Below are 72,089 nucleotides of genomic sequence, written 5' to 3' on the forward strand. Positions count from 1 at the left end.
GCTTCACCTCAAGTACTGTGTGCAGTGCTGGGCACCACAGTACAAAAAGGATGTGAAACTGTTGGAGAGTGTCCAGAGAAGGGCTACAAAGATGGTGAAGGGCCTAGAGGGGAAGACATATGAGAAGCGGCTGAGGTCACTTGGCCTGTTCAGCCTGGAAAAGAGGAGGCTGAGGGGAGACCTCATTGTGGCCTACAACTTCCTCATGAGGGGGAGTGGAGGGGCAGGCGCTGATCTATTCTCTTTAGTCACCAGCGATTGGACCCAAAGGAATGGTGTCAAGCTGAGGCAGGGGAGGTTTAGGCTGGATATCAGGAAGAGGTTCTTCACTGAGAGGGTTGTCACACACTGGAACAGGCTCCCCAGGAATGTAGTCACTGCACCAAGTCTGTTGGAGTTTAAGAAGCATTTGGACTGTGATCTTAGTCATACGGTCTGAATTTTTGGGTAGACCTGTGTGGTGCCAGGAGTTGGACTCAATGATTCTTATGGGTCCCTTCCAACTCAGGATATTCTATGATTCTATGATAACTGTAGCTAAACTAAAAATGTATGCTCCTATAGCATAGCTCAGGCAGAAACTGAAGGCCAGAGACAGAGCTTAAATAGAGCTCTTCTGCCCATGGGCAGGGCATGTGTGTGCATCTGTGAAGGACCTGGGTAAGACTGGTTAAGGCCATCAAAGCCTATTAGGGCACTCAGGGACCTGACAATAGCCTTCCATCCTAGCAATGTGTGTACTCGCGCCTTACGGGGATCTGAAGTTAGAAAGAAAATTCTGTAGAGTGAAGGTGGAATAAAAATAAGCGAAATATTTTGACTCTGCCCTGGGATTTCACAGGTCACAGGATGTTTGTAGCATGCAGTGTGACCTGTGATGTATAGCTGAATGGCTCTACTAAGCCATCAGCAAACACTGGTTCCTACTGACGAAATTTTAATAGGGCCCAGATTTCCCACGTTAGCTAGGACCAGAGCTGAACCCATGCCATCAAGAGCTACTTTCGAAATTGTCACTTTTCTATCAAAAATTCATATTAGGGAGATCCCTTATGATGCTTTGGACAACAGAGTAACTCAGAGGTGTGTGTGCTCCAAGTATTGTGTCCTCTGCTGTCACCCAAAATAAAACACTCACAATCTCATTTTAATTCTCTGTTTGCTATCCTGACAGAGTAGCAAAACTATTACAGGCTAATACTCAAAACATGCAGGATGTATTCATGTAGTGGGTTTACATGACAAGGTTTTGGTAGCAGGAGGACCATAGGGGTGGCTTCTGTGAGAAAAATCCAGAAGCTGCCCCTTGTTAGATAGGGGCCATCGCTGCTGGCCAGAGCTGTGTCAATAGGTGATGTTGTTTGTGTCTTTCTGAGAGCATATTTAAGAAAGGGAAAAAAAAAAATTGCTGTGAAAGTGCAGCTGGGAGAGAAAGGAGTGAGAAGCAGCCTTGCAGACACAAAGGCCAGTGAAGAAGGAGGGGGAGGAGGTGCTTCAGGCACTGGAGCTGAAGTTCCCCTGTGGCCTGTGGAGAGGGCAATGGTGAAACAGGTTGTCCCCCTGCAGCCCACGGTGTACCATGGTGGAGTAGGTTTCCACGCTGCAGCCCGTGAAAGAGCCCACAGTGGAGCAGGTGGACCTGCACCAATGGAGGCTGCGGCCTGTGGAGGACCCCTGCTGGAGCAGATTCTGGGCTGGAGCTGCAGCCCGTGGAGAGAAGCCCACACAGGAGCAGGTGACCTGGCAGGAGCTGCTGCCCGTGGGGGACCCATGTTGGAGCAGTTTGCCCCTGATGGATGGACCCCATGGTACGAACCCATATCTGGAGCAGTTCTTGAAGACCTGCTGCCCATGGGAAGTCCATGCAGGATCAGTTCAGGAAGGACTGCATCCTGTGGGAGGAACCCCATGTTGGAGCAGGGGCAGAGAGTGACTGTGAAGGAGCAGTGGAAATGAAGTGCTATAGACTGACTGCAGCCCCCATTACCTGTTCCCCTGCATCACTTGGGGGGAAGAGGTGGAAGAGAGTGGAAAGGGGGGAAAGTGTTTTTTGTTTTCTTTGTTTCTCACTTCTCTGGCTTGCTAGTAATAGGCAATGAATTTTACATTCTCCCTACTCTGAGTCTGTTTTGCCTGTCACGATAATTGTAGAGCAATCTCCCCATCCTTATCTCATTCCTTGAGCCCTTTGTATCACATTTTCTCCCCCTTTCACTTTGAGGAGGGGGAGTGAGAGAGCGGCTGTGGTGGAGCTCAGCTGCCCGTCCAAGTAAAACCACCACAATTCATTTATCAGAGATCTCTGAGATTCTTCCAAGGCTGATATGAGCAATGAAATAAGGAGTCAGAGTATTTAGGCTGCCTTAATTCAACATTGTAGAATTTGAACAGCAAAGAGCTGTCACGCTAACTTCTTAGAATCATAGGAAGCCCAGGTTGAAAGTGGTCTTGAAAAATAGCCTTGTCCAACCTTTTGTGGAAAAAGGGAGCCTGGTTGAGATGATCACACCCTGTACAATGACATCTTGAAAACCTCCACTGACAGGGATTCTAACACATCCCTGGGGAGGCTGTTCTAGTGATTCATTGTTCTCACTGTAAAAAAATTTCTTTCTTATAACAAGATGAAACCTATGCTACTGCAGCTTGACTCCTTGCCCCTTGTCTTCTCCGTGTTGTTCCTTGTGAAGAAAGAACTTCTCTAAGTACTGGAATATTATAGCCAGGACCCCCTTGAGCCTTCTCCAGGGTGTAGAGATCTTCAGTCTATTCTCATAAAGCAAGTTTCCCAGCCCTTTGATTGTCTTTGAGGCCTTCTCTTGTGCCCTTTTGAGTTTTCTGTGTCTTTTCTGAATTGTGGGGACTAGAACTGGACACAGCACTTCATGTGTGGCCTCACAAGCACTCTGTAGAGTGGGATGATCACGTTTTTATTTCTGCTAGTAATGCCACTGTGGATGCAGCCCAGGATCTGATTTTTCTTGTTGCTGCAGTGGTGCACTGCTGACTCACGTTCGGCTTGCTGTCCACCAGGACCTCCAGGTCTCTTTTAGCAAGGCTGCTCCCCATTCACATAGATCCTAATGTGTATTGGGCTGTATGGCTGTGTCTTCCTCTGTGCATGACCTTGCACTTGTCTTTGTTAAACTTCTTATAGATTTTGCTTGCTCAATCCTCCAGCCTGTATAGGTCTCTCTGTAAGATGGCTCTCCTTTCTGATGTAACCATCTCACCAACCATTTGGTATTACCAGCAGACTTGTTGAGAGTGTCTTCAATCTCATCACATAGATCATTCATGAAGATGTTAAACAGCATAGGGCCCAGTATGATCCCTGGGGAAGCCCACTTGTGAAAGTCTGCCAGCCTGAGTAAAAACCATGGATCACCACCCTTCGAGTGCAGCCTGTCAGCCAATTTCCTACCCATTTCACAGACCACCTATCTAATCTGTATCTTGTCAGTTTTTCCAGGAAAAGGTTGTGGGAAACAGTGTTGAATGTTTTGCTATCCGTTGCTCTCCCTGTGTCAACAGAAAATACTGTATTGTTGTAGAAAGTGATCAGGTTAGTCAGGTATGATATGACTTTGGTAGATCTGCGTTGGCTTTCCCTAATCTCCTGCTTCATTTGGCTTTTAATATTTTCTAGGAGGACTTGTTCCATTACTTTCCCACCAACTGAAGACCAATGTGCCTGTAGTTTTCTAGGTCTTTTCTTTTTTTTTTTTTTTTGTGCCCTTCTTGTAAATGTGTATGATCTTTGCCCTCCTCCAGTCATCAGAGATATTTGGGCCGATAGATTTATATGTGTTAAGACCTTGCAAAAGGCTTCAGACCAGCCTTCCCTCTACAACTGGTAGGTCAAAACATGTGTTGTCATAGCCACTTGGTCCTGTGGTCTGGCATCCAGCTACTCTGGTAAACACAGAGGTAAAGAAGGTAGTGAGACTTCTGCCTTGTCAACATTATTAGTAACAAGTTTCCCTGCCTTGTTCAGCAATGGGCCTAATATCTTTCCTGTTCTTCTGGTTACTGCTCACATAGATGAAGAACCCTTTTGTTCTTGATGGTTTTGATCAATTTCAGTGTTAGCTGCGCCTTAGCCTTCCTGACCACAACTCTGCATGCCCTAAGAAGTTTCTTATTTCTTCCAAACTGCAAAAATGTTGCTAGCCACAGAGCTGGGGTTAACATTCCTTTGGATACATCTCAGATACATGCTTTGAAGCCCCTGTGTATCTTCAGGAACAACAAGATCTTCTATTAAAAAATCAGGGTCTACCATTTCCAAAGTTTACACAGAGAACCTCATAGTTACTGAATTAAAGACTTAGGTATTCCTGTGACATGCCTGACCACAAGGTAAAACTAATTAGCGAGGTCTTCTTTTTAGATAATGCTTTCTCCCACTCAGTTACGGGCTCCTACAGGCTGCTAGTGAATGGTTTAGAGATTCCTAGCAACACCTTTGAGCTATCTTAAAGTCTTTGAGGAAATCCAGGTGAGAAGGCTCTCATGGCCTGATTTCCATATGTTATAACTTTAAAATCCTACTGTTTCAGTTTTTATGTTAGTATACAGTCGAGGCCAGATTCCATGTCCTTTCCTACTTTTTCTACAATACTATTTTTTTATTTTTTTTTTAATGTTAGAACCCACTCCCGGTTTCCTACTTGTGGGACTAGGTTGTCTGCTTCATATTCGCTAATTTCATCTTTTTCTAAAGAACATACTTCTGCTTTTATTGAGTGCCTGACTCTCTGAGGCACTCCCCCTCTACAAGAGCCATGGGGCTTTTTCTCTTACCTAAACTGACAGTAAGCTTCCCAACTCTCCAACAGAAAGATTTTTATCTTGTTCAAAGCACAACAGTTAGAAAAACATCCTGACTACTTGCCAGAGCTTTCCCAGTGAGGTGGAATCCTACTTACCCACTCATTCAAGGTTACTTTTATCTCAGGCAGGAACTGAAGGCCCAAGACAGAAGTTAAATGGGACTCCTAAGTCCATGGGCAGTGCGTGTGTGCTTGATTGTGAAGGAAGTTTCTTTGGTGACCCTATTTCAGCAAGAGTTCTACTATAAGTGCCAATATAGCTGCACCAGAGGTCTTCAGTTCTTCCTTTTGTCTCTTGTCTTTTCCTGGAAATCACAGAATCATAGAACAGTTTGGATTGGAAGGGACCTTTAAAGGTTATCTAGTCCAACCCCCAAATACTATGAAGTCTTCTGTAGATGTTGGTGTGGTCAGTCTTACAGAATCTAGTGTCATTTTTGTGGCTGCACCAGGAGTTACTACAACAGTAGAGAGAACTATTGATGATACCTTGTTCAACTCACCAGGACTTTTGGAATGCATCCTTCAAAGTAGTTTGTACCTCTGCTGCCATTCTCCACCACAAGTAGTTTGCCTTGCTTCTGCTACCCCAAGTCAAGAAGTGCAATTTAAGTCTCTTCTTAACCAGGCTTACTACCCACACATCTACACACAACACACACACACTATTAATTAAGATAATTCAGCTTAATGTTGAATTAAAAGCAAGCTTGCCACCAGGCTTTTGCACTCTTTCAGGCCAGGAGACAGACTTCCAGAATTATACATCAAGGCTGGTTGTGTGATATATAGTAGATCCTTAAAGGACACCAATGGTCTGATATGGTTTATAATGCATTGTTAATTATTTCTATTTCTAACTTATCTGCAATTTAATGATGGTAAAGTAATTCATATTTACATAGTAGTTTAGATCTTGCGAAGATAAGAGTTTCTCAAGAATGGAGATAACACTGCTAGTATGTTTCTCCTGGAATATATAGTCATTTTCCTCTGTTAGTTAGCTTTGATTTACATAGATATGGATCACCATTCAGTTGCATGATATGAAACTGTACATAATACTGTACATTTGCATACACTCCTCTAAAACTTTGTTTTGCTTTGCTACTCAAGTAAGATACTATAACTTGAATGACTGGAAATATCACAGTCCATCAGGATTCCCTAACATATCTGTAATACACTAAGCAGTTGCTGGCTAGTTGTTATTACAGCCTTTTCATATAGAAGATTATCCATGGTATACGTGGAAAACCTGAACTACTACTTACTGCTGGCCTCACGAGTTACAGAATCACAGAATCACAGAATTGCAGGGGTTGGAAGAGACCCCTAGAGATCATCGGGTCCAACCCCCCTGCCAAAGCAGGTTCCCTAGAGCAGGTTGCCCAGGTAGGTGTCCAAACGAGTCTTGAGTATCTCCAGAGAAGGAGACTCCACAACCGCCCTGGACAGCCTGTTCCAGTGTTCTCTCCTCCTTACTGTGAAGAAGCTCTTTCGCATGTTGGTGCAGAACTTCCTGTGCTTCATTTCGTGGCCATTGTCCCTTGTCCTGTCCCCACAAACCACTGAAAAGAGGTTGGCCAAATCCCTCTGTCTCCCACATTTAAGGTATTTATAAACATTGATAAGATCCCCTCTCAGTCTTCTTTTCTCCAGGCTGAACAGACCCAGGTCTCTCAGCTTTTCCTCGCAGGGGAGATGCTCCAAGCCCCGTATCGTCTTTGTGGCCCTCCGCTGGACTCTTTCCAGGAGATCCCTGTCTTTTTTGTACTGGGGAGCCCAGAACTGGACAAGTACTCCAGGTGAGGCCTGACCAGGCCAGAGCAGAGGGGGAGGATCGCCTTCCTTGACCTGCTGATCACGCTCCTTTTAATGCACGCCAGGATCCTGTTGGCCTTCTCAGCTACCAGGGCACACTGCTGGCTCATGGTCAACCTGTCATCCACCAGGACCCCCAGGTTCTTCTCCACAGAGCTCTTCTCCAGCAGGTCATCCCCCAGCCTGTACTGATACATGTGGTTGTTCCTTCCCAAGTGCAAGACTCTACACTCGCTTTTGTTAAACCTCGTCTGGTTTCCTCCTGCCCAGCTCTCCAGCCTGTCCAGGTCTCACTGAATGGCAGCACAGCCTTCTGGCGTGTCAGCCACTCCTCCCAGCTTTGTATCATTGGTGTACTTGCTGAGGGTGGACACTATTCCCTCATCAAGGTCATCGATGAAGATGTGAACAAGAGCAGACCTAGCACCAACCCGTGGGGAATACCACTAGTCACAGGTCTCCAGCCTGACTCTGCGCCTCCAATCACCACCCACTGAGCTTGGCCAGTCAGCCAGTTCTCAACCCACCTTACTGTCCACTCATCTATCCCACACTTTCTGGGCTTTGCTAGCAGGATGTTGTGGGAGACAGTATCAAAAGCCTTGCTAAAATCAAGGGGGTAGTCTTTGAAGCAAAGACCGAAGCAAAGAAGGCATTCAGTATCTCCGCCTTCTCAGTGTCCCGCATTACCAGGACACCCACCTCATTCAGCAGGGGACCCACATTATCCCTAGTCTTCCTTTTACTGTTTACATACTTAAAAAATAAACTTTTTATTATACTTTATCTCCTTTGCCAGCTTCATCTCCAGGTGGGTTTTAGTCTTCCTTGTCACATCCCTGCAGGCCCTGACAACACTCCTATACTCCTCCCAAGGGGACAGGCCCTTTTTCCACATTTCATAGACCTTCCTCTCCCTTTTGATTTTGTTGATGAGCTCCTTGCTCACCCACACAGGTCTCCTGCCCCACTTCCCTGATTTCCTACTCTTAGGGATGCACCGATCCTGAGCTTGGAAGAAGTGCTGTTTAAATGTTGCCCAGTTCTCACAAGCACCCTTGCCTTCTAGTAATCTAGCCCATGAGACACCCACAAGCAGGTCCCAGAAGAGGTTGAAGTTGGCTCTCCGAAAGTCCAGGGTAGCAATCCTGCTTTTTGCCTTACTTCATCCACCAAGTTCCATCTTGAACTCCACTGTCTCATGGTTGCTGCATCCCAAGCTGCCCCCAACCTTCACATCCCTAACAAGCCCATCCCTGTTGGTAAGAGCAAGGTCCAGAAGCACCTCCCGCCTCATTGGCTCCTCCACCACCTGCGCCAGAAAATTATCTTCAACACATTGTAGGAACTGTTTGGACTGTGCCTGCCTGGCTGAGTTGCTTACCCAACAGATGTCTGGCTAACTAAAGTCCCCTATGCAAACCAGCACCTGGAATCGCAAGGCTACTTCCAGCTGCTTGTAGAAGGCCTCATCGACCTCCTCCTCCTGATCTGGTGACCTGTATGTAGTACACCCCCACAACAGTGTCACCCATACCAGTCCACCCTTTAATTCTCACCCACAAGCTTTCCACTTGTTCTTCACCCTCCCCTAGGTGGAGCTGGGTACGCTGTAATTGCTCTCTCACATAAAGGGCAACTCCTCCCCCTTGCTTCCCCAGGCTGTCTTTCCTAAAGAGGACATAGCCCTCCATGGCAGCATTCCAGTCATGCGAGCTGTCCCACCATATCTCTGTGATTGCAATGAGATCGTGGCCCCACGACCGTACACAGATCTCCAGCTCAATTGTTGGAGTCCAGTTCAGTTCTTGGCTTTGTGTCCTGGGTTCTGTGCTGTACAAAGGAACTGTTACTTTTCATTGCTTTTTTATATATTCATGCTTCTTTCATTCTTTTCACTTGCAACACACATCTGAGTGCTTTTCTTAGATGCTACAGTTTCAGACGAAGTATTACAATACAAGCAGAAATGTACAGAGGGACGTTGAAAGACAATATAGCTGTAGGCTGCACTTCCACTCTTGGTCTTAAGAAGGTAGCCTAAATGTTATTATGCAGATACATGCACTTTGTTTTTGCCAGTGTTGAAACAGTAAAATTTCTCTTGGGATTTTTGAAGTGGGAATTTTTTTTTAGAACAAACTTTTGTGAGAGGTAAGGTGAAAGGTGCTTGTGAATTGTAACAAAAAATAGAACATTTCATTTTTAAGGTTTATGCATATATATAAGTCAGAAAGAATATATGGAACAAGACAGAGAGAAATGTGCATTGGAAGAATAAGAGCATCTGAAATGGCCTTGCAGCTTGTGGCTCTGAAGCTGTCCCTAGGACAGCAAAACAGGCAAATATTTGTGCTGAAATTTGTCCAAGCAGAAAGTTTGGGACAAAGTTTATCTATAGACAACATGGGTTGGCTAGACCAGTCAAGACAACTTGGCTTCTCAATGTCTGTAATGTGCTCTAATCATGCTACTTTAGTTGTTTACCAGATGCTTAACATGGATTTGGGTGGCAAATACGGTAGGGAATTTCAGGTCATCATAAGCAATATAAAAGCTGACTTCTCTTCTCTTCTCTTCTCTTCTCTTCTCTTCTCTTCTCTTCTCTTCTCTTCTCTTCTCTTCTCTTCTCTTCTCTTCTCTTCTCTTCTCTTCTCTTCTCTTCTCTTCTCTTCTCTTCTCTTCTCTTCTCTTTTCTCTTCTCTTCTCTTCTCTTCTCTTCTCTTCTCTTCTCTTCTCTTCTCTTCTCTTCTCTTCTCTTCTCTTCTCTTTTCTCTTCCCTTCCCTTCCCTTCCCTTCCCTTCCCTTCCCTTCCCTTCCCTTCCCTTCCCTTCCCTTCCCTTCCCTTCCCTTCCCTTCCCTTCCCTTCCCTTCCCTTCCCTTCCCTTCCCTTCCCTTCCCTTCCCTTCCCTTCCCTTCCCTTCCCTTCCCTTCCCTTCCCTTCCCTTCCCTTCCCTTCCCTTCCCTTCCCTTCCCTTCCCTTCCCTTCCCTTCCCTCCCCTCCCCTCCCCTCCCCTCCCCTCCCCTCTCCTTTTCTTTTCTCTTTTCTTTCTTTTCTCTTTTCTTTTCTTTTCTTTTCTTTTCTTTTCTTTTCTTTTCTTTTCTTTTCTTTTCTTTTCTTTTCTTTTCTTTTCTTTTCTTTTCTTTTCTTTTCTTTTTTCTCTTTTCTTTTCTTTTCTTTTCTTTTCTTTTCTTTTCTTTTCTTTTCTTTTCTTTTTTCTTTTTTTTTTCTTTTTTTTTCTTTTTTTCCACTTTGTTTAAGTTTTCCTGATACTGTGTATTTATTACATGCATTTCTGTGCTTAACAGAAACCTTTAAAATCTTTTCAGAAGATATAAATGAGGGATTTTACCATGTGCAGCTAATATTGCTATTCCCTTAGGTTGAACAGTGTTCCTTGTTTTTATGATGCCTTTTATAATCTCTGTTTCCTGCTAGTCATGGTTCACATTGTCATGGATTTTGTGAAAGATTAGGATTAGACCTATATGTGTAGTAACTTTAAAATACCACACAACTCTTACAGTTTTCCTGCTCTAAGGAAACTGTAAGTGAAAACCTGAGAAAGAGAAAAAAGAACACACACACCTATCCTGATTTATCACCAGACAAACACATTGTATTAAATCCTACATATCTTCAGCACTCAAAATTTCCAGGAAGTTTAACAGGAGTTTTGTGAGAACATGGAATATAAGGGTCAAGGCCATTCTGAAGGAAAGGAATCCATGCCATGTACTCTGCAAATCATGCCAGTCTCTACATTAGTGCTGAAATTACTTTTATAATAGGCCAGGTAATAGACACTTTGATTTATATCTTAAACAAAGAAGGAACTGAAGAGGTGGGCAGAACAGAGGAAAAAAATGGAGACTATGTAGAAATTATTCCTGTAGTCTTTTCAGGCATGCTGATAGAAAAGGCTAACTTTAGATCTAGGGTCACAAGAAATCAGTTCATTCACATTTGGCTATTCAGATTTATGCTGTCATTGGTGAAAATATAGTATGACCTAAAAAGAAAAAAAGCATGAAGCAGTGCCTGTGACAACATGACAATCCCCAGGGGTCAAAGTGACGTTTTTATTTTCTTGTATTTGTAGCAAGTATGTGAAAATGGGAGTTCCCTGGATGTGGTTAAAATATTTCCATGTATTGGCTTACTTAAACAGTCTTTATAGCTCTAGAAAAGATAGTACATGTTAACCATGCCATATCTAATTCTGACATATCCCCTAGAACCACAGAATGTCTGAACTGTACAGAACCACAGTGTCTGAACTGTACAGAACAATTATTTCATTGTTGCTACTTCATTCCTAATTTTGTGTTTTTAGACACTGTGGTGTAAGAAACGCATTTATTCAGATTGTGTTTGCATTTTTTTTTTTGTGTTTGCATTTTTTCATTACTTTGCTACTCATGGCCTATAGAAAAGGAGAGAAAGTGTGTATATGAGATTTTCACATGAACTTTCATATTCTTTCGGTAGGGCTAAGCTGAAATCGGGACATTCCAGTAGTCAGAAGTATCAAACAGGAACAGTTCAAGTCAGAATCAAGAGAAGTCAAGACACTAGGAAAGGGCATGACTGACATCCAGGATAAAAACCCAGTTTGCAGTAGGAGCCTGAAACAAGGAACACCTATAGAAAAATGTAGAGCTAGAATAATGTCAGGAGCTAAAGGGAGGCCTTGAGAATTAGAGTCACAGTATGACTCAGGAGCAACGGAAAGGAATACCAAGAGCTATAACCAAGCTCTTGGTTTGGGAAACCATGTAGACAAAAACTGTATAGGCTTATACAGACCCATACAGTGGTATGGGAAACTATATACACAAAAAATGTACAGACTTGTAATACACCCCTCAAATACTACACCTTATCAGGTCCCTAGTTTTTGAAAAAAAAGATTACAGCTTAGCAGTACTTGAGAGGTATGGCCACGACCTACTAGAAAGTCTTAGGCCCAATATTCTTCCATATTTCAGCTATCTTTCAGCTCTGCATTGTCCTAATTTTGGAAATGACTTGTATCATGAATTATAAAAAGCACTATTTTGCAGTATTAAGATTTTGTATTCGTATTGGTGGGTAAAAGAAAACTGTTGAGTCAGATTTACAACAGTCTGAAGAATGTGAGCTGTAATGAGCTCTGCCTCTCCCCTATCATGACAACCTAGGGAGTCCACCAGAGATACTGGTTTGCAATTGTTTGAATTGCATTGACTGCTGCAACTGTTACCTTCATGACTAGTTGAGATCTGCCTTCTCAACCGGCTAGATGAACGTTATTCACATCTTTTATCTTAAAGAAGCTCTCCGGGTGACAGCAGTACTGCTGGCCACAAGAGGGAAGAATGTGTGACTGTTTGCCTGCCCTGCTCATAGCAGTCTTCCAGGGTTTTTACCCTGGAAGGAGAGACAATAGAAAGTATTCTCTGCTTGGGGGAACAACCCAGGAAAATAGAGATTGTGTTTGTCTACCACAGCACTTAACTTAGTTATTCAATATCTAAATATCTTGCTCAACTTTGAGTGGAGTTGCTCCCTGCCCACACCCTCCCCCCCCTCCCGCCCTTCCCCTCCCCCCCCCAATGCCAAGAATGCTAGAAGGGATGTATTACTGATATTGTTTAAAAAACAAACAAAAAAATATTTTGCTTACAACATCTGCCTGGTATTGTGCTCTGACCTCTTGATATAGCAAGGAATTCATTTTTCCCATAATGACAGTTTAACCTGACACTTCCTCCTAAAACTGGATAATTCAATGAATCTTATATTTTTGGATGCTTTTCCTCAAGTTTGCATTGAAGCATTGCTCTTTTTCATTGTGGTGACTTCTGTTTCTACAAACAAGATATATCATGAGCTTGCAGAAGTTTAGATGTGAAATCTGGCATGGTAATAAATAAACCAAGAGTTCTGAAGAGATGACTGTTCTTCCTCGAATAACAGCATGGAGAAAAAATGAGAGATTGTAGAAAATCAAAGGAAAATGAAATATGAAATGTTTACGCATTAATCTATATAAACTCTTCTTCCAACTTGTGAAGTGATGTGATTTTGTTTGACACAGAGTAGGTGGAGTCTATAATGACTATGTCTTTAATGGGATTTGCAGACAGCTGGGATGGGAGGTGTGTCCTCCTCTATACCGCCTTCCCAGAACACAGTGTCTTTTAGGGCACGTTCTCACATGTTCTCTCAGCTAAAAGGTGTTTTGCCTGACATGTTTAGCTGTCTATTTTGAGATTGCTTTCCAGAGGAATTCAGAGGTACCTAAGGAGAGTGATTACTTCAGAATTCTTGCTTTTGGAAACAAAATAAATAGTAGGAGCATAGGACTTCAATGCTGTACTGATTCCTCAGTGCTGTGTAGGGTCTTTGTGAGGTGCAGGCTGCTGGTGAGCTATTACTGAATCAGACACACCTTTGGGTTGGGCTATTTTGGAAACTAAGTACTTGATCAGGCTTGAGGTCTGGTCTGCTAGGGAGAAGTGATTTTATTTTGTGTTTTTACATGTACTTTGATGAGCCGATGCAGTTGAAGGACAGTGTCCTCTGTGTAACAGATCAGAGGCAGACAAGTGGTGCCCTGTAGGGAGCCTCACCTGGCTGTTTTCATAGTGACGATTACTGGCTTTCAGACAACTAGGCAAGAAAGAAAAAGTGACATCCAATGGGGGTACCTTTATTTGGTGATAGTAAGCCCTTCTATTTCCGGATCTGGAATGGACTAAGTCAGAGGCTGCAAGGCAAAAAATCCTGGGATAAACATCTGGATGAAATCTACTTACTCCAGCAGAAAAGGTACAGTGCATTTCAGCATTCTCGTCTTCCCTTTCTTCTGCTGCTCTCTCCCTGTAGCTGATTCTTACTCTCTTCCCTTAGGCTTTTCTGCCAGTAAATAAGCTTTAAAAAACCTTGGAGCACTGTTCTTTATCAGACTTCGTCTTTCAAAGTGGAATGTTTCTGGAGTTCCAATCTTATCTGCTTTCACAGGTGGATTTACTAGATCTCCATTGAATTACCATGAGTGCAGGACTTCACTCACAAATTAATAGCATGTGTTTTTTACTTTCCTTCTTCACTGGTAAAGCTCACAAGGAAATACATGAGGTGTTTTTTGTTTTGTTTTGTTTTAACTGAGAGTGTGTGTGGCATTTATACTGCAGTCAGCTGTGTTTGAAATGGTGGCTTTTTGCAGGGATTCTGCTTTCTGTCTCTCTGAATGTTGCCCTTACTATCGGATAGAACAGGTGCAGCGTTGTTCCACAATCTGATGGTCATTCACTTCCTCAGTTTGACTGCTATTTCTCATTCCTCCAACCAGGTGTCATTACCTACATCTCACAGAGAGAATTCTCTTAGACCTTACAGTTATCAGGAAGATCGCTTGTGTTTTCACATGTAAATACTGGATCAAGGCTGTTTGTTACTGTTGTGTAAGGTTGCTCCCTCCACAGGCAGGGATGCAGGAGCATTCACAGAAATCCAGCTGAATCTGTTTTTTGTTGTTCCTTGTTATTTCTGCATGCACAAAGTCTGCAGTAGTCAAACAACAAAAATTACTTCCATACTTTTTTTTTTCTTTCCCCCAAAACTCAGAAAAATGACCTCAAGGGACAAAGTTCTATCTGTGTGTATGCACGTATGTATACACACACACTTATAGAAATAAGTAGTCTAATAACCTAATAGCAATAGCTGTACCTATCTGTCTTTAGGGAAATAAATTCCACATCATCTTTTAACTTCTGACAAAATAACAAAGGCCTGTGCTATTTTATTTCAAAGCAGTGATACATAAATACACTTAAAATGGAAGGGAGTGTGGGAACAATATTTTCTCTATAGAACTCTGAAGTGTTTACATTTGTGTACATTTATGAATAATGTCATAAGTAACTGAAAAATAAATTCTCAGACTCTGTAATCTCCATAATCTCCAAGTGAACATATACAAGATAAAAGTCTAAAGATGTTAATATTTTTATATTTATAACATTATCTTCACAATTTTATATCATAGAGATGTGGAAGGGACCTCTGGAGGTTTCTAATCTAACCACCTACTCAAAGCTAGTTTATTGCCAACACTAAATCACACCACTTCGGCTTTGTGTGTGTCTTGAAAGCCTTCCAGGACAGAGATTCTTTAGGAATCTGTTAAAGTGTTGTAGTATTCCATCTGCTAAAGGGTTTTTGTTTTGTTTTGTTTTTGTTCCTAATGTTCAGTCTGAACTTCTGAAATCATCATTTGATGTTGTAGCCAAACCAAACGGTTTACTAATCAGCTATTACCAAGAAGGGTTTGGCCCCTTCCTCTTTGTCACTCCTATTCACGTAGGCTGATATTGGATTGCCATTCAACCTTCTCTTTGCCTGATGAGCCCAGCTCCATCAAACTTTTCTCATAAGTTGTATGCTGCAGGTCCATGAATATCTTGTGCATTGCTTCTGACAGAGAAAAACAGAAAAATCATAAATTTCTTATCAATTATTATAGTGAAACCCCAGTGGTCCCCAAAACAACATTTCTGTGTTTCTTTCTAAAAATCTATGTAAAAACCCATGTACTGCGTATAATTTCACTGTCCATGAAATGAGAGTTGCATGGAAACACATTTGTACCCTCCAATTTTAGGTGTATGTGTTTCCCAAAAGTAACATGGTGCCAATATGTGAATACTTTTTTTTTCCTGAGGAGGGACAGGACCATTGCTTCCCCTTATTGTCTTACTCTTTCCTTTCTATATTTCTATTTTGTCCTAGGCAGCCATGTTTTTTTGCCCAGAGATGCTCAGATTTTGAGAAAACAAAAGGGAGCATTTTGCAGAGGACTAGAATCACTTTTATTGCTTTCATATTCTTAATTATGTGCAGGTAGAAAGACAGAAAAGGAAAACTTCCTGTGGTGACTTATGTATGGATCTACTCTTAGAAAACCTCTGTTTATGTGGAAACACTGCTGTAAACCAAGACAGATTTTACTTCATCCTGTCATTTTCTTTTGGGGAACTGCAGTGTTGTGACATCAGCTTGAATTCATCTTAATGTTAATGGCACTAACACAAGGAATACACACAGGAATAAGCAGCAATTGCATTCCACTGTTATCATATTGAAAGCCAGTGGTAAATATGGTACTACTTTTCTACTATGTTCTGAATTCATAATTCTGCGTGTCATGATTCTGCACTAGAAGAAGAACGCTTTTTACTGACTCACAACTAATACTGATAAAACCTGGAAGCTAACTGTTTTGGTAGTTCTCACCTTCACTGGTGTTGCTGTTTATTCTCCTTTGTCATGTGTATTAGTTCATTGAATCTTACTGGCATTTGCTCTCAGCATTATCCATAGCGAGGTATTTTTTTGGCTTAATCCTGCATTGTATAACATTTCCCAAAGTGACATCCAAGTTCAGGAAATGTGATACTATCTCCTTTTAATAGAGAGGACTTAGAGTTTATTATGCCTTGCTCTACTGGTCTCTTCCAATTCAAGAATCTCCTTAACAAGCTTGTAGCTCAGTGTGGAGTCCTGAAGATGGAGGTCACAGCTCATATGTGCATTCTAGAATTTGGAATTAAACTATTGGATTTGCATAGCCTGGAGCATATGAACATTATGAACATTGAAACAACAACAACAAAGAACCAATATAGTTCATAATCATGGGATTAACAAAGAGAACTATTTATGAAAATGCAGGCCTGATGAGGGTGAAGAGGAGTCACGTGCCTGTCACAGCTTAACAGATCTCCCAGAAACAATAAGAACCATTGGTTGGATGGCTATTGTTTTGTTTGTTTTTATCTGGCTTTCAGTGTAAAAGGTTATAAGGAAATATGAACAGAATCTTCCTAGCACGTAATTTTTGAAACTCCACAATATAAGAATTACACTGTCTATCAAAAATAATAAAGAGACAAATTAAAGCAATTGAATACATGGACCCATACCATTAAGTTTTATTTTTCTTCCTGCTATTGCCCACCTCTGTAATTTGGATTGATAAATCATCTATTTTATGTGTGTTTCTCAGCTGTTTCTCAGGGATTACTGGTATCATCTGACTTACCTGGGATGCAGTGAGATTTAATTATTCTAATAACAATAGAACATTTAATTTGTGTGATACATTTCAACAGAATTATCAAAGCCCTTTTACACATTAATTAATTATAGAAATCTGTGCTATGAGAAACAATGTATTAGAGGAGCTTGGACCAATTCACATAACTTGCAAGGAGTTAACTTTGCATAACTGGCAGAAGTCACTCCAACCGTGCTGAAATGAAAGCTTTATAATCCCTTTAGTTGCCAAATCTTTCTGTGGTTGTTCAGTCTCACAGGTACTCTAGTAAAGTGCTTTGACTCCTGTGAAAACAAACATGGCACAAATAAAAGGTCAGTTTAATGTTATTGAATTGGTCTGCTTAAGAGTGGTATGGGGACACAGAAAGCCTTCACCTTCTAGACAAATCTTTCCCAGGTGTGTTGTGCATAAGAGATGTTTTTTCTTTTGTTTTTTTTTCTTTTGCCTAAACAGCATTACTGAGTTTTCAGTGCACAAATCAACATATAACTGGCCTGTCTTAAAATCCACAATGCCTGTCAACATTAATTGGTTCCTTTGCTTCCAAAGATGTGTTCACAGTGAAAAGAAGATTCCAGTTCTACCTGTAATATATTCAATAACAGTTCTGAGTAGCCAAGATGAAAAGAGCAGTCTGTTGCAAAAATTTTGCTGCTACATGTAAAATTAAATCAAAAGCATCACTGATGATTTTTTGGTATTTTCTTATACTATTACACCTTCATCTTGATGGAATTTTTGAGTCTAATAAAGGAAAACAAAATACCTCAATTTCATTGGTGTAAAGGTCCTCCAGAACTCTCAATATACAAACAAATGTGCATTTGGCACGAGTGCCTAAGATATGGAGATATAGCTTAGACTCATTGATTTTTGGAAATTATTTAACTATAAAAAGAACAAACTCAAAAATAGATAAAGGCAATTAGACACAGGGTGAGGAACACAACTGAAATAAAAAAAAAACATTATTGAAGAAGGTTGGAAGTTCTGATGCAGGGAGAGGTTGTGTTTCAGATAACTTTTTTTTTTTTAAATAAATAACTTAATGATAATAAAAAGTAACCTCTGATGAACTATTGATCCAGTTCTAGCATGAGATTATTTTGGGGTGCTCGTAGATGCAGATTTAAAAAAAAAAAAAAAAAAGAGAAAAAAAGAAAGGTATATTATTGCTAGGAGATAGCCTTGCTGGAAGTGACTGAACAAGATTTCTGCTACTCAGTGAAGTAGACAGCTTAAATATCTGACTTCCATATCATTTTTTTTTGTGTGTCTAGTAACATTAGTAGTTAGTAACCCATTTCATTTATTTCTAGAGAAGCTCTCTTTACTGACAGCTGAAAGGGCTTCAACATAAATGCATAAGAGTTTCAAATTTGCTGCCCCTGCTTCTGTATTGCTTATCCAAGCCCCTATCATCTGTCTCCTGTTCACTTTTTACTGTTACTTTATATCTCACTCTTTAGCATCTTGTTAGATTGATCCTCTTTCTGGCTGATTAGCTCCTCTATAAGCAATCCACTGCTCTCTTAATGACTTGCATATATTCACATAAACGTGCAGCAGAAGGGAGTGTGAAGATGAATTTTCTTTGGCCATGCCATAATGAAGTGTTCATCATAGACAATCTGAACACAACAGGGAAAGTTGAAACAATATCCTGCACATGAATTTATAGCCAAGTTACAAAGAACTGCTTTAGATTCTCTGTAGCTGACATGGGTGTAGGGATAATGCATGAAGCTAGCAAATGCCAATCTTAAACTGTAGCATACAATAGGAAATCTCCATAATGGGAATGTCTTAAGCAGTAGAATCTGAGAAAGGAAGAAAGGAGGAGAAACAGACACTTCATTGCACCTCAAGTGAGCCCAGTTTTGAAAAAAAGCAGTTTCAGATTGCTGGTTTTCCAAACAGTTCATGTATTTAGCATAATTCTTTAATTCAAACGATAAACCTATGAAACTAAATTCCTATTTTTACAGCGGAGATAAGATTTATGGAATTTTTGTATTCCTCTTAAATGCAATGAGCAGGATGCACTCTAAAATAAGTACTTAGGAAGCCATTAATCCAGAAGGATACATGTTGCCATCAGAAAGTGTTTGTGAAATCCTTAATCTCATTTAAAACAATTTTACATGACTCTCTCAGTCAGCAGCTGACCTACATTCTATCTTCCCTTTGTTTCACAATGGATTTTTGGGTGTTCCTGATTTTGGCCTTACCTATATTGAAAAACAACTCAGAGCTTCCTGAGCATATCACTGCATCATCTATTAAGAAAATTGACTGATAGTAATCATAGAATACTTAGGGTTGGAAAGGACTTTTAAAGATCGTTTAGCTCCATCCCACCTTCCATGGGCAGAGACATCTTCTACTAGATTAGGTTGCTCAAACCCCCATCCAACCAGACCTTGACCACTTCCAGGTATCAGGCATCCACTAGTTCTCTGGACTGTCTGTTCCACTGTCTCAACATCAACACTCACCAAATGTCTCAAGACAGCTACATACCCTGGGCTCAGTAAGAAGAACCTGTGTGTGCTTCTAAGCCGTTACTGTTGTAGCATTCATTGCCTATCAGAACTACTGTTTAGCTACATATCTGTGTTTTATCCTGAACTGATTGTATAAGGCAACATCAGCACCACTTGGTGTTACATACCTAAAGTAAATGGATGAAGTAAGAGCTTAGAGTCCCTTGATTCCATAGCTGATGAAAGGAATGATTTAGAACAGCAGATTTACTTAGAAGTGCTGAATTATCTTCTCTCTAAATGTGTCTAAATATGCCTCTGAATCATCTTTGAAATCCACTCTCTCTGTTCTTTTTTTTTTTTTCTTTGCTGCTGCTTTGACACAGAAACTAGAGTTGTAATATTTAAAAATCGTGCTGTTCATAATGGATCAGGAAGAAAATTGGCTAAATATGCAGAACTGTTTTTTCAAACAGTTCAATATATTCAAATATTTTGAAGGTTCTAGATTCACGTGACTTAATTTGTTTTATTTTTTAAATTGGTATCCTCTATTTGTCAACATTTATATGCTCAGCACATAGCTGTAATTCATTAAACTTATTAAAAATGAGTTGAAAATTATGATAGTATGTTTTAAATGAGAGTAAAATGCTTCTCCAATTAGAGGCCTGAAAATTAAGTGATAGTAGAAGCATATGGTATATACACACGTCATGGACTTTTGGGGCATCACAGGCAGTGTGCTATGATATTTACCAACAATTCTGGGTTCTTCGCCAGCTTGCTACTTGTCCTGTGATCTCCAATTCTCTGACCCCAGTTGGAGATCCCTACAAGTAGGGAGTTTTGACAATTTTCCCCTAAATTTCTGAAAGCTGAGTACAGTATTTATTAGTTGTCAACCTCTTAGCAGGCTTCTAATTTAATTAGTTGTTTACATGGGCTTTGGAGAGTTTTTTGAGAAAGGTGTTGTGTTTGTGTCCTCCCACACTGTCTCTTGCCCAATCCTTCCTCCTCTCTGAGGTCATTTGAGGGATAAATGCCTACCCAGTAAAGCATCAACAAATTAATTGTAGCATTGTTTATACTATGGAAAACCCCACCTCCTTCCCACTTTCTGCCTCAGAAAGTTAAGTTCTCCAGGAAAACAGTCTTCCTCAGCCAAAATACTGGCAGAGGTGGCAAATTTGCTTTACTGACATTGAAATTTACAACATTTGCTCAAAGTGCTACTTTATTTTGTCCCTATTTGCCTGATCCTGGATGCCATGTTCTCAAGTCATATAATTAGCAGCTAACGCAACTAACACATGAGTAAGCTAAATAAGTAATACTTCTCAGAGCAGCAAGGCCAAGAATTTGAAGGACACAAAAAAATATGTCAGAATGACTCCATGGTTTGTTCAGTTTGGTTCTTTATATTCTGAATTTTTACTTAACTTCCATTCTTTAGTGTTTTTCTAGCCTAGTTTCTACTGATTTAGAAAACAGGATGCTGTTGGTAATAGGAAGTGTTACTTTTATTTTATTTTATTGAATTTGTGCTGACTTTACCTATAGCCTTTACCCATTAGTTCACAGTTATTCAAATGATTCCTATTTATCTGTGGATTTCTGATATGTCTTTTTGTTTTGCTTTTGTCTCCCAAGTGTGTCAGTCTCCTGCTGTAAAGCTGTGCAGAATTCACATATTTCAGGTGGATTAAATTCAGAGAAAACTGCATATCAAACAATTATTTCTGCTTCAAGGGTCTATACTATTGCATTCAAAAGAATAATCTAAAGCAAGAAATATGTATCTCCATAAGCCACAGAATTTATGTTGCTTGTTTTCCTATGACTTTATTATTAAATTATCCTAAAAATCACAAGCTCTGATAAAACATCTTATACCATAGGCCTCTCTCTCTCTCTCTCTCTCTCTCTCTCTCTCTCTCTCTCTCTTTCTGATGTGGACTTTCTTGTGGCTTACAATAGAGTTATATTCATAATGTATTCTAATGTCAGTGTAATCAACTAATGCAAAACACATACTGTATTTACACTATAAATTGCATGCCCGAAGCTTACAGCTAAATAATACCAGAATAGAAGGAAGAAATCTGTGGCATCACAAGGAGAAAGCATTGAATATTTCTTCAAGTTTATGGTTTGACCAATGTAGTTGTCCCACATGCTTTTTTCATGCCTTCTTTTTTTTTTTTTTTTTTACATGTGTGTCTTTGTGTGCCTGTTACTAGCATGTAGTCCACTGGAGGTAGTTATACTGTGGTAAAAGAACATAATGTGGCTGGTAGAAAGAAGAGGGATGAAGTTAGACTTATTCCACTTCACACATTACATCACCTGAGCCATGCTAGGTGATTAAGAATAAATTAAAAATCTGTACTATAAGATAGCAGAGACGAGATAAAAGCACAAAACTTATATCTGAACACAGATCTAAAGATGGACTTAACCCATTTGGAGAGAGTATTCTCTTGCTATTTCACACTTAAAACTCATGAGACATAGCCTGTTTCTTTTGGATTTGGGGGTCTTTCATCCCCTTAAATCTTTAGCTCTTGAACTTTGGCTATTTAAGGTTTTTTTTTTTTTTTTTTTTTTTTAAACAGACAAAAAGAAGAAAATCAAAGGAATCTACCCTGGACACCTCTTATGAATGAAAGGATTAATCTGAATATATTGTAGGATAGCAGAGATAATAACCCCAAATTATTAGTTCATTTGTTCTTGTGCGTGTGTGTGTGTGTGTCCGTGATTTTTGCTTGCAACTCATTTTGAAAACAGGCAAAGGTTATTTGGTTAATGACCAAGCACACATTGCGAGTAACTAGTACAGCAACAACATAATTGAAAATAAATTTTCTGTTCTTCTCAGAAGGCAGTAAATAAGAAAACTGTAAATAAGTTTTTATTTATGAGATATTTTGTATGATAGTTTGGCTAACTCATAGGAAGAGATGGGACCTGTTGTTCAAGTTTTCCATACCATTTTAATTTTTCCCTCTGCAAATACTTCTCTTATTTATTATCTAGAAAATGTTTGGTCTCTTTCGGTTCAGGGTTTTCCTAACTCCTCTGGGAAACTGGATGCTGCTTCTTTTTTTTCCTGAAACTGAAGCAGGTCTGTGACCCAGCTCTGTCACAATATTAACTCCTCCATCCTTCCCAGAAGAAACCAAAACCAAGGCAACAACAATAAAAGTTGTACTCAAGTACACTCAATACTCTGCCAGGGGTCTTTCTCCAAGCATCCCAAAGTTAGACCTTCCTGCTTTTTATCCTTATACTCTGGGATAACAGGGCACGTTAAAATCCTAGGTGGCAGGTTTGTAGGGTGTTCCTCATCACCTATAGAGCTGGTTTATTCTTTGTAATTTAAAAGCATAAGTATGGTCCATGTTAATGAGTGCAATAACCCCATTCAGGATCTGTGAGACCTGGGGATGAAAGCCAGTTGCTCCACTCATATTTGTCTTAAAAGAGACTTAACAGCTCCTTCAGCTGGAGTTTGCAGATAAATTATGCTGAATTATTCACTGATCATTCACCATGATTATTCTTTTATTCTTTTGCTTGTTTTACAGATTATTATTATTTTATTTTTTTTTGTACTTCATTTGCTAATTAGACATGGCCACAAAATCTGAGGCTGCTGGCCCTTCTCGGCCTGCTACCAAGGGTAGCATGGGCAAACAGGCAACACAGGTGGTAAAATGTAAAAGGAAGTATAAATATGAGTGGCAAACATGGCAGAGGACTGAGTTTGTTCAGATTCCCAAGCAAATGTAAAGCTCTGCAACAGCTGTGTCGTATCTGTGAAGAAGCAGAACTCAGTACATGTAGAATCACATCATGCATGAAGTTTATCTTGCATAACTTACTTGTCTAAACCACTATAGGCTACATAGTCAGTCTCACTAACTACAGTGCATTACAGGTACACCTCTATCCACTGACTGTACTGAGTACCCAGGTGACCAGCTCAGGTCGATCACCTAAGTTTTAGACAAATGAAGTAGACTGAAAGAATGCCTGTCCAAAGCATTTAAACCTGATGAACTGGACATATTTAAAAACAACATCAACAACACATAAATTATTTAAATATTTAAAATGTATTTTTAATTTGGAGATGTGGTTTTCAAGTTAAAAGATTCCTGTTTTGCCGTTTTTACACTAGTAGTTGAGGGCAGCTAGCTTACAGACATCATGTCAGAGCAGGAGCTGAAGAAGTACTGAATATTGCCAAGGGCTACACTAAATTAAAAGAGTTGATTATCCACCACTGTGATCAACTTTGTACTTTCTAGAATATCACAGAATGGTTGAGGAGTTCACCTAGTTCCAATCCCCTTGCTCAGGCAGGATCACTTATAGCAGGTTGACCAGGACCATATCCAGATAGCTTTTAATTACCCCCAAAATTGAGATTCTACAGCCTGTCTGGGCCATCTGGGCCACCTGTGCCTGTACTCAGTTGCCCTCATAGTAAAGAACTGTTTTCCTGAAGTTCAGACAGAACCTCCTGTGTTTCAGTTTGTGCCTATGGCCTGTTGTCCTGTCACCAGGCTCCACTGAAAAGAGCCTGGCTCCATCCTCTTTATATCCTAGCTTCAGATATTCATGCACTTTGAGATCTCTCCCAAGCCTTCTCTTCTAGGCTAAACAGTCCCAACTCTCTCAGCCTTTCCTCATACGAGAGATACTTCATTCCCTTAATCATCTTCATTGTCCTTTGCTGAACTCTCTCTAGGAGCTGCATATGTCTTTCATACTGAGGAGTGCAGAACTTGACACAGTACTCTAGGCGTTGCCTCACCAATACTGAATAGAGGAGGAGGAGGAGCACCTCCCTCAATCCGCTGTTTGCATCAATGGACCTAGTAAAGTTAGTGACTGTACTTGTAAATTCTTAACACCAAAGGAACTACTAAAATAACCCAGTCTGGTGGAAGCGCCAAAGGCATTATTCAACTATAAATGAATCATTTGGTCTGGAACATGTCTGATGACATGCTCTTTTCTAGAATTGGCATACATTCTAGTTTCTGTTAATTTCCTCAATTTTCTCAACATCAGAGAAAAAATAGTATAGCTAAGCTTTTCAATTTTCCTCATAACTTTGTTTGATGAGTAACTATTTCAGATCTCCTTCCTTGTCAAGACACACAAGGAATGCTTGTTTGTACTTCTTCTTTTCTATTCATTATGGGAGAAATTCAGATGCAGATTTTTTTAAAACATTTAAAACATTATTATTTTCTAAACCGTGTTTTTTTTTTTTTTTTAAACCTACTTGTTTTTCTTCTGGCTCTTGAGATAACTAGCTTACTGGCAGGAGGAGTATCTTCTAGGCTTCAAAATGTGGGCTATATAAACCAGAAACATTTCAGTTAGTTATTCATTTCTCCTAGCTTTCCCTCTGCTGCCACCATATGGTTGAGCATCAGTAAGATAGGAGATGATGAACTAACTACCTGCTTGCTTGCTCGCGTGTTTTAGCACTGCATTTGTATGCTTTTGCTGGTTCTTTTTTCTTGCATTCAAAAATACCTCATATGGTAGGTGTGCATTACTTGTCTTTTAGGAAAATTTTTGAAGGTTCATACTCTCTCAAGAAATGTTCTGTAGACAGGCACCGTGTGTTTCTCTGTGTTCCTTAGCAGCCACTTTTACTTGACTGCAGGATCTGTGAGTCCCCACTCCTCCAGGCTGCCAAGGAGAACAACCTCCCAGCCATTAGGAAACTTCTCACTGATGGAACATGTGATATCTACCAGAGAGGTAATGCAATTATTTGCTCTAAATTGTTTTCTGGGGAAAGCAAGAGCCTGCTACAATGAGTATAGTAGTAAGTTAGTTTGTTACAACATTTGCATTGGCAGAATCAAGTCACTTTAAATGTATGTCAGCAGCTTTGCAACAAAGTGAGTTCTCTAACTCAGGTCATCAAATCCTAAATGGTTGGTGAAGTTCAGAGTTTTACAGCTTGAACAGGCCTTTTTTTACATTTTACTTGATGTGCGAGTCTGCTGTCACTTGCACTTATGTGGCCATTACCATGTATGATGAGGTGGCACCTGGCAGTACTCAAAGGAGAACTTAGCATTCCCATAATTCTCTGCCCCAATAAATCCATATCTTATTTTGTCCCATCTAGCTAAATGTGTAGATGACTCACATGCTTCCCTTACTCTTTCTAGGTGCAACAGGGGAGACTGCCCTTCATGTAGCTGCCTTGTATAATAGCGTGGAGGCTGCTGTGGCTCTGATGGAAGCAGCTCCAGAGCTTGTCAATGAGAAGATGACATCAGAGCTCTATGAAGGTAACATCTCAAGAAATGAGGATGGGAAAGGGTTCCCTGCATGGGGAGGGAGGAGGTATTAGCTGTTTCTATTTCGGAAACTGGCTTATGCCATGCTTGGTTCAATGTATTACTGAAGTGTTACATTGCAAAACCAATATACAAATGGTTCCTGATCCTTTGTGGAAGGTGGGACTATATTAAAACTAGCATGTACCAAACATGCAAATGCGCAACTCACAAACCCTTAAATACAGGTGGGCTTGTTGGCTACAATGGGATGGCAAAAATATGTAGAGTTTTGCTTTTTGCTATAGACACACCTAGTCATGTTGGAAACTTCAGGTTGGAAATTACGAGAAATTTCTTCTCAGAAAGAGTGGTTAGGCATTGGAACGGGTTGCCCAGGGAGGTGGTAGGGTCACCATCCCTGGTGGTGTTTAAGGAAAGGTTGGATGTCGTACTTAGGGACATGGTTTAGTGGGTAATATTGGTGGTAGGGGGATGGTTGGACTAGATAATCTTGCAGGTCTTTTCCAACCTTAATGATCTTATGATTCTCTATGTGCCAAAGGGGTTATCTACATAGACTCATAAAGGTCTTTTCCAACCTGAATGATCATTTAGTCCAACCTCTAATGTAGTACTGACAAGTCCACTAATATGCTACTAAGTTCTACATCTGCATGTATCTTGAAGACCTCTAGGGATGGTGACTCAACCACTTTCCTAGGAAGCCTATTCCAATGTCACACAACCCTTTCAGTAAAGAAATTTCCCCTAATATCCAACCTAAACCTCCTCTGTCACAACTTGAGGCCATTTCCCCTTGTCTTAACACTTAGTGCTTAGGAGAAGAGCCTGATCCCCACCTCACCGCAGCCTGCCTTAAGGTACAATAAGGTCTCCCCTGAGCCTTCTTTCCTCCAAGCTAAACAGCCCCAGCTCCCTCAGCCACTACTCATAAGATTTCTTCTCTCAAGAGCTTCATTGCCTGTCTTTGGACATACTCCAGCAACTCAATTTCCTTCATATAGTGAGAAAAGATCTCTGAAAGGACAAAAAATAGTTCTTTTACTGACAAATAATGGGGATTAAAAACAAATGTGGTTGCTGTTACTGACTGCATCCTACAGATTTTGTTGGCAGTTCGTAAAATCATTTGTCATTAATTCATAAAAAGATTTAAGTAGAACAAGACTACTGGATGTCTCCAGTCTGCTGCACACAACAGGGATAACTTCAAAGCAAAATTATATTCCCCTTATGGATGCAATCCCAATAAACTTGGATTTACCACGTGTGAAATGCTGCTTTCTTAGAAGGCAAGGTTGTATTTCTATGTTTTACAGGGCAGACAGCTCTCCACATTGCAGCAGTGAACCAGAACATCACTTTGGTGAAAGCTTTACTCAAGAAAGGGGCCAATATCTGCACAGCCCAGGCCACTGGGCACTTCTTCAGACGCAGCTCCCAGAACCTTCTCTATTTTGGTACATCCTTATCTTCTTCCCCTGTTGCTATGGGAGGCAACCAACAGAGTGATGAGGGAATATGAGGGAGGCTTGCTTTGCTCCCCATCTAAACTGCATAAGTGGAGGCTTCTGTCTTCAGGGGTCATCACTCATACACCTTTTAGCTGATAGTAAAGCACCATCTAAGTATGTAAATACTACATAATACAAATACCTAGATCATATACATTTTACATATTTGCATGTATACAGAAATTATATATCGCTTAAAAAATATAATGTAATTTCTTTGTAGCAGCATATACTGTAACTCACTTGTCATCCTTTTTATGGACATACTCTTCTGAAAAGAATACTCCCCCCTTTCAATGTTGTGTGAGACAGGTGCTTTCTGAGTAGGATGAGGAGTGGTGCAGGAACTGCACAGATTACTTTTACAGATTGCTTTTATACCCTCTGGCTTTGTGACGTGGATAAATTTTCCTCAGAATGCTTCAACCTCACTTGCCCGCTAGGGTCTTTATATTGACCCCCCCCATTCCTTTCTTTGCAGGAGAGCATGTTTTGTCATTTGCTGCCTGTGTGGGAAATGAGGAGATTGTGCAGTTACTCATTGAAAATGGAGCTGACATTAGAGCTCAGGATTACCTGGGTATGTGCCTAGTGAATTGCATACAGTGGATCTGGACACTTTAAATCAGACCTTATCATCTATGTACACACATATTTTTCTCTCATTACAAGCAGATTTGGGATGAGGGTTGTGAGGAAAATGAAAGCCATTGTTAATAGCATCAGTCTATTGCCAGTCTTTTCAGAGGTTTGGGCTATTTAATGTATTTTATCTGTTCTGCTTCCTTCACAGGTAACACTGTTCTTCACGTCTTGGTTCTCCAGCCTAATAAGACATTTGCCTGCCACATGTACAGCCTGATACTTTCCTATGACAGGAACAAAGAAGGACCAGGATCACTTGAATTGATTCCTAACAATGAGGGGCTTACTCCATTCAAACTGGCTGGAGTTGAGGGCAACACTGTGGTGAGTTTGTATGATGCAGTTGCTTCTATTCTAAAGATTTTATTCAGAAACAGAGAACTTGAAATAATATCACACAGAGCAAAGGAGTTTGTGCATACGGTTAGTGGGTAGAAGATACAGAACAAGTCCTTCTTTTATTTATTTATATATTTATTTATTTAGTTAGTTAGTTATTTTTCCCTGGAAATCTTATATAAGACCAGAGAACCTGTATAAGAAATTTCTTCATCCTAATGAAATAAACTAATGGTTATATAATAGATCCTTTGATCTAATTTTTGAAGCATTTCAGTTAAATAACTGTTAGCAAGAATACCCACCTCCAGCCATATTTTAAAAGTCTGACTGAAGTTGTTTTTTTATCTCTATTTTGTTACCCTAAATGTGATGCGAAGGGAAGTTCTCCAGATATCTACAGACACTTATTTGGAGATAAGATCTCAATATTGAATATAAACTCTCATCTTTCCTTTTAACAAAATGACAAAGATGGTCAGTGTTGCTTCTGTAGATCCACAAAGGACCGTATCCCTTTCCATACCTCTTTCCTGATAACCTGTAGAAAAGTATAAATGGATTATTTTTCTTTTCCTAGTCAACAAATAAAATCTATACTTTGGAGACATTACTGTGACAAATAACTTCAGCAGTTTGACTAGAGCTAAGGACTTCATTCTTTACTTCAAACATGAGCTAATAATCAAATGGGAGACTGAAGTTCTTCCTTTTCTTAACCTGCTGGAAGGTATAATTGTCTCTGAGAGATGTGAGAACGACAATAACAAAGTTCAAGGAAAATATTTGGTAATACATAGTTTTTACACTCTTCAGTGTATATGCAATGAGAACAAATACTTACTGGAAAGCTTCTGATATCTTCACCCGACTTCTTATCTCCCCAGATGTTTCAATACCTCATGCAGAAGCGGAAGCACAATCTCTGGTCCTTTGGACCCTTGACCACTGTGCTATATGATCTCACAGAGATTGACTCCTGGGCTGAAGATCAGTCCTTTCTTGAGCTCATTGTCTCAACCAAGAAGAGAGAGGTACTGTGGGCACAAAACGCGTTTTATGTGCATACCATGGTGATTATAAAAGCAGAAGAATGATGAGTTCGAAGACTCACACTCTTCCATATTCTCCCAAGCACCAAGTGATGAGACAAGGGGAAATGGCCTCAAGTTGCTCCAGGGCAGGTGTAGGTTGAATATTAGGAGAAATTTCTTTACTGAAAGGGTTGTGTGGCACTGGAATAGGCTGCCCAGGAAGGTGATTAAGTCACCATCCCTCAAGGTCTTCAAGACACCTGTAGATGTAGAATTTAGTAGCATGGTTTATTAGTGGACTTGTCAGTACTATGTCAAAGGTTGGACGAGATGATTTAAAGAGGTCTTTTCCAACCTGAATGATTCTATGATTCTGTGATCCACAAGGCAAGGACTTTGTATTATATATTTCAGGCAACACATGAAATACAGCAGCTTTTTAATTATATGGTTATATTTCAAGCTTTAACATTTTTTTTCTGAGGTGTGAAGCTTGCAGATGATTGAAAGAACTTCATATTAGCAAGCTACAGGCAATGTGATTCAGTGAAGGTTCTCTCTCTTTTCCCGGCCTTAAAGATATAAATAACAAGCAGCTCTAGAGTAGCTCTAGCAAGTAGCTTTCTGTAGCAGTGATACTGATTAACTCTCACAACATCCTTGTGAGGCAAACTATGTTCAGAAATCCTAAACTGGAACACGTTTTAAAAACGCTCCTTATCGTTTACTTCATTTAATGACATTGTTTATCCAGGTTATGACTCAAAACAAAGTGGGCAGATTATCTCTGCTGAATCAGCGATGAATCAGAAGACACTTGAGTTATTAAATGAATGTTTTAGTGAAATGCTGTCAACCATATATTATCTCAATTTATAAAAAAATAAGTTAAACTTCTGTAACAAAAGTTTCAGCTATTGTTCTATGAGGAGGAAGTTCATGAAATTCTCATTTGTTTATATTTAAAAATCCTCTGAACTTCTACTTATGGTGATACATATGGAAATTCAGAGGAAAGCAGTCCATATCGTAAAACAGAACAACTTTAGAAGTTATCCAGAAGGCTAAACCATAACCCTAAAAGAAAGAATATTGTGCATCTGTTTTTTTCCAGAACACATAGTAAATGCAGTTCCAACATTCTCAGTTTCAGAGGGTAAGGTGTCCCCTGAAACCATCAGACTTCTTTGTTTTCCAGAATGCTCTTAATCATGAGTAGTTGCACTTTTTACATGTATAGCTTGGAATTCTTTTCTGCATTTTGTATATCTTTGGCGCAAAATATTTCCCATGTTCTCTGGACTTCTTGACATATCTCCTTCTTGCTCATTGCAGAAGTCCACTAAAAGGTACACGAAGAAGTAGGTCTAGAAGAATTTAATTAAGTGTGTGGATCAATTTCATTAGCATAAGTCCAACTTATGCTCTAAGTGTCAATCTTTTATCAGAAATTGAAGATTTGATATAGATGATTCAGTTAAGGACCACCCAGTTCATAATGCAGAAACCTAAAACGTTATATTTTTATATCAGTCATGAAGCTTTAGACAAATACTAATCACATTTGAAAAAGAAATTATTATTTTCTTATCCTAAATAATCTGAGAAAAAAATACTTGTATTACTATACTAATGGGAATAGTCTGTTTTCCTTAGTTCTTTGTTAGCATACATATCAAAAACATTTTTAAAGTTTATCAGAAACTTTAGTTGTTAGCCTTTTGTTTTATCTTCAAGGATCTGTCAGAACTGGGGTATTTTTCAGTGAATTATATATATGGCTTTGTCTCCCTTTTACAGAAAAGTCCTTGTTGACTTTTTGGTTCTCAGTTAGCAAACTCAACAAGGATTCCTGGAAAAGTACCTTACTGTTCTTGCAAACCCTACATACCTTCTATAAGAATAGCCAGTCAAATTCTTCCCTTTTCATAGGCAAACTGCAAATGAAATAACACTGATTGTCTTAAAGTAGACTGAGCCCCCTGACCTACAAAGCAAAGTTTCATCCTTCATAATGCTCTGGTTTTGACTGGGATAAAGTTAATTTTTCTTCACTGTAGTTGGTATGGTACTGTGTTTTGGATTTAGGGTGAAAATAATGTTGTTAACACACCAATGTTTTAGCTGTTGCTGAGCAATGCTTGCACTAAGTCAAGGACTCTTTGACTTATACTGCCTTGCTAGTGAGGAGGCTGTCGGTGAACAAGAAGCTGGAAGGGGACGCAAGCAGAACAGCTGACCCAAATTGACCAAAGGGATATTCCATACCACATGATGTCACACTAAACAATAAAACGGGGAGGGGGGGGGGGTTACTCTTGCTCAGGCACTGTCTGGGCATCAGTCAGCTGTTGGTGAGTGAGTGCGTTGTTGTGCATCACTTGTGTTCTGTATGCTTTACTTTTCTTTTTCTTCTTTTTCCCCTTTTGTGTTAAACTGTCCTTATCTCAAATCATGAGATTTATTTATTTATTTATTCTAAATCTGCCCCCTATCAATCTGTGGGGAGCAAACAGCTGTGTGGCATTTAGCTGCCTGCCAGACTAAACCACAACACAAACATACCAGCTATAGTTCTGTTTCTAGTTCTTGAATATTTCCATCAATGTTGAGATCAACAAAAAATTACACTTACACAAAGGGAAGACAAAGGACTGCAGGCTAGCACTTCAGTTGTAGGAAACCGGTATAAAAACAACTTCAGCTCAGATATACTAATATCTTCCAGACTGGGAATGTACCCTAAACAGCTGTAATGAGATGACAGAAGAGTACATTTTCTGGGGTTGCAGGCTCCAATAGACAAAATGTCTTTTTTTAACTTGAAAATAATATGGCTTAAAATTGAATGAAAGATAAGAATTTCTTTTGAAAATATTTAAGGTAACTTACTTGATTCTATAAAGCAGAGAACTGGCTCTTCAACTACTGCGGATTTTGGAGGCCATAAAAATGATAACCTAAGTCATTATCATCCATCTACTCTGCAAATAACATTTGCCACTTCTCTTATACTTATTTCCTTTCACTGGGACTCTATGTAGTTTATGACCACTAAAGAATCAGAGTTGTTTTTTTTGTTTTTTTTTTTTTTTTTTTCAGACGTACTCAGTGTGAAAAGACCTTAATATTATCTCTTTCATTTTATTCATGTCAGTATAGTGTTCTTGTTACTACAATGTAGAATGTGTTCCAGTAGTGTGTTTAATACAAAAATACAACTTTATTTCCCATTTGGTTCATTTGTTCTTCACAGACTAGTTTTCTAAGCAGAACGTCTAGTTTTGGGTGGGCTTGTGAGTGATTACTTTTTTTTGCACACAGTATTGTGTGTTCACACTGGACAAATTAAGGTAAAGAAACACATTTAGCCTAGATTCATCCCATCTTGAATATATGTGCTTATATATATAAATATATATATGCTGAGGTGGCATATCTTTCCTGTGTAAAATTCTTCAGTCTTAAGTCTTTTTTTCACCTAGAGCATTTGAAGAAATATTGGCACACTGCTCCTGGGAAGAATGATATTTCCTTAACAATAAGACCACAATTTCATCTTGTCTCAGGAAAACAGTTATAAAGAGTAGAGTAACTTTGATCTTTCCATGTTTAATAATTGTTAGTGTAGCAAATCAATGGATTCATCTAGAGGTGTAAGATAGCGATGCTTAACAGAGAAAAATGGTGATTTTTTTTTTTCATAACATCTCCCTGTATTTTCTTTATATGTATGTGTGTAAACGCACCAGATCAACCATGAGGACACTTCAGAAAATTTCTGGATTCTTCCTGTTAGTTTTGTAAATTGTATAGTAGGAGATTTTTCACTCCAGTGTTTATAACTTCACTGCTCTAACTTTTTATAGAAGCTTTTTGTTTTTCTAGAATTTCTCAGCTGCACAGTATGTATGAAAACATGCAGATCTTTGACAGAAGCACAACTGTAAACTATGTAATAGTGCTGTTTTTCCTATCATGTAAGATGCTCTCTGAAACTTCTATTTACTCCTGGAAGTACACAGTCTTCTAAATATACTTGAGCTGCACCACTGGTACTTTAAAAAGAAAGGTCAAAACTTTGAATATGATATAAATAGTCTAAAGGAAGTAAGCTGAAAGAGACTGTAGGGTTTGTGTGTGTGTTTTGTTGTGTGTTTTTTAACAGTAGTCCCACTGGGGATATACTTCGGTTTTTATCATCATAGTTGAATGATGAAAACTTGAAAATCCAGGCCATTAAGAGTCTGTATTCAGACAGAAATAAATGAACCTTCAAAATCTTTCTGAACTCCCCTTAGTTGCCTAGGTAATGTCAGAGTTTTTAAAAGAGCATTAATGATCTATAGGATCTTTTGATGTTTCCTAGAGATACAGAATTTCCACAATTTCAAGTTGATAGATTTAGCTGTTGGAACGTATAAAGGCAAAACTCCAATTCAGAGAAAAACATCTAAGTGAATTCCACAAGATTGCTTAGAAGCTTCTTTTCCATAGCTGGAAATAGAATTTAAAATATTCCATTTTCAATTCTGTGTTCTAATAATGTTGTATATTTTAAGCAGAGGAGAGAATTTGTCTGCTGTAAAGTGCATTGTGCTGTCTTGCTTAACACAAAATATTCTTCAAAAAGTATTCCAGTTACAGTGAAAGATAATGCATTGAAATATATATTCAAATACATGTTCACAGGTTTCATAAACTTTCTGATACTGGAAAGTTAGCCCAACCCTTCTGTATTCATGTCTTAATCTCTAGGGATATCCTTGTAAAAGGTAATTGGATCCTCCATAAAGGTCACTATCAAATGCTATTTTAAATAATATCTTTTAATTTCTATAACACAGATTTGTATATCCACATTCATGGACCTAGGTCATAGGTCTGTCTCAAGTGTTTATGTGGAATCATGTCTACAGATACAGAAAACGTATTCCAGTCTAACATGTTTTTCTTGTTATTTCCATTGGTGCTCAAAAGCTGTTCTCTGAAAGATATATTTTTTTTACTTTTCCAAAATTCTGCTGGTAAACTGAGCAAATGCAAACTCACTTGAGCGTTTCCATTTTTTGGGAAAAAAAAAAAAAAAAAAAAAAAGGCTTCCTAAATCTGAATAGCATAGGTAAGAACAGCTTGTTAACATACTCCCTGGAAACAGTGTGAATGTTGCTCATAAACAAATTCCCTCACAGTGAATAATTCCTTCTTTGTATCTTTCTCAGGCACGCCAGATCTTAGACCTAACACCTGTGAAGGAGCTGGTGAGCCTGAAGTGGAATATGTATGGACGGCCCTATTTCTGTTTCCTGGCTTTATTCTATGTACTCTACATGGTCTGCTTCACTATGTGCTGTGTCTACCGGCCATTGAAAGTCCGAACAGGCAACAAAACAAGCAGTAGAGACAATACAATCTATGTCCAGAAAATGCTGCAGGTACTGTGTCTATAGTAGTCAGGGCCCCACAGGCAGCATTGGGCAATTCCAATAATCAGCTACTTAACTGGAAAGTCCAAGTATTTCCCAGTCCCCAGCTTTTGCAGCTGTCATCCTTTTCTCTTGCCATCAGCTGTCCTTCATCAATGAGGAACTTTGGGTATGGTCTGTTCTCTGTTGTTTGGCCTGGGATGGTTCCTGTGGCCTTGTCAGGCCTAGTCACGTTTCTTACACTAACATTGGGCCTTCTTTTCCTGTCATCTATTTTAATTTCTTCTCACTCCTTTTTTCCTTTCAGGAATCATATATAACATATGAGGATGAGTTGAGGTTGGTGGGGGAGCTGATCACAGTCATTGGAGCTGTAGTAATTTTGATCCTTGAGGTAAGAGAAACAGTGAGCTCTACAGTTTTGAACTTAATCTAGGCAGATTTTACCTACTGGACAAGCATGAGTTTGTCCTCAAAACTTGGTAAGAGTTATTCAATAAGTCTAAATCCTTCAATATGCATACATCTATGACAGTTGACTCTGTCAACAAAATCTATTGGGTGAAACAGAGACGGTGACAGATTGCTAGTAAAACTCCAGGTACAGAAGAAGCAATTAGATGGACTGGTTGCTATCAGATACTATCTGCAGGGTAATGCCAGAGATCCTATTAGCATCATCTGCAGTTCCAGCTGAATCCCGGCTGTTGCATGAGATTCTTAGAGACTTTTTGTACTTATGTATTTGGGGATGCTGGGTGAAGTGATTCCTGTGCTTACATAGGAAAATTTATATTTAATTGGAGATCAGTGACTACATGAGTCTATAAAAGGAGCCTTACTCAACCAGAGTTCTGCAGAGGCCATGTCTAGGTAATCTTATCATGAAATTTAGAATTGTGATTTTAAAATTTAAAAAGAGCCGAAGTTTTTAAAATGAAGCATACAACAAACACACACTTGATTTTATTATAATATGAAACTGCTATACAGAGAAAGCTCAAATGATGATCTCAGGGAGAACTGAAACAAAATGGAGTTTGCAAACCCCATTAAAAATAAGAAAGAGAGAGAGATTTCTCTCTGCTCATGTATGTTCCAGAAGGACAGGTACTTCTTTCCATGCTTGGACAGGACTCTGTGGCTCCCCTACAACTAACACAGTGAGTCTGAATAATACCAAGCTCCTCTGAGTTCACAAGTTCTTTTTTTTTTTTTTTTTTTTTTTGTCTTTTTTGAGGCTCAGCAGATCTGGTCTCTTCTCAGTAATCTACAAGAACTTCAAGATCACAGCTTGGTGATCCTCATAGCAGTCTCTCAATCTGCCCAAGCATTCTCAGGTTTTCTAAGAAAAGAGCAGCATCTGCCTCATTCAGAAGGGCACCTGATTCATTCGTTCTATTTTTAAAGTAAATTTTCAGTCAAACTGTGAAGCAGTAAACAAAGCAGATGCAGCTGGCCCCAAGACCCTTTTAAAATTGGTGGTTACCATTATGTTTAATAGTATAACGGAATATAAGTCCTAAAGTCAATAGGATGTCATTCTTAGATCCCAGATATCCTTAGAGTTGGAGCAGCGAAATACTTTGGACAAACCATCCTAGGAGGGCCTTTCCACATAATTGTGTAAGTACACCATCTTTTAAGTTTAATTAACTTACTGTTTCTCATTCCCTCCTGTACCCCCTACCTCCACTCCTCCAGTCTTCTGCCAGATGAGTAACCGTCTCCTTTCTCTTAAAGTATTGATCTTGATTTCTTTCTCTTACTGTGTATAAGAAGCCAGGTGAGTATACAGGTAGAGTTGAGCATGCTGACTGGTCTCTGCTTATGGACTGATGGCTGTATGCGCCTGTCTCGGAATTTTTGGCAAGAAAAATAAACAAGGGTAAAAATCCTTTATTGAACTATTTTCACTGTCTCTTCTTCCTTTGCAGTATCACATATGCTTGTATGATTCTGGTAACCATGGTAATGCGTCTCACCAGCACTACTGGTGAGGTGGTGCCCATGTCCTTTGCCCTGGTACTAGGATGGTGCAATGTCATGTACTTCGCACGAGGCTTCCAGATGCTTGGACCCTTTACCATCATGATCCAGAAGGTATAAGAAACAAACAAATATGGACTCATTGTGTACATCCTAGCACCTCTCTGCAGACAGGGAGATCTGAAAGAATATTTTTTCTCCCTCTGGACTTGCATTAATGCCAATTGTAAAGTCTGCATGAAGCATTTGGGACTTTTGCATTCTCTCTGTAGTGCAGAAGCTTCCTTTAATCTACTTATGGTCTTTGGAAATGTTTTATATGGGATTGCATGGTGGCTCGGTGGAACAGCTGGGCCTTATGGTGGCTCTGTCTTTGCTCTACAGATGATATTTGGAGATCTTATGCGCTTTTGTTGGCTCATGGCTGTGGTGATACTAGGCTTTGCATCAGGTGAGTCTACAAAAGGAAAACAGTGTTATGTTACTCTCACAACTTCTTTGATATGAATTAAGTGCAGTGGATTTTGGATTATTCTCTGGTCACCCCCTGAGTTAGCTGGCGAAGGTGGTGATGATGTATAGTTCCTGTTTCTTTGAGTACGGTCTCTTTCCCAGCACTGATTTCTGTTCTGATGAGTTTGGTTTTCAACTCTTGCTCTTTCCAGGATAGTAGAAATTAGGACAATCCAGATAAATCCACATATATGTAAGTCAAAGTTTAAAAACACATTGCATTTATGGTATTTATGTTTGGAAAGTAGGATTGACATACATAGCTTTGTTCTATCCATGAAGAAGAAAAGATTGATATTTTTAAGGTATTTTGAGGACAGATAAATAAACAGATTAATTCGGAGTAATTTTTAAATGGTGACCAGTGATTCTAGTCAGGGATTTGGCATTGTTATGCTGGATAGTGCACTTACGTAGAAATATATGTAGCTCTTTCCCAGAACACCTAGTGTTATTTTTTGTTATAGGACCCTGTTGTTGCTCTTGGAATGTTATTCACATTTTTAAACTATATCTTTTTTTTTTTTTTCCCTTGGTCTACTTTAGCTTTTTACATCATCTTCCAGACAGAGAACCCTGAAAACCTTGGGCAATTCTACAACTATCCCATGTCCTTGTTCACCACCTTTGAGCTGTTTCTCACTATAATTGATGGTCCTGCAAACTATGATGTGGACCTGCCTTTTATGTACAGTGTGGTATATTTTTCCTTTGCCGTCATTGCCACCCTCCTTATGCTCAACTTGCTAATTGCCATGATGGGTGACACCCACTGGCGAGTGGCCCATGAGCGGGATGAACTCTGGAGAGCCCAGGTAATCTAGGTAGGGGGGGGTTCTGAATAAAAGTGGGGAAAAGTTGCTCAGGAAAAATGTGCTAGACAGTGCAATTACTTACTTTACCTTCCCTGCAAAAAGAGAAGTAATTTAAAACCTTTCCCAGGTCTTCACTTTGCTCGTGGACTTCTCGTGTCTCACTAAGCCATGTCCCTTTAATTCTGTCTAACAGCTTCTGTACATCAGCCCCCAAATGTCTTCCATCCCTTTTATCAGTATAAACTTTCTAAGAGCAAGACTACTTGTCTGCAGATCTTCCCATGTGAAGCTACCTTCCAGTATATTTTTGCTATAGTAATATTCGCACCTTATTTTAAATAACAGATAGAAAAGCCCATCCAGCCTTTCTTGTCCATCTTGTGTCTCCCTAACTGTTTCCTCACTAAGCATGGAATCTCTTCTTAAATAGAATTGATGTTGCCTCTTTCTTACAAATCACATTCCTGTGTAACTGAGAGTTAAACAATAGTTATAGAGATTGACTGGGAGGGAAATACAATGAAGGTTAATGGTTACAAGTAGGTAAGTTATGTCTTCAGATCCATTAAGAGAAGTTGGTCTGACTCTTTTGCTGAAAATGCCAGGGATAGTGCTGCCTTTTGATATATTAAACCAGATCAATTATACAGCTGCTTAAGAGGAAACCCATTTCCTAGTATTTTTCTGAAAGAAAACAGTAAGTCAAACAGTTAACTGTAGTTTAGTGGCAAGGGTACTAAGTTCTGAAAATGGTTAAGGCTGATATAAATGTTTTACTTTTATCTAGCTTGCAAATTAATTAACCTACATGTTGCCACAAAGTGTAAAAGCAAACAAGTTTAACAATGTTTGAAGAGCACCATTGTTTCCTCAAATCATGGCATAGCTAGATCTAAAATTGTGAATTGTCCTATAATAAAGAGTACTGGCTCTATGTTTTTCCTTCATCTGCTCAGTACTCATAAAGCTGATAATTTAAAAAGAGAGAGTGATTTTTTTTTTCTTTCTAGATCATCTTAGTTGGTGTTGTTTTGTTTTGTTTGTTTTTTATTTTTAAAGGTTGTCGCTACTACTGTCATGCTGGAACGGAAATTGCCACGGTGTCTCTGGCCTCGCTCCGGGATCTGCGGCCGGGAGTATGGGCTAGGGGACCGATGGTATCTCAGGTGACTTTTCTTCTAGTGCACATAAGGATCCCAGAAGAAGCATCCAATGTGTGGATACTAACAAAGAGCCATTCCAATCACCTGGAGAGGAGTGTTTGTAGTCCTTTTCTTCTAGAATACAGATCCTAGTCTGTTTTATGTCTATTGGAGACAAGCAGTGTTCCCCTCAGAAAGTTCTGTTGTGCAATTCCTTCCATGAGTTAATGCTATCCAATAATCCCGGGAGACAGACCTCAGAAACTGCATGTCATAAGGTCTGATTTTTTTTTTCAAACTCTTTATAATGATTACGACAAAACTGCACTGCTATGCTTTGGTTGTCTGTCCCTATGCAGTGGATGCATGAAACAGCAGAGGCAGAAACAATCAATTTGGTGTACAGCAGAAATGAACTGCAATTCAGATGATGGAAAAATAGGACGAATAATTAAAAATAAGCTTTCTTTCTGGTGTGAACCTGGTAACTATATTATACTTTGCAAGCACTGCATCTGGTGACAAAATCTCAGGTCCAAGATTTCCATTTAAGCTCTGAAATAACAGACAAACTGTCTGTAATCTAGATAACAATAGATTCCTCACTATTTCTGATTTTACTCAACATTTCTACCAGGTTGAGAAAAGAATAAACCTTGTTTCGTCACGCATCCTTTCTCAGGGCTTCATCTTTTGCTGATAAAGCCAGAAGGGGGAGTGGTGGCTGTATGAAACAGGACTTTCTTCAGGTTTTAGCAGAGTAGTGAGCCTTGTGGATTTTCAGGTTTGCTGGGCAGAACAGACAAACCTAAAGTGTTAACAGTAAATGCCTTCATTGCAAGGTGCAGAATATAACTTTGCAAGAGCAATATAGCAGCAGCAATTCTTCATGGGATGCAAAGAGAAAGGAGTGTTAGTGTGATCAAGTTCTGTCAAATTACATGTATGGTCATTGTATATGGTATATATATTGCATGTGTGTATATTGTATTTACATGTCCCCATGTATATAGGGACAGTATGTCCAAAGGCAAGTTATAAGTAAAGCAGAGAAGGGTTGGTGGAAGTGGAACAGATAAATCAAAGTTCAGTAAAGGATAAATGACATCCTGAGCTTAACAACCATGAAGTATCAAAGAAGGAAAGACAACAATAAAGGAAATAGATTAATATATTTGTATATAAAAAGGATCTGGAGATGGAGTAAAGTGGTCAGTTGCTTACAGCTGTCAAAATGAAAATGGCAAATCATGGCTAAAGAATGAAGTAAAGGACAGAAAACAAAAAAGGATAAGAGTACTGAATTCAGTGTCAGGGATGAAGGCCTAGAAAGGAGATAATTGTGCTGGTAATAACTGAGATGGTGAGGATAATTTTATGAGAGCATACGTTAAAGAGAGAAGAAAACTAAAAGAACCATGCCTTTTAATCAGTTTCCTGTTTCTGGGGTGGCTGGGTCTGTAAGCATATATCTGGAAGAGGCCTGCCTCTTCATTTTGTTGGTAAACTGGCAAAATTGTACTTAATTTTGTTTATGTTTTTTATCCTCTCACAGAGTAGAAGACAGGGTTGATCCCAACAAACACAAGATGATGCGGTACACAGAAGCATTTAAGGCTCATGATAGGGATAACTGTGACAAAGGTCTGGAAAAACTGGAAATCGATAGGAACATCTTGTATAAGAAGGAACTGTCTGCTCTGTCATTGTCACGGAGCACATCAAGGATGAATTCTCACAGTGGCTGGGAAATACTGAGGCGCAACACCTTCCACTCAATTCATGGGGAGGTCAATCAAGCCATGGAGGAAGAGGTATATGATGTCTAAACCACTTTTTCCTTTTTTTTTTTTTTTTCCACTCCACAACGTAAATCTCATTTGCTGCAGCAGTTGTCTCCTCCAGCTGTTCATACACACTCGAGCATGCTACAGATTCAACAGCCACGAAGAACTCTGCTGGTGCATTGTGAATAGTTCATGGCGACTATGCTGTGATATATAAATGCAGTCTTTTCTACCTTTTAGGTGTCCTTGTTGTTGCACTAATATTTGCACCAAGTTGGTGGGCTTGTTGAGCTAAGGCCTGTGGTTGTTTGCAATTCTTTGTAATAACCTAGAGAAATGAGCAGTAGAAGCCAGCACTGGGATTTCGACTATTTACGAAGAGACAAACAGTAAGACCTCTTCCAGAGTATAGCATTTAGTATAATCTCTCCCTCCAGTCTTACAATATCCCTCACAATATCCCAGTGCTCTCATTGCAAATACACCTGACTGAAGTACTGTTTTATGATTTAGTACAGAAATGAAAAACAAAACAACAACAAAAAACATCCGTAACTAATCTCAGGAATGAAGGTAGTTGCTGACACTGTGATGATTAGAAGGCCTGTAACTATTCAATAGGCATTCAGGCCTGCACAGATTTTGCTTTCTGAAGAACAGCAAACTCTTCAGAGAGCTGCATTCTAGCTGCATTTTCAACATTGCTATCTTAGTAGGACTCTTCTGGTTTTTGATTTTCATTTTTTATTATTTTTTCAACATAGGAATGCACTTTAAGCTGTATTGTGTGTTTTTTTGTTTGTTTGTTTTTAAGAAAGAAGTGATTTCTATTCTTGGAAGGATCCTGAAAGATCTGAAGTGGGATTTTTTGTCCTAATGAGCAGATATAATGAGATGATCTCTGAAGGTCCCTACCAACTGAACTATTCTATTCTATTCTGTTCTAGACCTGGTTAGGTGCCTTTCAGCAGTGTGTTATCAAGCACCAAAGTGAGCTGAAGCTTGCTTTTCCTTTCCTTGGAAGAGTAGGGTCATGGACCATAGTGCTTTGACTTACTACTGAGCTACTGAATTTAGTAATAGTAGTGAGCTACAATATATCAGTGAATGAAATGAAGAAGAAATTTTGGATAGATGGATAAGAGCTATTGTAAAAGGAGTTCAGAAACTGGTGTTCTCACACACACACGAGAAGTCTCAAACTATCTAATACATGTCTAGGTCATCCACACAAGCATGATGATGTTTCAGTCTGTCAGTATGTCATCTGCCTAGGGCCCCTTTAAGAAAAACAGAGAAATGCTCGGAGAAGCGGACTATCATTCCTGGGGTTTTAGCATTTTTAGGAGTGTAGAGTTTCATTCCAACAGCAGAAGTGAGTGAAAAGCAGCAGAAGGTCTTAACATTTCCTTTCTGACTGGACCAATGACAGAATGTTTGTTTATTAAGAAACCATGGATTGTAAACTAGCACTAGGCTTTGAGTCAAACCACTTTGTGATAAGCAACGCAGACAACAAAAAAGCTGAATCCAGTGGATTTCTGATTGTTCTGCAATATCACTGCAAACACCTCCCACATCTCCTCTATTGCAGGTGTTGTAATAAGTGTCATGATCTTTGCAATTATGTGTATTTATTTAAATATTGTCTTTCTATTTCTTGAATGTGTAGTTATGCTCCAATATGAGACTGTCTCTCTGTACTTCAGCCGCATACCTTCTGAACTGATACATTTTGTTGAATTGAAATTTTTGGTCACTCAAGTGTTGTCAGCCCTTCCCTAAATATTTGGGGTTTGCACTGATTGTCTATGGATATGGAAGCAATGTGGAGCATTAAGCAAAAATATGAATTGTTGCTCTAATTTTAGATAAATTTTCTTTCCAGTGAATGGGAAATAACAGGAAGGAAAGAACTGATGGCTTCCCCTCTGCTCTCACAGTCTTTTCACTAGCTTGAAAACCTACAGAAATACATTTAAGATAGAGCTGACTGGCCATTTCTGCACAAGGACTCCTCTTTGTGATTATTTAACAATAATAATATAATTAAAAAAAAACTAGTTTGACATATACACTGTGTAAACCCTGGCTCTGAGAATGAGTTTGTGTTCTTCTTCATCACTGTAAACAGTAATGAAAATTTTGACCTTAGAACTCATAACAACATATTGACTTTGCAGGAGGCAGAACAGAACTCAGTTAACAGTGCTAGGTTTTTATAGACTTCTGTATTTGCCCTCCATAAAGAGAAAAAAAATCCCATATTTTTAAGGTTGTGCCTTTTTTAAAATTGCATTCTGTAAGCATTAGATTTCAACATTTTTGCATAGAAACCATGCACAAAACAGCATTAAATCTGTGTAATTTATTTACCATATTTGGAGCTGCTTTATGTCAATAAGTGTAGAGAAAGGATGGTAATTCTTGTTGTGTTTTAGAGATCAATTTAGACCAATTCTATTTGAGCTCAGAGCTGAACAACAGCTATTAGAAGAAAATTTCAGGTGGTAAAAGTCAGCAGAAATAATGAAGATAAATATATTAAATTTAATTTGTAAATGTAGAATATCTACCCTTTTCTATTAGGGCATATACACACTTGCTGGGCGTATATGAATGTCAGGAGGCACCAGACAAACATTGCATTGCTGGCTCAATGCAATCTGTCTCAGACAGGGAAAAAACAATGACTGTAGTAACACAAAAGGTAAATCACTTTCGCTTTAATATTCTGCATGAATATGCTCCTTCAGGATCTGATTCAGTGTTTTGCATTTTGTGATGTAGATATATACTAAAACTCCAAAGCAGTATTTGCTCCTTCTTGCTGTTGAAAGGTGTCTCCCTTCTCCCTCTTGACAACATTGTAATAATTTCAAAACAAACATTCCTACCCTTCTTGAAAGTGTTAACCTCAATCTATCTTCTAAGCCACTGAAGTAACTTCTGAGTTTATGATGGTGTATGAAGAATGAATGTTCTGATCCAGCTACGTGTATTAAAATGACAAGTATTTTGCTGAAAATAAAAATCTTAAATACATGGACTATATTGTCTACTACTTTGTGTCTAAAATAAATATCATGGGATAATTTCTGTGTTGTTTTTTTTTTGTTTGTTTTTTAGTAGCAGTCATGGACATCAACTGACATAATATTTGGATCATCATGTTTGGGTCCAAGTTCAATTTTTGGATTAAAGCTCTTCTTCCACAGCAATCTGCTTTGGAAATTCCATTATACAAAATACGTACAGAGTTTCAAATAATTTCCAGTGCAAAATAAGAACTATCAATCCCTCCCCCCCTGCCCCTTTTTTGAACTCAATGAGAAAATGAGTGAAAATGTACTGCAGTGAAAATTGCAGTACAAGCTCTCTTTAAAAAAGCCATATCTTCACATTGGTGTAATGATGTATTTCAGAGGGTGAGGTAATAATGAGGTATAGTGAGGGTGAGGTATAGTCCTTTCTGTAGCTGCTTACAGTAAAACGCATATGGATACAGGAAGTTTTCTAAGTAATACACATGCAAAAATGGATGCAAACAGCCCAGTTCTGTTTGTTCCCTGAATTTGATGTTTACATTATTTCTTTAAAATATTTACTATGATTTCCCTTCTAACCTGGTTAAGGGCTTCCTCTTCTATTAAGTGTTAAGGAAACTGAGGTAGAAAAAAACTGCAAGAGTAATGGGATGAATCCTATTAAATGAGTTCACATAAACTCCTGCTGAAATCCATGCTGAGCTCTTGAGAAACAAGAGGGTCCTCCTTGTTTATTAGATATGAGTAGAATTGTTAACAAATTGAAACAGTAGTTTAATCAGGTTTGTATTGCACTTTTTTTTTTCTCATTTGCAATATCTAGCTTTACTTTCAGTAATATGTTTCAGATTTTAATAATAAATAAATACAATAACAAAACCATCCTTATCAATGTCTTGTATAGAAGTAAACAAGTTAAAACTACATGTTATATTTTTTTTGGAAACTTTTCCGAATGAGAATAAACTAATTCAGCAAATACCTGGTTCATATGAGATTGTGGTAATACTTACAGCCATTTACTATTGATTTTAAGAATTAGGTTATTTTTATTTCTGTAATGCTAGCATTTTAATCAAACTCTCAATAGTGCACAAAGAACTCTTTGGCAATAGTTTTGAGCCTTCCTTGAGAAAGCCTGCAATGAAATTAGAGAGAAGAAACCTGTGACGATGTAAGCAAGAGTTTCTGAGATGGACCTTATGATCAGCCTCTGGTGCTGCTACTCTTTTATAATGGGTTGACAATTGCAAACTGTAAGTTCTGCTGCTATTTTTCCTGTGCCACAATAGAAGCATCTGTCTGCATACATGAAAAACTTGTTCTTAAGACTCATTAACAAAATACAACCTCAGTTAATTCTTTGCAATGAAAAGGGAACTTTAACCAACTAACATATCTCAGAAAGAAGTGGAACTGGGAAATAAAATATTACCATGTTTCTCAAGCTCAACCTGTCTATAATATCAGAATGAATAATTTAAAAAAGAAAAAGAAAAACACCCTGAGATCTCTAAGCTGATCTATGAGCTTTCATATAATATACTAATAAATTAAAGCTTCTAGGGGGACAACATTTGCAACATGTCCTAATCAACTATGTTATTGATAAAGTAAAGCTGGAGTGACAGCCACCTGGCAAAATCATTCTGTGCATTAACTGTAGCCCCACTTCTATCTGGGAGAAGGAGGGAAAGTTGAAGAAAATGTAGTAGCTTCCTAGAATTTCCAAGGGGACAGCTGGGTAAATAAAGCATCAACCAGATGAAAAAAGTTACACATTCTTTGTCAGAAACACTGATTTCTTTAGCATCTTGAAAAAGAAATTGTCAAACTGCCCAGTTACTTAAATGCAGAATATCTAAAGCTTTGCCTGAGATGAATGAAGCATCTGCTGTAGATGTGGTTTCAGGCTTCCTGTAGACACATCCAGTTATAAAGGTATTAGTTACTCTCTCCTCACTGTTTCTGGCTATGGTCAATTAGAAAAATATAAATTTATATATAATAGGAAAATATGAGATATGATTCTGCATCAAAAAGAATTTAATGGCAAAGGCTATGGATTACAATAAACAATTGTGCCTTTCAGGAATAATAGTAAATTACAGGGAGTTCTCTCCCAGTGTTATTCTCATTTCGGTTGTAAACTGTTCTCTGGCTTTTCCTATTATATGTCTGATACATAACAGAAAATTCAACAACTTGCCCTGAAAACCTCTTCTGGGAGGAAGTCTGACCCATTCATCCCTTCTTTTAGTGTTCAGTGCTTGACAAATAAAGCTCTAGGCTTTCACCTGGAGGTGAAACAGACTACTTATTCCCACAAATACACATCAGTGGTTCTGATCATAAACCAGTGACACCATCTGTGGGAGAATTTTACAAGTCATCTTAGATCTGAATTTACAAGAAAAACAACTGAATGAAAGATTGGAAGTTAGCAGATTTCTAGTAAGCCTTATCTGAGTAGACTCATAGAAGAACTGGGTGGAAACGACATCTGAGATCATTCAATATCAGATTATGTCTACCATGACTTTGTCATCTAGAGCCTTGAAAATCTTAAAGATGCATAACCAGAATTCCTCTGTACACCTTTTTCTGTGCTGCACCACTCTTGTGGTGAGAATTTTTTCCTTATGTGCAACCTGAACTTCTTGAGTTATAATTGATCATTGTCCCCTATTATTAAATCATTATTAGTCTTCTTTATTCATCCTTTCATCCCTGCTCCCTTTTCCCCTCCCACCAATGAAAATGAAGATGTGAAACAAAATGAAATTCTAAGTCCATCTTTACTGTCTCCTGTAATTTCCCTTCTCCGTCTGGCCTCGTGCTTATATTTTCTCCTCCAATGTCATTTTAGACCTTAATATGAATTCGTTAAGGTTTATATATATATAAGGCTTATATATAAAAAGGCTTATATATATAAACCACATTAATTGCTGCAACACGGAAGAGTTTTATATTTAAAGATGAAAAATTTGAGCTAAAAAACATATTCAGAGCCCCAATGCAAATAGTATAAAGCACGACATTTAATTTGGTGTTTTCTAATTCCCAGTACAGACAATCTTGTATCCCATGGGGCTGGGGATGTACTTGATAGTGCCATTCAGATAGCCTTATGAGCCATTTTTCAAACTAATAAGTGGTAAAGTCATTACCTGATGAAAGACATCAACTGTAACATGTTGAATGGGCTCTGAAATCATTTGGAAGTTATGGGTCATTGTAAAGTTCCTAGTAGGCTTCATAAAAAACTTAATGTATTGACAACTAGGACAAGGACTACAAGAATTTTGAAAGTTGCAGAGAGTCTTATTTTAGGCAATTCAAAAAGACAATGGTAAGATTTTTGGTGTTGTTTTGTTTTGCTTTATTTTGTTGCCTCAAAGATGACTTTTGTAAGCGCTAAGCTCACCATATTTTGTAAAATTCACAGTTTGTGTGCTACAGAAGATAAGACTGAAATAGTCTGGCTTCTTATTGAAGCATGAGACTTTCCTTCTAAGTCATTGAATCTAGACCCCCACCATGGCCTGGTAACCTTTTCTTAAATTCCAGTTCATGTGCAGTTTTTCATGATTCAGCCTTTTCCTGGGTTCACCAAGATTAAAGCATATATAACTTCCAAATCACTACCCCAGGGTTTACTCAAGCTTGCTGGCCATAGCTGGACTAATACATGAAAAGGTTCCAGTACTGTTGGTTAGGCCTGTACATGCTGGAGAAGAAATTGGTTGCTGTGTCATAATGCCACTCTTTTTTTTTTTTTCTTCAGAGTAGTGTCCTTGTGAATAAGCCAGGAAAGCCGACTGTTATAAACACTGTAAATACTGTGTACAAACTTTGGGACAATAAAATGGATAACCACTGAAGAACCACTATGTAATATCTTCGTGCAGTCAGGCTTCTTGCTATCCCCAAATAATATTTTGTGCTGTTAATCTTCTCATCTGATTATACTGGTGATGGGAGGAGACATAAAGGTGACCACTAGGTAACCCTAGTGGGAAAACTACCGACACAAAATGTCTGAGAGCCTGAGAACTGTCAGTTTACCTAAGAACCGTAAACATCCTGACAATACTATCAATAAAGATAAAAACAAGGAACTGTAACAGCAATTTACCATCTGAAAAGGATAAAGTAGTTTGGGAAAGTAAAATTTTGTCTGGGAGAATAGGAAACTTCATCATCTATTGGTTGTCTCAAGTGAAACATGGAAATTTGCAGCATCAATTGGCTGTTTTAAGAGGTATCCTACACCTTCTCATGTCTCTGTGATATAAAAATGACTCATTTTTTCTATCAAAACAGGTAACCTTTCTGTCTCAGAACATCTTATGCTGCATGAACTTTTCTTTCCTACAGGATTTCCCAAACAAATTGAACCTTTGTTGGGGATGTCTGGCTGACTCAACAACATTGCACAGATCATCTTTGAAGTGAAACTTTGTTATTTATTAGTTCCCATTCCAGAGCTCATTTCTGGGGATTAGTCTCTTGAGTTCCTTTTCCGTAATTTGACTTTTTTGAAATTAGTTTTCTTAATTAGACCCTTCTGAGATGGATTTGAGTCCCTCACACTTCTGGGATCAGTTTAATGTGCTTGGTAACAGTAATTTTATGAAATATATTTATGTACATAATCTGTTTTAAGTATAGTCTTTCTAAGTAGAACCTGTCATAAGTATAGTAATTGTTATAGCATTGATAAGTCTGTAATTCATAATGAATATATTCACAGCCATAATACTGATAACTTTGTTGAACCTATAATACTAATTTATATTTGCTGCTATATTACTGATTTTTACTACATCTCATTGTCTTCCTGCTGTTGCTAATTGCTGCAACGAGTAGAAACTGCTCCAGGGAGACCTTATTGTAGCCTTACAATACTTAGAGGGGACTTACAAGAAAGATGGAGACGGACTTTTTACCAAGGCCTTTAATGGTTTTAAACTAGAAAAAGGTAGATTTAAATGAGACATAATGAAAAAAGAGCGGTGAGACTCTGGAACAGGTTACCCAGAGAAGTCATGGATGCCCCATCATTTTAAGTGTTCAAGGTCAGGTTGGACAGGACTTTGGGCAGCCTGATCTAGTGAAAGATGTCCCTGCACATGGCATGGGGTTTGGACTAGATGAGCTTTAAATAACCTTTCCAACCCAAACTATTCTATGATCCTATGAATTAGGAAAGGCTGAATTGCACAATGATTCTTTTGCTCAGTCATTTCAAATGTAAAACCACAGTTTCTGAAAATAAAACTATTTTCATTTGATTAAACAGTACTTAGGTACAGGTGTTTTGCAAAGTGATACTATGTGCACATAGACATTTTATGGATTTCATCAATCAGGATTCTTTAAAGTTGATCATGAAAAACTGTTTTTTAACTTGGTAAGGTATCTCATTTCTGACCTTCAGAAATGATCATCACTATGAATGACAAGCCTATTATATGTTTGCTTTTCTTTTTCCTACTGGTGTGGAAAATAATCAGTTGTGTCTTCTCACAAATCCAGTCTTTTTAGAATTATTATGCACAGTCAGGACTACAACAGATGTAGTTTAGTTTTTTTCTCTCTCTCTCTCTTTTTTTTTTTTTTTGAGTTAGATTCCCTTGCTTTTTATTGTAAGCATATATGTACTAGTTTGTATAACTTTTGTGTAGGGATCGGTGCATAAGTGGAGGTAACCCATAGACGAATACAGTTCTAGACTTCTGAGAACTGTATGTTATTTCAGGAGAAGCCTGTGACTATAGATTAAATTGTTGAGTTTAAAGGTATGTAGAAGAAGAATACCTGTTCCTTTAAGGGTACCTGGTTAAGGGCCTTTTTCCAAGGCAACAAAGGATAGTAAGAGAAGCAGAAAATTATGAGAACCAAGGCTGGTCTGTCACACTAATTTATGAGAGCAGGTGAGAATGTAGGAATGTTCATACCAGCAGGGTTACCTGACTGAGGACTTCCAAGGTGGGAGACAGTCACAAGAAACAAGCCTCCCAGTCACACTAATTGATGGGCTAACAAGCTACAGGTGCCACTTCCAGGAAGGATGGAACTTGCAAATGATGAGATTGTTCACAAAGGGGCCCTGGATTTGAAGGGTGCTGAAACTATAGAACTCTGAAAAGTCCTTGGGGGGGGAGGAGAGGGGAAGGATGTGGTGGTGGTTCCAGAGTAACTGGTAGCAGGAGGAACAAATAGGGGGTACAAGTAGAAAAGGGTACAAAAGAGCTGGTGTGTGTAAAAAGGGGCTGGTCAGCATCCTTCTCTGCCTGAGCCCTGTGCCTTATCACCAGTCTGTCCTACCTTCTTGTGTCTCATTAAATCATTTTCCTAACTATCTCTCTGCATATTTGTACTCTCTCTCATGTGTACATGAGCTGAAAGGATTAAGTGCCAGCTACCGGTAGGACCTGGATGTGAATGACTGACTCTCAGTGTCAGCTACTGGAGCCAGGTCAGGGAACAAACCCTGCTGGCCTGTGGTGCCAGATACTGGAGTGAGTGTGGGGGGTCTCAGCACCAGTCGCTGGTGGAATCTGTGTGTATGTGAGTGGAATTGCTGCCAGCTACTGGAGTTAGACTAAGGGTGTAGGCACCCATGGACTGTGGTGCCAGCTACTAGAGCAAATGAAGGTCATAATATCAGTCATTAGAAGGACCCTGGTTCTCTGGATCTGAAAGGGGTCCTACAGACTTTGAGTCTGGAGTGCCAGCTACTGTGGGGATTGGTGTGACTGAAGTGGATGCCAGCTACAGGAGTCAGACTAGCGGAGTAAGTGCCACTGGCATATGGTGTCACTAGAGTGAGTAGCGGGGTCTCAGTGCCAGCTACTGGAATGACCCTATTTCAGCCACTGGGGTGGAAGCAGCGTGTGTTCCCAAACCAATACTGGAGGTGGAATTGGTGTGACTATGGGTGTGTATGTATGTGTGATTTGAAAGGATAAGTGCCAGCTGCTGGGTGGGTGGGAAGGCAAGAAGTGTGAGGGAATTTAGTTCTAGCTACTGGAGTCAGGTGGGGGGAGTAGGTGTCCTTGTCCTGTGATGCCAGCTACTGGAGCAAGTGGTGTCCTAGTATGGAGGGTTCTCTCTTGACCTGAGGAGGGCCCCATAGACTCTGAGTCCAGAATATTGGCTACTAGAGGGATCAGCATGAACGGATGAGGTGTCAGCTATTGGATTGAGTGGGGTCCTAGCATTGGCTACTGGAGTGAGTAGTGGTCTTCTATTCCCTGCCACTGGGATGGGAGCAGTGTGCGTTCCCAAACCAGCTACTGAGGGGAAATGTCATGAGTAAGGTGAGTGAGGGGCTCTGCACTGGTGGCTGGACCAGGGCATGGGTCACAGACTGGATGCCTAGTGATAGTTCCTGGCAGGGAGATGAGTGTCTGTATCTTCCACGGTCCTGGTGTACATGGGTTGTATATACATATTTGCTAGCAAATTTCAAGCTGGACTAGCTGGTGAGTAGCAGAGGCCTAGAGTCTGGGCCAGGGTATCAGGAGGGCCAGTGGTGCTCCTTGCTAGTATGCCCAGGGGGACTTGCAAAAGTGGTGTGCATGAGTGATAAGTGCATGCTTGTTGGCAGCGAACTTTATCTCACTTAACATTGAGATCAAGAGGTAGATAAAAGATTATGAGAAGACCCAAGGGTATGTATATGAGAAATAACTCAGAAAAAAATAGATTTTTTTTGATTGTTTTTTGGTTCCAGGATAACTCTTTCCTATGAAAGCTCTCTAACAGTCTATGCACATTGGTTTTATTATCAAGTTCTATATGATGAAAAAAGGGAGCTTGTAAGCAGCTTGTAAGTCATACAATAAAACTAGCAAATATCAGGATAATATATTTTCCTGTCAGGAAGTGCCCTCAGTGCTATAAATTGACAAAAGGTAATTTTGGATAAAAATGGAGAGTTTAAAAAAAAAAAAAAAAAAAAAGCATGCAGATTATTCAATATTTAAAAAGTTATCTGGAAGTATATAGGGAAGGAACTGCTGGAGTATTAAACAAAAAGAAGACTGAAGTACTGAAATGAAAAAAAAATACTTCACTCCTAATGAATAAAATGAAGATATAAAGAGGTTAAAATATTAAGACATGCACGTGTAAAATTATTTTTTAGAATAGATCAGCAAAGGGCTATCAGAACTACTAATCACTGACAACACTGTGTGTTGTGAGTTAAAGTTAATTAGCTATTATCAATATCGTCTGACCAGTCAATAGGAAAGCTAGTCTCACTTAAGTAGACACATACAAACTAATAATAACAATAACTTCAGAATTTAACTAATTCCATATATGTGGGTCTTTAAATCTTTGGAAAAAAACTGTAATGTCTTTTTTTTTCTTTTTTTTTTTCCTTTTTTTTTTTAAGAAAAGATCTTCTCTTTACTTATGTAGAAAATCACTTTTCATTACTTATATCTATCCAATTTTAAATAGGTCACTTGTTTTGTATTGCAAGGAGGTAGTTCTGACACAATATCATTTGGTTTGTACAGATTTTTCTGTTAATAAGAGAAGCACCATTGTGACTGCATTTGTATTTTTCTTAGGGAGTGCTCCTCAAGCTCTTCTAGCACTCACTTCACTGACTACAGGAATTGGAAAGTCCTTGAAACACTCTTCAAAACACTCAGAAAAGTACATCCAATGATGTTTGCTTTACCTAAGTAGTTTTCAAGACCACAGATAAAATATTCATGTAGAAAAAATGTTGAACAAAGCCATAACTGTAACTCCTGTTTGGAATGGCGAAGTGTTTGTAGAAACGTCTGTAAAAAACATTTCAAAAAGTCTAGTCTTTGCCCTTCACAGAGAACGAGAGGAAAACATCCAGGCTTGCTGTGAAAAGGTGGTGGCTAAAGATCTTAGCACATCCTAATAACCTCGACTGACCACATGCCTTCTTTGAGTTTGGATTCCACCAGACCACGCATCTGGTGAAACTTATGCTGTAAGTCCAGCTGGGTTCACCATATGCAAGCTGGTGAGCCACTCCTTCCATCAGCCCCTCCCTAGTGAGATTAATATTTGTTAAAGGTCACCTGCTTTTGAATTGTGATTGACATCCAGGTGTGTGTGCAGCCTGCCCAGAGCCAGTGCTGGTTGTTAGCACAATGCCATGAAGGTGACCTTTTGCACATTGACATTTATGATCCATTCCTGATCATTTCATATGTGGACTATCATGTGGTCTTGCCAATGGGAGTTGGTGAGGCACATCCCAAATCTTGGGACATAGGAGGAATAAGCATGCCAATGTCCTCAAACATCCCAGCTACACCCCCATTGTATTACATTAGAGCAAGCAAGTCTCTACTGCTTCCACTGTCAAAGGAACTATCCCCAGAAAACAAAGCAAGGTAACAGTACCAATACAGTACTGTACAGATACAGTCTTAATAAATAACCCACATCTGAATCAATTAGGTTCTGTTTCTTATCTGATGTAACTAGTCATGTGTTGAAGCAGCATGCAGCTTGTTTATCTCTGCAGAAGTTGCATAGATTGAGTTCTGGGGAAATTATGAACAGCTGTGATCTCTTTTCATTGTAAAAACAATGGAGACTTAGAATTGTAGTTCAAACCTCTTCTTCTTGCATCTTCATAATCTCTACTCCAAATTATTCTTGTAATTTTATTATCTTCCAGTTCAAGTGCAAGACAATTATATTCCACTTTTTATCTTTGAAATTTTTGATTTTGTCACACTTAGTTCAAGTTCTGGCATTTGCTATGTAAGTCATCATTGTCTACAGCTAGAACTTTACAGTAGGATTCTTCAAAAACCTAGTCAGAACTCACAGTTTATAAGCAATTTAAACAAATGTTTGAAAACTTTCAGCCTTTGATGCAAATTTCCCATTGATTTAGTGTGAAAATTGCTGCAGGAATTGGATAGCTGTGATTCCTTTTTTCCTTTTCTGACTACAGCAGTATTATCAAAGTCCTTCTCTAATTAGAGAGTAAAAAGCCTTTAAGGAGGTGTGGACATTTTTTATAGAAGCAAAGTGACCCTATGCACCCAGTACCCCTTGCTCCTGAGCCCTGACAATAAGGTTACTATAACCAATGATAAAACAAATGCTCATAATATGTAACCAGGCTGTTAATGTATATCCATGTCCCCTTCTCTCTCCCTGCTTCTGGCCCCAGGGTGTGGGGACACCCATTGTCAGGGTGATAAGGTACTGACATTATCAAGACCCAAGTGCTGCATTGCCAGGATATGGACACCTGTCCTGGAACAGGGAAGCATAACAGCACAGGGAGTATGGTCTATAAAATCAAGCAGATACAAGTCCCAAGTGGGACTTAGACCGGAACTGTTGCTGAATGGCAAAACCTGTGATCCCTAGGTGCCCAGGAATGCGTCTGTTAAGTGAGGCAAAGAAGAATGACAAGAGTGAGTGCAGCTGCCTCCTCCAGCCGCTCCAGCCAGGACTGCTCCTGTAAGGCTGCTGGGGCCCAGCCTAGTGCCAGGAAACCAGGGTCTCTACCCAGGCTGGGGGACATGGCTGCTGCTTTCCTCTTTGAAGGTTCAGCCGGTAGCAAACCTGAGCACATATCATAGAATCATAGAATGGCTTGCATTAGAAGGGACCTTAAAGATCATCTAACTCCACCCCCCCTGCCATAGAGAGGGATGAATCCTGGAGACACACTGAGAGAGACAGGACACTGACCTGACTGGCCACAAAAGTTGCCCCAGCCAAGGGCTGCCTTCAACAGCAGCAGGACTCAAGTAAAACAGACTGAGACAGCTGAGACACCTTCCTTCTCTCTGGCTGGTAGGGGTACAAGTTCACTAGTGAAGGCACACATACATTATCTGTATGTTCAGAAGCATGCACACATTTTCAGATATTTGAGCAGCTGGCACAGACCCTCTATCTGTCCTGTACCCCCTGGATCCCTTGAGCACTACCATGGCCCCTCTATACACCCTGCATACCTGCCCAGATCCTGGGCCCTCTTACCCACTTCATTGTTTCCCTACTCACCAGCTAGTCCAGCTTGAATTTCAATGTAAACACACATTTGCATGCTCATTCCTCATTCACAAGTCCTCCTGGGTATACCAGCATGAACACACCACCTGCCTGATACACCAGCCCAGACCCGAGGCCTCTGCTACCCACCAGCTTACTTACCACATCCATCTTGATAATAAAAACAATATGCGTAGGGTGTTAGAAAATGAGCTTTCATAGGAAAGCGAATATACCTGTAGAACCCATGCACAACGGGACTGTGGAAATATGGACACTCAGCTCCCTGCCAGCAAGTAGCACCTTGCAGTTGGTCTGTGACCCATGCCCCATTCCAGGTAGATGATATCAGTCAATCTTCCCTTGTCTGTTGATGAAGTCACACCATTGTAGGACAATGGATCAGTCCAGCAGAATCTGCCACTGATGAAGCCATATTGGCCATCTCAGATCACCTCTTTGTCTTCCATATGCTTTAGCATAACATCCAGGACCTGTTCTATGATCCTGCTAGGCACTGACACGAGTCTGACTGGTTGGTAGTTCCCAGGGTCCTCCTTATTATGTTTTTTTTTTTTAAATATGTGTGTGATAATCCCTTTTCCCCAGTCACTGGGAACTTCATCTGACTAGCATGATTTTTCAAATAAGATAGAGAGTAGCTTAGCAACTACATCAGCCAATTCCCTCAGGACACGGGGTTGCAGGGTCCTGGGACTTGCTGGGTACCCTAGACTTGTGTATGTTTGGCTTTCTCAGGAGATCAGATCCTGATCTTTTACAATAAGAAGGACTTCGGTTCAGGGTTCTGGGTCCCTCAGGGTTCAGGGACTTGAGAGGTGTGGGAAGAGTGACGGCCAGTGAAAATAGAGGCAAAAAAGATGTTGAGTACCTCAGCTTTCTCCATGACAGTTGTCTCTAGTTTTACTGTCTTATTTATTGGGGGCAGGGTGTACATTTTCTTAAATCTTCCTTTTCTGACCCACATAACTGTAGAAGCCCATCTTACTGCTTTTCACATTCCTTGCCAAATTCAGCTCCAGCTGTGCCTTAGCTTTCCTGATCCCATCCCTACAAACCAGGCAGCATCCCTACATTCTTCCCAGGACATATGTCCTTAGTTCCACTGCCGATGAATTTCCAATGATGCTTTCTTGTCTTCTTTGCTTGATATTTTGCACATGGGAATCAAGACCTCACGTGCTCTGAGAAAAACATCCTTAAAGAGCTGCCAACTATGTTCTGCTCATTAATCCTGGAGGGCAGTTTCCCAGGAGAAACTGCTGCTGACTCTAAATTGCCCACCCATTCAACAACAGGACAATATTTTCCTTGTTCTGGCTTTTACTACTAACATAGCAATAGAAGGTCTTTCTGATGATATTGATTTGATGTCATTATGTCAACTCTGTTTGAGCTGCAGCTTTTTAATATAATTCCTAGCTGCTCATGCAATATTTTTGAATTCTTTCTACTTAACCTGACCTTTCTGCTGTTTCCCTATGCTGCCTTTTGCATTGGAGCTCCATCAAGTGTTCTCTGCTTAGCCGAGCCAAACTTCTGAGACTTCTACTTCCATTCTTGAATACTGGGATGGACTCTTCAGCACTTGGAGGACGCTGTCCTCAAAGACCTGCAAGTTTCCTGAACTCCTTTAGACTTGAGAGCTCCCTCCTGTGGAATCTCACCCATCAGTTTCCTGGAGAAACTGAAACCTATTCACCTGAATTCTAGGGAAGGTACTCTACTACTCTCCTTCTCAAAAAGAGTAGTCAGGCATTGGAAGGGGTTGCCCAGGGAGCTGGTGGAGTCACCGTCCCTGTGGGTGTTTAAGGAAAGCTTGGACCTGGTGCTTAGGGACATGGTTTACTGAGTGACATTGGTAGTAGGGTGATGGTTGGACCAGATGATCTTGAAGGTCTTTTCCAACCTTAATGATTCTATGCTTATCTAGAACTCACCTAGTTAAAGGATGCCACTGATTATCACATCTGTAACAAGTTCTTCCTGCTTATCAAGTCCTTCTGAGAACATTTGTTTTTTACCTGCATTCAGCGAGAGTTTAACTGAAGACTTATTTATTTAGTGTGACAAAACAATGGAATTTCTTTTCATGTCAGCAGCACTGGTTGTAGGTAGCTCTCCTGCACCCAATAAAATTTTAGAAGTCTCAGAGTAGTCAAAATTACTTATACTGCATACTAATTAGCTCAACATCTGCAAAACACATTTGAGAAACAGCTGCATGCCCTTGCCAAACATCTGCTTAATCAATGAGTTGGTGATGTTGTACTCTTTTGGTATCACATTACTTAGTACATATCAAACATTGTCTATCCAAAGCTATGTTTTGCTGAGCAGGCAGATGTTAGTTATTGTTGTATTTTCTTCCAAAATAGTATCATACTCATGGTCAAGATCATCATCCTACGCAGTTAAGAACGCCAAAAGATAAAATAAATGTCATCTTTCACTAGGCTAAAAATCACAGCTGCCCCTCAGGCAGGTACATCTGGGATGGCATTGCTTAATATCTCCCATATTATTCCATGAGTACAAATCTCTGTAAGATGTGATTCCTACCACCACTACCTATTTTCTGCCAGCTATGGATGTCAGATGCAGAATTGCCCTAATTCTTACATAGTACAGTTTTGTCATTCTGGTCATTTGCAGCTCTGCCTAGGGGGGGATGAAGTGTGAATCAAGAAACTATGGGTGAGGATTAAAGGGCAGGCCAGCAGGGTTGACATTGTGGTGGGTGTTTACAGGCCACTGGATCAGGAAGAGAAAGTGCGTGAGGCCTTCTACAGGCAGCTGCAAGTTGCCTCCCATTTGCAGGCCCTGGTTCTTATTGGGGACTTTAACCACCCTGATGTTTGCTGGGAAGACAACACAGCTCAGAATAAACAGTATAGGTTACTGCAGAACATTGTGGATAACTTCTTGATGCAGGTGGTAGGTGAGCCAACGAGGAGAGGGGCGCTGCTGGAAGAAAGAAGAAAGCATACATTATGTGGAAGAAGGGACAGACCACTTGAGTGGAATATAGGAACACTGTCAGAGAATACAGGGAGGAAGGCCAAGGCCTGGTTAGAATTAAATTTAGCAAGAGACATCAAGGACAACAAGAAGGACTTCTTCAAATACATCAGCAGCAAAAGGAAGATTAAGGAAAATGTGGGTGCACTGCTAAATGAGGTGGGTACCTTGGTGACAGTAGATACAGATAAAGTGGAGTTATGGAATGCCTTCTTTGCTTCAGTCTTCACTGCTAAGGCTAGCCTCCACACACTACCAAGCCTGGAAACAAGAGAGAAAACCGTGAGAGAGGAAGACTTTCCCCTGGTTGAAGAGGATTAGATTAAAAGTTATTTAGGCAAGCTAGACACCCACAAATCTGTGGGTTCCAATGGGATGCACCTGAGGGTGTTGAGGGAGTTGGTGGATGTGATTGCTGGACCGCTTTCCATCATCTATCAGTGGTCACGGTCATCCAAAGAGGTGCCGGATGACTGGAGACTTGCTAATGTGACGCCCATCTATAAGAAGGGTTGTAAGGAGGATCTGGGGAACTACAGGCCTGTCAGCCTGACATTGGTGCCAGGAAAGGTGATGGAGCAAGTGATCTTGAATGCAATCACACAGCATATACAGGACAACCAGGGGAACAGGCCCAGACAGCATGGGGTCATGAAAGGCAAGTCCTGCCTGACTAACCTCATCTTGTTCTATGACCACATAATCTGCTTGGTGGATGAGGGAAAGGCTGTTGACGTAGTCTAACAGCAAATCTTCAACAAGGTCTTTGACACAGTCTCCCACAGTATTCTGCTGGAGAAGCTGGCAGCCCATGGCTTGGACAGGTACACTCTTCTCTGGGTTAAAAACTGGCTGGATGGCTGGGCCCAGAGGGTGGTGGTGAATGGAGTGAAATCCAGCTGGCAACCGGTCACCAGTGGTGTTCCCCAGAGTTCAGTGTTGGGGCCCACCCTCTTTAATATCTTTATTGATGATTTAGATGAGGGAATTGAGTGCACCCTCAATATGTTTGCAGATGACAACAAGGTGGGGGGAAGTGTTGATCTGCCGGAGGGTAGGAAAGCCCTGCAGAGGGACCTGGACAGGTTGTATGGATGGGCAGAGGCCAATGAGATGAGAATCAATGTGGCTAAGTGCTGAGTCCTGCACTTTGGCCACAAGAACCCCATGTAACGCTACAGGGTTGGGGCAGAGTGGCTCGAAAGCTGTGCACAGGAAAAGGATCTGGGGTTGTTGGTCAACACTCGCCTGAACACGAGCTGGCAGTGTGCCCAGTAAACCATATCATTAAGCTCTACACCTAAATGTCTTTTAAAGACATCCAGGGATGGTGATCTTATTTGGTCTGGATCTTATTTGTGTCTGCTTACTTGCACTGTAAAAATCTCTCAACAGTGCTCTAAACTAGAAAAATTTATTCTGAATTTACCACACAGCATAAATGTTCTTCAGGAAATATTAGTATCATTACAGAAAAGTTTAAGCAGAATTCAGTAGTCAAAATAAGGTAATGTGGTGGTTTTACTCGGGTGGGCGGCCGAGCTCCACCACTACCACTCTCTCACTCCCCCTCCTCAAAGAGGAACGGGGAGAAAATACAATGAAAAGGGCTCACGGGTTGAGATAAGGACGAGGAGATCGCGCAGTAATTATTGTGACGGGCAAAACAGACTCAGCATAGGGAGACAGTAAGATTTATTGCCTATTACTAACAAGCTAGAGAAGCGAGAAACAAAGGAAAGAAACCGAAAGCACCTTCCCCCCCATTCACCCTCTTCCACCTCCTCCCCCCCGAGCGGCGCAGGGGAACGGGGGAATGGGGGTTATGGTCAGTCTATAGTGCTTCTTCGCCGCCGCTCCTTCTCGGTCACTCTCGTCCCCTGTGCTGTGGGGTCCCTCCCACAGGATGCAGTCCTTGCCGAACTGATCTGACATGGGCTGCCCACAGGCAGCAGCTCTTCAAGAACTGCTCCAGATATGGGTCCGTACCACAGGGTCCATCTCTCAGGAGCAAACTGCTCCAACCTGGATCCCCCATGGGCAGCAGCTCCTGCCAGGTCACCTGCGTGGTCTCCTCTCCGCGGGCTACAGGTCTGGCCTGGAATCTGCTCTGGCAGGGGTCCTCCACAGGCTGCAGTCTCTGTCAGTGCAGGTCCACCTGTTCCACCGTGGTCTCCTCCACGGGCTGCAGCGTGGAACCCTACTCCACTGTGGTACTCCATGGGCTGCAGGGGGACAACCTGCTTCACTATGGTTCTCACCACAGGCTGCAGGGGACTTCTGCTCCAGCACCTGGAGCACCTCTCCCCCTCCTTCTTCACTGACTTTGGCGTCTGCAAGGCTGTTCCTCACTCCCTCACTCCTCTCACTCTCCTAGCTGCTGTGTGGCTCAGCGTTTTTTTTTTTTGTTTGTTTGTTTTTTTCCCTGTCTTAAATATGCTCTCACAGAGGCGCAAAACAACATCACTTATTGGCTCAGCTCTGGTCAGCAGCGGGGCCCTTACCAAACATGGGGCAGCTTCTAGATCCTTCTCACAGAAGCCACCCCTATGGCCCCCGCTACCAAAACCTTGCCACGTAAACCCACTACAGGTAACCATCCAAATGAGAAATTTGTCAAAGCAGCTCCAGTTTTATGCCTGCATAGTGACTCTTATCCTAGAATCACCAATATGACAAATGAAGAAATGTCATAGCATAAGATAGCACCATCTGAGTTGGAATAGACCTTCAAGATCATCAAGTCCAACCACTAGCCTACCTAGCAAGTCCCATCGCTAAACCATGTCACTCAGTGCCACATCCACACATCTCTTAAATACCTACAAGGGATGGGGACTCCACCACTTGCCTGGGCAGCCCATTCCAATGCTTGACCACATAACAGAGCATTCATTTGTCTTATATTTGAAACAGTCTAGACAATGTTAAAGAAAAAAAAGTTATGGAATTGCAGAAATTAGTGATGACTAGGATTACAGAATTAATTTTTTTTTAATGACAGATGTGATTTCTAGTATATTTTTCTTTCAACTTTCAAAGACATAAGATTAAGTATCATTTCAGATTTTTAGATTTTTAAAGTTTTATATATATAAAATATACAAATTCATCTGTAAAAATTATTTATGCAACAATTCAGAAAATTATCATTCACTCATGATTTTATGGTGTAAGTGTTGTGGTTTAGCCCGGCTGGCAGCCAAACACCACACAGCCATTCGCTCACCCTCCCCCCTCCCTCTCCGGGATGGGGGAGAGAAACGGGAAAGTGAAGCCTGTGAGTTGAGATAAAGACAGTTTATTAAGACAGGAAAAATAATAATAACAACAACAATAATAATAATAATAGTATTAATAGTAATAATGTGTGCGAAATAAGTGATGCACAATGCAATTGCTCACCACCCGTTGACCGATGCCCAGCCTATCCCCGAGCAGCCGGCCCCCCCCACCCTGGCTAGCCACCCCTATATATTGTTCAGCATGACGTCAGATGGTATGGAATACCCCTTTGGCCAGTTTGGGTCAGCTGTCCTGGGTCTGTCCCCTCCCAGCTCCTGCTGCACCCCCAGCCTGCTCGTTAGCAGGACAGAGCGAGAAGCTGAAAAGTCCTTGGCTTGGTGTAAGCATTGCTCTACAACAATTAAAACATCAGCATGTTATCAGCGCTCTTCTCATCCTAATCCAAAACATAACACCCTGCCAGCTACTAGGAGGAAAATTAACTCTGTCCTACCTGAAACCAGGACAGTAAGAAAGGGGAAAAACAGGCAGCTTTTTAGACATTTGCATGTCTTTATATCTGAAGCTTTTCATGTGATCATCCATGATACACCATATGAAGTGTTTCCAGTGATAACTTGGATTTTGTATGAGGATCTCCGTAACAAGTGCAGTACTAATCATCCTTCCTTTCACTCAAATCCAGTCACATGCTGATCACTTACACTAGTCCCATTTTTTTCCTTTATAACATTATTTTCCACAGTAGTGAGAAAAGTCAGTGATATAAAGTATAGCTTTAACAAGTTAAGCTACCACTTCCTTGGTAAGGAATAAACCGAAATAAGGCAACTGAAATAAGGCCTGGAATAACCAGGCTAATAGCATACTCACATGAAGAAGGGAGAGGCCTGAAATTTTGCTTTTGTAATGAAAAACTCTTCTCATATAACTTTACCAGTTTACCAGCTCTTCTAACCCTTCCATATTGACAAGCAGCATAATACTTTACAGAAGCTATTACAAGAGTAGCTGGCAAATGGAATAGAGAAGACATGGTCTTACATTTCTCCATCACGTGCAATTTCTTCAATATCTTTGACAGAAGGCACTTTGTAAACATAAAACATAGTATTGAAAACAATGAGCATTTTCTCTTAACAAACAACTCCTCTGAAATATCTGTCCAAAAAACCAACCAAACAAACAAAAACAAACAAATGAAAAAACAATCACAGAATCACAGAATGTTAGGGATTGGAAGGGACCTTGAAAGATCATCTAGTCCAATCCCCCTGCCAGAGCAGGAACACCTAAATCACATCACACAGGAACATATCCAGGCGGGTTTTGAATGTCTCCAGAAAAGGAGACTCCACAACCCCCCTGGGCAGCCTGTTCCAGTGTTCTGTCACCCTCACCATGAAAAAGTTTCTTCTCACATTTAAGCGGAACCTGTTATGTTCCAGCTTCCACCCATTGCCCCTTGTCCTATCATTAGATGTTACTGAGAAGAGCCTGGTTCCTTCCTCCTGACAATCATCCTTTATATATTTATAAACATTAATAAGATCACCCCTCAGTCTCCTCTTCTCCAAGCTAAAGAGACCCAGCTCCCTCAGCCTTTCCTCGTAAGGGAGATGCTCAACTCCCTTAATCATCCTCATGGCTCTATGCTGGACTCTCTCAAGCAGTTCCCTGTCTCTCTTGAACTGAGGGGCCCAGAACTGGACACAATATTCCAGATACGGTCTCACCAGAGGAGAGTAGAGGGGGAGGAGAACCTCTCTCGACCTCCTAACCACACACAAGGTGATAGAACAGATCATCCTGCAGGTCATCTCCAAGCATGTGGAGGATAAGAAGGTGGTCAGGAATAGTCAGCATGGGTTCACCAAGGGGAAGTCATGTTTGACCAATCTTCTATCCTTCTACGATGAGATGACTGGCTGGGTAGATGAAAGGAGAGCAGCGGATGTAGTCTACCTTGACTTCAGCAAGACTTTTGACACTGTCTCCCATAACACCCTCATTTGCTGATGACACAAAGCTGGGAGGAGTGGCTGATACCCGAGAGGGCTGTGCTGCCATTCAGAGGGACCTCGATAGGCTGGAGGGTTGGGCTGAGAGGAACCTCAGGAAGTTCAGCAAGGGCAAGTGCAGGTTCCTGCACCTAGGGAGGAATAATCTCAAGCACCAGTACAGGTTGTGGGGTGACCTGCTGGAGTGCAGCTCTGCAGAGAGGGACCTGGGAGTACTATTGGACAGCAGGCTGACCGTGAGTCAGCAATGTCCCCTTGTGGCCAAGAAGGCCGACGGTATCCTGGGCTGCATTTAGAAGAGTGTTGCCAGCAGGTCAAGGGAAGTGATCCTCCCACTCTGCTTAGTCCTGGTGGGTCCACACCTGGAGTATTGTGTCCAGTTCTGGGCTCCCCAGTACAAGAGGAACATGGAACTACTGGGGTGAGTTCAGAGGAAGGCTGTTAAGATGATTAGAGGACTGGAGCATCTGTCATATGAAGACACGCTGAAAGAACTGGGCCTGTTTAGCCTGGAAAAGAGAAGACTGAGGGGAGACCTCATTCATGTATATAAATATCTGAGGGGAGGGTGTTGAGAGGATGGAGCCGGTCTCTTTTCAGTTGTGCCCTGCAACAGGATGAGAGGCAATGGGCACAAACTGAAGCACAGGAGGTTCCAGCTGAATATGAGGGGGCATTTCTTTACTGTGAGGGTGACAGAGCACTGGAACAGGTTTCCCAGAGAGGTTGTGGAGTCTCCTTTTCTGGAGATATTCAAAACCCACCTGGATGCTGTCCTGTGCAGTGTGCTCTAGATGATCCTGCTCTGGTGGGGGGTTGGACTAGATGATTTTCAGACGTCCTTTCCAACCCTGTCCATTCTGTGATTCTGAGTAATAGCAGGGGCTAATAGAAGATTTCACAAGCTTTGTCAATCCAAAAGTACACTGGATGTGGGCCCCCAGTAGACAGTACATACACCTCTCTAGTTGTCAATAGATGGCTGCCTCTGTCCCCTGCAGCATTACACATTACAAGCCACACATTACAGTGACTCACAATTTCTCCCTAGTGCTCTTACACAGTTTAAGGTTAGGTTGGCCGTTCTTTGTAAGCCATTCTTTGTAAGCAAGTCTGGCCCCTCTTCAGCTTTGAGAGTGGTGAAGCTGTGTTGAGCTCCAAGGAAGTTTCTTTCCTTAGTACTCGCTTAGTGGGATTTTGACATGGTAAGGTACTTGTTACTTTTTAAAACATGCATGTGTGGATAGTCTAAAATAACAGTAACTGCCACTTAATGATTCTTTATGTCTTCTGAAAGTAGCTACATTTAGTGGTGTATGTACAGTTCAACTTTGATTCCTCTGGAAGTCATCTACCTTTTAACAGCCATTTCACCCACTTGGGACCCTTTTCTAAATTTAGATAAAAATCTAGGTAGGCAGTAGTTCCAAGAGAGACAGCTGCATTTGAACCAGGAATGCCATCACATTGAAAGAATAGATAAAATTTGACTTTCATGTTTTTCTTTTCAATTTCTCTGTAAGGGAAATGGATAGCATTTCTCTCTTCTGTAAGTGCAACACAACTGAACACGTATCACTTTGCCTTCTTTGAGGGATTATACTGAAAGTGACCATTTATTTAATGTTTGCACTTCATAAAATTTCTAATTGTAGAAAACAAAAGGTAATCTACTCTGTGACCTGGCTCAGTATCACTTCGGAGATGCCTTGACTGCTTTGACTTCATTTGCATTATGAGCTGAATGCTTCCAAATCTCAAAGTTAGTGCCACTTTTCAATCAGAAAACCAGTGAGGATTTTTAGCACGTTAAGTATACTTACTGGAAATTGATGGGCACAGAGTTCTGTTCTACTGCAGGACAGTATTCCAGGGATGTGAGGTTCATATTTACTATAAATTGTCTCCTTTCAAGTAAGATTAAAATTTAAAATGCTGTAAATGCCAACTCCCTAAAGTATAAATGAGAGATTAAATTTACAATGACTTCCAGAATTATTTCCTTTTTATATCCTTGCTTTTTTTCATATTTCTTCAGATTTTTTGTTTGTTTACTTCTAATCTTTTTTTGGGCTGTGCCTTTAGTTTTGCTTACCCAATCAATATTTCGTTCATTTTGAAGGGGTTTTTCTTCCTTTCCACCCATCAAAATCCTTCCATGGACTATGTATTTTAAATTGGCTCAACTTGTTCTCTTCATCCTCAGCTCCCTATGAGATACTACTTGTTTCTCACATTCTCTACTTCAAAGAGTAGCAGGGCTTGCAATAGTAACCAGAATTATCAATATAGATTGCACTTCAAACCTTTTGGGAATTTGACAATATAATATTTAATGACATTATTGTAACTGTTGAATATGTTAGATAGAGATAGATGAATTCTCCAGAGAAGGATTTGTGAACATCATATCTCCCTCTCCTTAGCTATTCCTGGACTCCTTTTTTAGTTATAGTTTTTATATTCATAAATGTTTATTGGTCCTCAAGTTTGTCTGATTATTAGGATATGAAAAATTGCATTAAAAAGGATTTTCTTATTTAAAGTATGTGCTATTTCCATGCTTTAAAATATTCAGAAATCCAGTCAGGCAGAAGAGCCATTAATATATGATTTTGAAATCCACCATGATTGAATATATGTGTTTTATTTACTTCCATATAAAATCACTGTATCTATATGTCAGAGGTGTTATCATGTACTGCTATTCTATGTTACTACTTTAACACCTAGCATGCTTTGCAACTTTTGATTTTATAAGATGACTAAATTTGTAAGACAAGAAACAATATTGCTTGCCTCTTAGTACCCAGTCAAAATTTGTAAAGTTAACGGTTTATATGGAACCAGATACTTTTAATTTTCAAATAAGAAAGTTGAACCAGAGAGCGTACTGTGAAAGAACTGATGATATGTATGGAGTTTTGGCTTGGTTTCATACTTATGGGTCACTTTTCAAAGCTGAACTACACTTCAAAATGGCTGAATAAGAAAATAATTAATCGGTGTCCCTAAATATCATGTTTTTGCTCTTGGGTGCGTTTTTATGGAGGGAAGGGAGGGAATGGGGATGAGGCAATGAGTTCTCACCTAAAGCTAGCTATCTCATGATAAAGTCCTAATTGAGAGATAATTCTTGCTAGTGTTAGTGTTAAGAGGTAGTACCATATCCCACTTAGGCTTAAGTTTTCCTTGTTAACTCCAGTGCAGACTATAACAACCACAAGACTACATACTTTCTTCCCCCTACATGCTGCAATAGTTCTTACCATCAGAACAGCAAATTCATTATGTAGTTATTGATATTCTTTCTGTGCCTTGCACAATAGCTCTTAGCCTTTCCTAGTATCACTTGCCTACAGAGAAATTACAGATGTCAGGGTCTTAAAAGCTGTTTCCCATAAAGGTATTTGAAATTGTCATTGAAGATTGGGATCTAATTTGTCACGCTAAGATAAATTAAATTTAGCATCTTTGTTCCCATTTTGCATATGATGAAATTGAGATACAGAGTTGAACTGCCCAGGGGAATAGTATTAAATAGTTGCTAGCACAGATGTAATGTTAAACTTTATTAATGTTAAACTTTAGTATAATATCTGAACTGCTATACTAAATATAGTGCATTGTGTAGTAAGTAAAAAAAGTGATCTTTTCCTCAATACCCCCCCCCCCAAATATACACAACACATATTAGGTGGAACCAAATCAATTTATTTTTTTCAGTTGCGCTTGTTGGATTGGTGCTAAAGGCACAATAAAAATTTGAACACTTAAATCCAAACTCTGATATGAATTGAAAGTTTAGCATAATTATCTAACAGTTCTGAGATGCACAGCTGTGAGGGGAAACGTATTTTAGATGACCAAGAATAGTATTGTATAGAGATCACAGAATCACAGAATGATAGGTCATTTCATTTCACCAGTATTTTTCAGCTCGATTTTATTTCCATCATGACTTTCCTCTCACTCCAAATATTGAAATTCTCATTAAAAAGTATGTCTCCTCACTCAGTCAAATAGATTCATTAGGCTGCTGCAAAACAGAATTTTCTAGGATGAGAAATAAATGTCAGAATAAATAAATAAATAAGTTATCAGGTTACATCAAAATGCTCTACAATATGGAGGAAAAGAGCTAATTAAAACAATTTAAGGACAAAAGCCGGTCTGAATTCAAATAATTAGAATGTTTTTTGAAACCACTAGAAAAATATTTTAACATTCTTCAATTTTTTCCCCATCAACTTTAGGAAAATCAGTCAAACAAATAGTCACCTAAGCATTTGCTACATAAAATTCCTGTTTGGAGAAAAATTGCTTCAGCACCATCACACTCTGTAGGAATTCAACTCTGGTATATGCACGAATGTGCTGTTTACGCTAAGACATCCAAAGCTGTTCATATCCTTTAAGTTTGTTGTTTGTTTTGTTGGCTGTTGAACTGTGTGGAAAGCAAATTCTATCTATCTGTTGTCTGATTTGACTTTTCTGAGTAAAGATAATAGGCCAACTCTTTCTAAGTACCCAAATGTCTGATAGGGAGTGAGAGAGAATTTGTCCTAAGAGGACGGTATAGAATTTTACCCCTTCTAAGCCTTTTTCCTGTCAAAAGTCAAGCCCTTTATATTTAACCTCTTTAAAAACCTTTTAAAAGACTACGGCTTAGAGACCTTGAAAAATTGCTGTTTGCCTGGTATCTTTAATATGTGTTGCTGAGAACAAAAGCATTACTGCTGTCCATAGGGGAAAAGCTGGTCACAGTGATCAACAGAAGTTATATGTAAAGTAAGTTTGCTATGTTCTTATCTAACCTGAACCCACTTGTGAGACCCTCATGTGAGAAAGATGATAGCCAACTGTACAGAGTGAGTTACTTTTGTTCTCCACACCTTTAAAGCCATTCATCTGTTTGCATGAAGACAGATCACTCATCCTGACTGCCCTTCATGCTTGGATGAAACAAAGGTTTATGTTCTCAGTCACTAAGGTTCTCACACTTGCGCATGTAGTCCCCCAACCCCTTGTAATTCCTTTTATAGGAAAGCAGCAGTTTTAAAGCCAGCAGGGTGATGAGAATCTCTGAGTTCATTAGGGTCTATCTTCACACAACTCAGCAGACAGGCTGTACCCAGAGACCTAGCTCAAGCCAGCCTGACAAACCTGCAGCAGATAACAATCATTCCAACCCATGCTTCATTGATCCTAACAAACTTTCTTTGATTTCTGGTCATGATTAGAGAATGAAGCTGCCTTCCATGGTTTATGGTGATGGCTAGATGACACTGTGGCTTTGTTATGTCTATTTAACAAGAGACCTGTTACCTAACTCATCCTCACACTTCAGTTTTCATGCTCTTTTGGTTAAATAACATAAGAGAGAAGAAATAATAGTCTGATTCCTGGGCCTTCATATCTTTTTTTTTTCTTTTTTTCTTTTTTTTTTTTTTTTTTCTAATATCATGAAATTTTCCTTCAGGGATGGCAAATACCTGCTAAGATATTTTTGTCGATGTAACAGAGGTAGGCGCTAAAGGGAGTTCATGGAGATAAGTCCTTTTCCTCTTTGCTGATATACTTTCGGTTTAGTGACTCACTCGGGGGAAAAGACTAGCTTAGGATAACCAAAAGGCATGGATAGCTGTTCCCTAGGGACTGGGTTTTAAGCATACACCTGTGAGGTTGCCTGTCATGAAACGAAACACACGGTTTGCCTGAAAACTAAAGCTGAAGACCTTCAAGCAAACCTTAACCATTCAGGCCGCTGTCACTATTGTTCTTCCTTTTTCTGTAACGAGAAACAAAACATACCTGAAAGAAAAAAAAAAAAAAAAAGCAAACTTCTGGCAGTCTTTGGTATTCTCTTAAAATTCTGCTGTTTCTCTTAAAATCTGTTCTTCAAAATATATGCTGAAAGTCCCATGTGGAATATAAGTAGAATACATTAGACTTCATATAACTTTTGAACAAAGCCCTTTCTTTTTAAATCAGGAAGCAGTTTGGAAGAGAAGTTGGTGGTGTCTGTCACTCAGCGACTCTCCAGCAGGCTGTCTCTGGAGTGCAGCCAACTCACCTTCTTTAGCCAAATGTTGCAACTCTCTGCCACTCCCATATTGACCTTTTCCACAGAAGCAGAAGCTTCCCTCTCAGATTGTTTATTCCAGGTGGAACAAGGAAAGTGCCATTTAGAGACATACATCAGAAGGAGAAAGAGATGGAAGTGGCACAGAACCATGGAGATGGTCCTGCCTGAGGATCATGGGTTGCTTCTCTGGCTCTGGAGATCTCTTTTGCACAACTTGCAGGGTGAAAGACCTCAGGCCGGGTTCCTGGATGAAATTAACCTATTGCAGGGGAAAAAAAAAAAAAAAAGAAAAAGAAAAAGAAAAAAAGTATGGCCAATATTTCCCATACTTTACAGTCTTTTATTTCAGTATTTTTTTTCCTCCTTGTCTGCTCTCCCCACTTGGTGTTTACCTGTTTTCTGGATGCATAGATTTGGATGCAGAGAATAATTGCTGTCTCCAGGCAGCCTGGAAACATTTCTTCATTTCATATATCATTGGTTGTTAAAAAATGGGCATTCCAAAGAAGGTAAGGACAAACAAAAAGGCACTACAACAAAATAACACAGATGATTTGACTTCAGCAGCTCGAAATTGTCAGGGAAAGCACAACAGACCGTAGTAGTCTTCTGACGTCATTAATAGTCTGTGGTCTTGAGGTAGGCTTCCTCTAACCTTTGGCCCAATTGCAACCAGAACTTTGATGTGTCACACCCATTGTTATTTCATATCCCCTCTGCTATGTCTCTTCTCTGCTGAAACATTTGTGGAGAGAGACACATTTTTAAAATGCTTGTACTTTGTTCTGACTATGGATAAGAAGATTACCGGCTAGCATTAATTTTCTACCATGAACACACAAGGTCCAAGGGAAAAAATAAATAAGTCATCCATTGTGAAATTATATAATCTCTTCAGTTAGGCTGAATTTATGTGGTCACAGTAAGCTGACATTATGTGCTTTGGCTACCACTGAAAGTAGAAATGTTCCTCTCCCTCTTTCCAAAACTTTGCACTCTAACACATTGCTTGTGTCAGCACTAATGCTAATGTGACTGTGCTGTGAGTTGGAGGAGAAAAATGATCTTGCAGAAGACTAGAAACCTGAAGAAAAGGTCTGTTTCCAGCTGGATGGGTTCTTGATGTGTTTGCTGTGTACTGAACAAGCATTAACACATGCAAAAGAAAGTAGGAGCAGAGGGAAGGGTGGTTCAAAATGGTTATGGAGCTGCAGCCCAAGACACTACATGCTAATGTCTCCCTCCTCAGACAGTGATGTCTGCTGAGGTGGAGGTTAGTCAGCTAGTCACTAGAGGGGTTCCACAGGGCTCCATTTTAGGACCAGCTATCTTTATTGTTTTCATAAATAACTTGGATGCAGGACTTGAAAGAATACTAAGTAGGCTTGCAGCCGATACTAAATTGTGAGAAGCTGTTGACTCTTTTGAGGGCAGAGAGGCCTTGCAGAAAGATCTTGACAGATTAGAGGGCTGGGCAATCATAAACAATACGAAGTTTAACAAGAGCAAGTGCCAGATTCTGCACCTAGGACAGAGCAACCATGAATTACGTGACGACTATGGGACAAGAGGCTGGAAAGCAGCCTCATGGAAAGGCATATGGGGATTTTGGTCAACATCACTTTGAACGTGAGTCAATAGCATGATCTAGCAGCCAAAAGGGTTCCTGGGGTGCTTCAAACACAGTATTGCAAGCTGGTCAAGGGACATTAGAGATGGTCCAAAGGAGTACTATGAAGATGGTGAAGGGTCTGGAAGGCAAGACATATGAGGAGCGACTGAGTCACTTAGTGACTGAGTGACTGAAGTCACTTAGTTTGTTCAGACTGGAGAGGAGAAAATGGAGGGTAGGCCTCGTGGTCTACAGCTTTCTCACGAGGTGGAGCGGAGGGGCAGGTGTTGATCTCTTTTCTCTGGTGACAGAGATAGGACCCAAGGAAATGGCTTGAAGCTGAGACAGGCTGGGTATCAGGAAAAGGTTCTTCACCAAGAGGGTGGTCAGGCATTGGAACAGGCACCCCCAGGGAACTGGTCACAACAACAAGCCTGTTGGAGATCAAGAAGCATTTGGACAGTGCGCTTAGACATATGGTCTAATTTTTGGGTGGACCTGTGTGGAGCTAGGATTTGGACTCAATGATCCTTGGATGCCCCAACCCTGGAGGTATTCAAGCCCAGGTTGAATGAGGCCTTGGGCAACCTGATCTAGTCTCAGGAGGGTTGGAACTAGATGCTCTTCAAGGTCCCTTCCAACCCAAGCCATTCTATGATTTTATGGTTCTGTGATCCTTGTGGGTCCCTTGCAACTCTAAGATATTCTGTGATTCTGTGATTCCACAATAGGCTGGCAAAGGTACTACCACTTCAAACCTTGGTATGCTTGGTGAATGGATAGCATTTTTTGAATTTTAACTGAGAAATACCTCAGTACTTCCTTGCAGGGAGCTATAAATGACAACAAACATTGTTACAAATTTTAAGGGGCCACAGCATCAATGCTACTTAAATTATATTTAGAAGAACAGGGCATACTCAGGATGACCTGTTGCTCTATAGGTCAGAATACAGTGAGAGAGAAAAACAAAAAACAAAAAAACTTTTGTCAGGGAAGAAAGCTTTCACAATGCAAGCATAGTAGCCATGGTGGTCTTTTGTCAGGTATGTGGGTGAAACAGAGTATTGCACTGTGGATGATAATTTCCTGTGGTTGGCCAAATAGGTAAGTCATAGGACTGGCTTGATCAGTTATTTATGGTACTAAGTCTTAGGGTACACACACTGCAATTCGGTTTGGGTTAAC

The 72,089-nt window shown here is 40.0% G+C and overlaps 1 protein-coding gene across 1 annotated transcript; it reads left to right on the plus strand.

Moving 5' to 3' along the window:
- Positions 1-13,345: 13,345 nt before the first annotated feature.
- On the plus strand, positions 13,346-40,850 carry LOC118247544 (transient receptor potential cation channel subfamily V member 6-like). Its single transcript, XM_035545596.1, has 15 exons — positions 13,346-13,476; positions 24,953-25,050; positions 25,470-25,592; positions 26,924-27,064; positions 27,600-27,698; positions 27,912-28,087; positions 28,990-29,136; positions 34,359-34,571; positions 34,870-34,956; positions 36,112-36,188; positions 36,500-36,665; positions 36,936-37,002; positions 37,611-37,879; positions 38,939-39,045; positions 40,577-40,850. Exons 1-15 carry the CDS (start codon positions 13,346-13,348, stop codon positions 40,848-40,850), a joined length of 2,175 nt encoding a protein of 724 aa, XP_035401489.1.
- The last annotated feature ends 31,239 nt before the right edge of the window (positions 40,851-72,089 follow it).

Source organism: Cygnus atratus, chromosome 1, assembly GCF_013377495.2.
Source record: "Cygnus atratus isolate AKBS03 ecotype Queensland, Australia chromosome 1, CAtr_DNAZoo_HiC_assembly, whole genome shotgun sequence".
Taxonomy (NCBI): domain Eukaryota; kingdom Metazoa; phylum Chordata; class Aves; order Anseriformes; family Anatidae; genus Cygnus; species Cygnus atratus.

Coding starts and splice junctions, on each gene's coding strand:
- LOC118247544 (XM_035545596.1), top strand. CDS start 13,346: ATGGGGGTACCTTTATTTGGTGATAGTAAGCCCTTCTATTTCCGGATC. Junction 27,065..27,599: donor CCAGAACCTTCTCTATTTTG/GTACATCCTTAT, acceptor CTTTCTTTGCAG/GAGAGCATGTTTTGTCATTT. Junction 27,699..27,911: donor TAGAGCTCAGGATTACCTGG/GTATGTGCCTAG, acceptor CTTCCTTCACAG/GTAACACTGTTCTTCACGTC.